General features: G+C 45.1%; 3 protein-coding genes and 1 pseudogene across 3 annotated transcripts; 1 reads left to right on the top strand and 3 right to left on the bottom strand.

Annotated features, from left to right (window-relative positions):
* Nucleotides 1-983: 983 nt before the first annotated feature.
* On the bottom strand, nucleotides 984-3,033 carry LOC136509333 (uncharacterized). The gene is made up of 3 exons (XM_066504159.1): nucleotides 2,665-3,033; nucleotides 2,086-2,306; nucleotides 984-1,876 (listed from the first exon to the last, which is right to left on the bottom strand). Exons 1-3 carry the CDS (start codon nucleotides 2,993-2,995, stop codon nucleotides 1,292-1,294), a joined length of 1,137 nt encoding a protein of 378 aa, XP_066360256.1. The 5' UTR covers nucleotides 2,996-3,033; the 3' UTR covers nucleotides 984-1,291.
* A 24,997-nt stretch (nucleotides 3,034-28,030) lies between these two features.
* On the top strand, nucleotides 28,031-35,224 carry LOC136508821 (uncharacterized). The gene is made up of 12 exons (XM_066503599.1): nucleotides 28,031-28,162; nucleotides 29,736-29,812; nucleotides 29,916-29,991; nucleotides 30,090-30,162; nucleotides 30,243-30,294; nucleotides 30,372-30,433; nucleotides 30,637-30,700; nucleotides 31,080-31,137; nucleotides 31,225-31,311; nucleotides 32,993-33,086; nucleotides 34,500-34,632; nucleotides 34,741-35,224. Exons 1-11 carry the CDS (start codon nucleotides 28,065-28,067, stop codon nucleotides 34,590-34,592), a joined length of 834 nt encoding a protein of 277 aa, XP_066359696.1. The 5' UTR covers nucleotides 28,031-28,064; the 3' UTR covers nucleotides 34,593-34,632; nucleotides 34,741-35,224.
* Nucleotides 35,213-36,517, bottom strand: LOC136508822 (tetrapyrrole-binding protein, chloroplastic-like). Its single transcript, XM_066503600.1, has one exon. It carries the CDS (start codon nucleotides 36,138-36,140, stop codon nucleotides 35,325-35,327), a length of 816 nt encoding a protein of 271 aa, XP_066359697.1. The 5' UTR covers nucleotides 36,141-36,517; the 3' UTR covers nucleotides 35,213-35,324.
* Nucleotides 36,518-40,066: 3,549 nt separating this feature from the next.
* On the bottom strand, nucleotides 40,067-43,899 carry LOC136508122 (putative receptor protein kinase CRINKLY4; annotated as a pseudogene).
* Nucleotides 43,900-58,263: the final 14,364 nt, after the last annotated feature.

The raw sequence follows: 58,263 nt of genomic DNA, 5'->3' as shown, positions 1-58,263 counted from the left end.
CCATGTTGCAACATCTCGAAACGGTAGCTGCAACATCCACAAAATACATGATGCAACATCCTCAAAACGACTATTGCAACACCGCAAAAATCCACTGCAGCCTCGAGATAAAGGGTAAAGAGGGGGAGGCAGATCGAGCCGCCTCCATGGATGGGGTGGGATGATGGGCCTGGGCCGTCGTCGCCGCTGGATCTGCGCCGCTCCATGGATCCACCATGGGAGGCCGGTGCTGCCATGGATCCGCCATGGGGAGCCCACCATGTCCGCCGTCGAGGTTGGGTAGGCGCGCCACGTAGCGGTGGGGAGAGCGTCGCGCCGCGCATCTCGTGGCAACGACAAAGGCGGCGGCAGCAACAGCAGCTGATGCGCGGAGCAGCAGCGGCGAGGAAGATGAGTGGCGGGGGAGGAGTGGTCGAGTGGAGAAGCAGGATGATGTGGTGCGCGAAAAGGGATGATGAATTTGACCGGAGTGAGCGGTGGGGTTTGGTTCCGTGTGGGCGGCTATGTGCGGTGCGGGCCACGTCGGTCCGATGATCAGACGGCGTATGCCTAGCATTACCGTTGGAATTCCTATGTAGAATTAAACAGGGCAGGTGCCTTGGGGGTCGGTTCTTAGACGCGGAGAATGCCAGTCGCTGCAACCATGGTGGCGCCGCCTTCTCCCCTGAGTTGCGTGAGGGAGACGGCCGGCAACATAGGTTATCTCGGGCCAGTCGGATCCGGCGGGAAGCTTCTCTCTCAGCAGCGTTGGGGAAGGAGGATGGGCAAGAGGAGGCCCACTCGTCGGCGCCAATAGCAGGTTGAGGCATGCATGTGTCGCTGAGGTAGTCTGAATCTATCTATTGTGAACAAATCCTCTGTCGCATTTTAGCGGTAGATGGAGAAACAAATCTTCTTTGATAGCCTTAGTTTCTGTTGAAACACAGCATATTCTGTGGTCTTGGAATGATCAGGCATAACAAAAAAAAAACATGACATTCAACACCAAACAATTCTCTTGGCAACTTGAGCACAATATGGTCATCACGATTACTACTTATCATGAGTACTACTTATAACAATAATAATAGTAAGCCTAACACGATAGACATCAGTTCAACATAACGACCCATTATATACAGACACTGTTACTTCTTATCTGGGCCAGACAGTTGGCACGGCAAATATGACAATCCATAATTAAGCTCACGCTTACTAGTTCATCACCCACCAACAAACCTGCTTACCAGTCCATCACCCACAAAGAAACCTGCTTACCAGCCCATCACCCACCAAGAAACCTGCTTACCAGTTACCAGTCCATTACCGACCAAGAAACCTTAACGCGCATCTTAGTGGCACCAACAGTGATAACATCTTCATCTGAGCTCCTGATCCTTCGAGTAAACTCGACGGTGCGCTTAGAAACGCCATCGCTAGTCTGGATTACAACTATCAGCTTGTCTCCCCTACCCACAGTTATGACAGGCTGCAAAAGTTGGATGACTCCTTTAACACCGCCAACCTTCTTACCACCAAGTTTGCTATCATGAAGCAGGAGGCTATGCGGGACGTGCACAGTGCAAGCAGTGATTTTACCGCTGAACTCTCCACGTAAAACTTCGATAGCAACAAGAGACTCAAGGCCATCTTTCACAACTGAACACCCGACTTCAACTGTACTAAGCCTTGTAGCAAGATATTTACTTTCAACAAGGGATTTCTCAAGGATCCGACCAGTGCCCTTGATCCTTACAAATCCTTTACTAAGTTCTCTGTCCCTACCCCGTTGAGCACTCTTTTGTCGAACATCTTTTATCTTCAGATCGATCTCAATGAATAGATCATCTAACAATACGAGTCCTCGCTTTGGGCCCTCCAAGGTCAGCGATTGGGTCTACAAGAAAAGTTTACAGTACAGTTTTCAGTGATTCAAAACTATAAGGGTGTGTGTCAACTGTTAGGTTTTGAATGATTATAGATCCAACTAGCAGTTAAAATGCTAATAAACGTGCTAGTAGTGACTTTTATCTTTCCAAACACAATGCATGCTAGAATCTGTATGTTAAGAATGATGGATAACTAAGCTAGGCATGATATCGGTACCTTAGACTTGATGACTTGGCAATTGTCTCTAGTGCGGCGGAAGACATAAACACACTTGCGATCAAAGGAATCTCTGGCAATGACAGTGCCATAGACATGTATTGGAAATTTAACATCCAAGGATGCTATCTTCACAGAGAGAATGTTTACTGCATTAAGCAGAGGACAAAAGTCATCCATTTTGTAGACCTTATCGGTGTATCTCACTGGTCCAAGGCTTGCTGCAGCACAGGAAAACAAAAAACAATAACATAATTTAGGTTTAATGCAAATCAGGCTCAGGAAAAAAAAAATGAGTTAATGTTTCATGCAGACAGCAAATCAGACTCATAAGAAGTGCTTGTTTGCAACTGAATCCCGATAGTGTGAGTGCACATGCTGTGTAGGGTAACTGACAAAGGTTACTTAATAAAGGGAAACTCCTCTCTAAACTCAAGCAACTGAAACTATTACCGAGATGAGATGCATAAATTACTTAGTTTCACATGGATTTAAATTAGTTGAATTGTGATAGGCGGCGTTGGGCTTATACAAAAGCAAAATTACACAGGAATTGAGAGGTGGATCGGATAGGCTTACACTCCTCGTCGACGTCGAATTGGAGGAAGTCGTAGAAGAAGCAGCGGGTCATGTAGCGGCCACCCTGCTTGGGATCGTAATCACGGCTCCGATCATAGGCCTGCCTCCTCTGTTTGAGCAGATCCTCCAGGCGCGCCTTCTCTTGCTCATTCTCTTGCTCAATCTGCATCCGCCTCTCATGGTCCGCCACCGCCTCCGCCACGTCGAAGAAGAAGGGTTCCAAGCCTGCGCACTCCCACTCCTCCTCCTCGTATGACTCCACCACGTGCGTGGAGGAGCCGGAGCCCCAGATGGACCGTCCATGCTCGGCGATAACGATACCGTCCGCCATGGATAGGCCGCCGCCGCCGACGAAGGGGAATAGGCTTAAGAAAAAATCTGGTATGGTTAGGGTGAGAAATTGGCTATTATATGACTCCAAACGTTGGTTTCTCTATAATAGGACTCCTAACGTTGGTTTCTCCAAAATATGACTCCAAACAATTACAATAAGCTCTAATAATGACATTTTGTTTCTTTTTTAATCTCTTTTGTCATCTAAAAATACATGTATTTTTTGTATTGACCCTATTACCCTTCAGCAAGAGAAATTGGCTAGCAATGTATCGATTCATCTATTCTGGGTTCCGTCGTTTCATCTACTCCATATACGCGCAGTCGCGAGAACACCGACGCTCCTCCTTCCCGCGCGAGAACACCGGCGCCCGCCGCTTTGCCGTGAAGACCGCCGGCCCTCTCCCTCCCCCACGCCGGCGATCTGCCCTCCATGGACTTGTTTATGCTACAAACATGGTTTTATGAGATGAACTCGTTGCTAAATTCTTGCCGTTATATATTACTTGTAATTGTGTATGAATCAATTCTTGTTATATATTACTTGGAACGTTGTTATATATTACTTGGAACCGTACATATATTACTTGTAACTGTACATGGCGGCCATTGCCACAGCCAGCAAGCCAAGGCAGCTATGGCCAGCCAGCCATGGCCACGGCTAGCCAGCCAAGGCACCTGCGGCCAGCCAGTAAAGGCCATAGCCAGCCAGCCAAGGCAGCGGCCCAGCCAAGGCCAAGGGCCGTGGGAAGCAAGCAGCCAGCAGTGACCTTTTTTTTCAAAACGACACAACAATCACTGTCAAAACACTGAAGGGTAAAACGGTCACATTAGGAACAAATACATGTATTTAGATGTTAAAAGAGATTAAAATGACCCGAAATGTCAATAGAGCTTATTGTAATTATTTAGAGTCCTATTTTGAAGAAACAAACGTTAGGAATCATATTATAGAGAAACCCAACTATAGCCAATTTCTTGGTTAGGGTTCGTCGCGAGGGCTTCTGATGTGATCCTCTCGGAGTATATCAACAGTGGGGCAGGTTTTTTTTGGGTGGAGTGGGCCAGGATTTGTGATGTGGCCCACTACCTTGCCGTGTACTTGCCCAATAAGCCCAACCTATTCTCTTTACTTCCAAAGGTTCGGCCCGGCCCGACTACAGCCTTTGTTTTGATTGAGTAGAATCCATCGATTGAAACATCCAAATAGTTGTTTAGTTACCTCAAAATCCCAACTTTAGCACTATTAAAAAGAAGATTTTCTGTCACATTAAATTTACGGTACATACATGGAGTATCAAATGTAGACGAAATCAAAAACTAATTGCACAGTTTGATTGTACTTTACGAGACGAATCTTTTGAGCCTAATTAGTCAATGTTTGGACAATAATTCACAAATACAAACGAAACGCTACACTGTGCTACAGTGCTGGCACAGTGATTTTGGTTGTCTAAAATCGGGCAACTAAACAAGGCCCTGGTTTCATTGATACGCTTAAAATCAGATTGTAAATCTATATCTACTGGCAAATATGCCCGTGCGTTGCATCGGGAGAAAAAAACTACTAACATTCATGCAAAATGATAACGTGAATGATACATATCTACTTTTATCCTATATTTTTATAATTTATTTTTTGATGATCATCACATCTATAATATAAGTTAATACTCATAATAAATAATAATGTCCTATTAAACACGTATTGAATTAAAAAACATCTTGGTATCCTTCAGCTACAAAGCGCATATTTAATCTGTACACTTTTTTGATGAATCATATCAACTTTGGTAACTTTTTGTTATCAATGCATTAGGATTGTTCTGTCCTCTGATGATTATGACGGGAGATCTCTCTTTATTTTATTTTCATATAGCAGCCCTTGTCAGAATTATATACTGCCCAACATTCCAGCTCAGACATAATTAGTTGTACCATTGACTAATCCATATTTTAATATAAATAAGTTTTGTTTTTTATTCAAAACTACAGATGGTGTAAATCTTTCTTATCAAAACTTAATTCAGAAACAAACATAATAAGTGTTAAAAAATAGGGGGTATGCACCAAGCTTGCTTGAGAGGAACCAGACAGCAGAAAGTTAGTGAAGGCTTGGGGGAAAATGACAACAAGGATATCCTTTGCATATTCCGGGTCCGCCTCTAGCATGTTCGTTTATCGTCGAACCTATATGCATACAACATATGCAAGATGATTTAACACGCCTATAGATAAAGCATAACCTAACAAGATTCATAACACATATGGATAGATCACATTTTTATAAAACTAACAAAACTGATTTGGTATTTTTCTGATTTCTCTATGATTTTTGGTGAATTTTGCAAGATCTTTAACATTTTGCATCGAGAACCCTAATCTATTTAAAAACTATTAAGGCCCTTCCTCCTTTTTCTTCTCTCTTGTATCTTACACCTGTTTTACCTATTTATTATTAGGTATAGATAGGTGTAGATATAGATGAATATATGAATATTGATAATATTTTCTAAGCATATATAGAAATTTCCTATATTTGTTTAAGTCCTATCTAATTTGATAAGTAGGTTCCGTACTCCATAGTATAGAAGAGAAAGAAATATAGTGTATAAGAAAGGGAAGGAAAAACATACGCCACGTAGATGCCGCTGTCGGACAGTCAGAGTCGGAATCCCATCTCAGCTCTTCGCTTCAGCTTTGGGCCGCTGGCTCCAGGGGATGGGCCGTGCTTGTGCCATGTGGGCTGCTCGCTCTAGCATGCCGCCTGGGCCTGGTAAAAGAATACGAATAGAATCCAGAAACAGTCCTTTACAGGCTCTAAACGAACTCTGTAATTTTTGTTCACAAAAAAACGAACTCTGTAATTGAATACCGGCGAAAAAAAGAAGGCAGACAGAAAAAATAGATAGAAAAGGCAGAAGGGTAAGGAAGCTAGTCGAATCAACCAAAATCCGTTTAGGTAGTTGGAATGTTGGATCCCTCACGGGTAAGTTAAGAGAGCTAGTGTCAGTGCGGGACCCACAGGATACCCCACAAGGAAGAGAGAAGATCTAGTCTAATTAGGATTCTTCTTCTCTAATCTTAGTAGTAGTATTACTCTGTAATCCTACTAGGAACTCTCATTGTAAACCGACTAGGACTCTGGTCTCCTGACTATATAAAGGTGGGCAGGGCTCCTTAGACCGGGAGTTCAAGACAACAATTGTACAACATTTTACGATCAATCCAACGCGAAGGCTAACACTGACTGGACGTAGGGCTATTACTCGATCCACGATCGAGGGCCTGAACCAGGATAAATCGACTGTCTCTTGCGTTAGCCGTCGAGTTCTGCATACGCTGAAGCCCGAACATACTACCCCGGGTACCCCCGTGGTAGGCTATCAGTGGTCAAACATCGACAGCTGGTGCGCACCCGGTGTTTTCATAGAGGAGTTATCAGCCCCCTCTATCAAACAACCCGGAGAAATAACCCCTCAAATCTCAGCAAAAGGTACCCAGATCTTGGTAATCACCACTTCATGGACCCAGATTTTTATTGATTACATCAAAGAGAATAAGTTGCCAGCGGAAAAACAGGAAGTCACTCGAGTCGTTCGCAAAAGCAAGAATTACGTTCTAGTAGGAGACAAGCTATACAGAAGAGCCGCATCATCCGGAGTACTCCTAAGATGCGTCTCATTTGAAGAAGGCAAACAAATCATAGACGAAATACACTCAGGTTGCTGTGGAAATCACGCCGCCTCAAGAACACTAGTCGGTAAAGCATTTCGTACTGGTTTCTACTGGCCAACCGTTTTGAAAGACGCAGAAGAACTCGTCAGAAGATGCAAAAGTTGTCAAATGTTCGCAAGACAGGCTCATGCGCCAGCCCACAACCTCATTTGCATACCACCTGCTTGACCATTCTCCTACTAGAGGCTGGATCAAGTAGGACCTCTCAAGAAAGCAAAGGGCGGTTTCGAGTACATCTTCGTAGCAATTGACAAGTTCACCAAGTGGATCGAGTACAAACCACTCATAAAATACAGCGCAGCCAAAGTAGTCGAGTTCATCCAAGACATTATGCATCGCTTCAGCATGCCCAATCGAATCATCACAGATTTGGGTTCTCCCTTCACAGCTACAGAATTCAAAAGTTGGGCACAGGATTTTGACTTCAGCATAGATTACGCATCAGTCGCACATCCAGAAGCCAACGGATAGGTAGAAAGGGCTAATAGACTCATACTAGCCGGATTGAAACCAAGACTATATGAAGAACTAGTAGACTATGGGTCAAAATGGATTGAAGAATTATCCAAGGTTGTATGGGGGCTACGGACTCAAATAAGCAGAGCCACCAGATACTCACCTTTCTTCCTGGTGTACGAATCAGAAGCCGTACTACTCGCAGACTTGATTTGGACGTCAACAAGGATAGAGCGATATGACGAAGGAGAAGGAGAACACACCCGGAGATTAGAACTCGACAGTACAGAAGAAGTCAGAATAAACGCTACCCTGCAATCAGCAAGATACATCCAAGGACTAAGGCACCACTACAATAAGAATACCTAGTCTCGACCATTACAAGTCGGAGACCTAGTACTAAGAAGAATACAAAAAAACGACGGACGCCATAAACTACTCAGTCCATGGAAAGGTCCTTTTATAGTCACAAAAGTCATCGGACCAAGCACATACAAGCTCATAACTGAAGACGGAAAAGAAGTCAACAATACATGGCACATCAGTCAGCTATGAAGATTCTACGCATAAAAACAACTCAAGGGAAAATATGTTTACAAGACACAAGAGATTAACATTCATGATCAACAAAGATAGCGCTATGTATCATTGTAACACATCAATAGTCATGATCAATAAAGATGATTATCTCTCAACAAACATATGTCTCATGGCTCCCTCCGAGTTGTTTCTTAAATGCAAAATGGCTGAAAAGACGCCTGAGCATCCTACCCGAGAGCAAAATAGCTGAAAAGACGCTTGAGCCCGCCGATAAGGGTAGCTAACAAGCCAATACCTGAAATAAAATGCAAAATGGCTAAAAAGACGCCTGAGCATCCCGGCCGAGAGTAAAATAGCTGAAAAGACGCTTGAGCCCGCCGATGAGGGTAGCTAACAAGCTAACGCCCGAAATAAAATGCAAAATGGCTAAAAAGACGCCTGAGCATCCCAGCCGAGAGCAAAATAGCTGAAAAGATGCTTGAGCCCGCCGATGAGGGTAGCTAACAAGCTAACACCCGAAATAAAATGCAAAATGGCTGAAAAGACGCCTAAGCATCTCAGCCGAGAGCAAAATAGCTGAAAAGACGCTTGAGCCTGCCGATGTGGGTAGCTAACAAGCTAACACCCAAAATAAAATGCAAAATGGCTGAAAAGACGCCTGAGCATCCCGGCCAAGAGCAAAATAACTAAAAATACGCTTGAGCCCGCCGATGAGGGTAGCTAACAAGCTAACACCTGAAACAAAAAAGAAAAACAACTGAAACTAAGCCTGGGCATAGACCAGAGCAATTTCAAGACAAGACCCTCCAACTACTTGTCCCAAATAGCAAGAGGCTCGGGGGCTACACTGAAAATACCTAAGAACACAAGGACCTACATATAACGAGTTGTTTATATGGCACAGAAGAAGCACTCGACAGATCAAGAAAGGTTGCCAGCACAAAGATCTATATATATAACGAGTTGTTTACATGGGACAGAAAAGTACTCGACAAATCAAGAAAGTTTATCAAAATAGCGCACAGAGTTGTTTACAAGGCAAAGACGAAAGCAAGATAAAGTACTCAGCAAGTCAAGTAACTCTGACCAATTGGACAAATCATCCAAGGAATAAACAAGGAATCCTAGTAGAGAAGACATCAACAAAAATCTTCATTCAAAAGAAGCATAATGTCATATTACAAGGCACGGACGTAAAGATCAAATACATCAAGCCTCATCATCAGGAGGAGAGAGAACAATATTAAGATTATCTACTATTCTACTAGCTAAGTCTTCAACCTTAGGCTCCATCCTCTCAACGACATCAATGTATTCTTGACTATCAGCTTCCTCTGCTATCTTGGACAAAGGAGCCGCTGGAGAAAGAACCCAGACCTAGGTCAGGACATTCTTGGTACACAGTTAAGCGCACCTCTTCACAAACTCTTGGAAACAAGTCGGAATTCGAGGAATCAACTGAGCCCAAGATTGCCCATCATCCGCTAGAGTTCGAAGAACGTCGGCTACTGAATGAAAGGATTTTCACAAAGCCTTCCAGTTTTCAGTAGCCATCGCCAACTTACCAGACAAGTCTTCAATAGTTTTTTGGGCCTGCACAAGATCTCTATCAACTCCATGCCTAATCAACTTAGCAAGCGCGAGTTCCTCCTTAGCATGAGTAATTACCTCCTCAGCCTTGTTGCGACTTGTATGAACAAGAGTCTTCATTTCTTCAACGCCATCTGAGAGCTTCTACTTTTCAACCCGGAGAGCTAGACAAGACAGCAAACAACAAGTCAGCAGAAAGGAGAATTTGAATGCAGAAAGAAATAAAAAGAACCCTCAATACCGTTGCACTCCTTCTTCATGGCCTCCAAGTTCTTCATGGCCTCCGAGTTCTTTTGAGCCTCCTGAAAAGCGGCATCCCTCTACTTCTCGGTCTCAACAACCTAGGCACAAAGAGATTTTTCCTCATCCTGATGCGTTTGATGCTCAGCCTCTATCTCGGCCCGGAGGAGGTCAAGATCAGCTTTCAGGGTGCTCACTTCGGAAGACAACTTTTTCTCATTTTCAGACGAGAAAAAGAAGCTGGTATGATCATGAGAAAAGGACTGAGCAAAAAGAGACAAAGAAAAACAAAGCATAAGGACAGAAGAAAAGCGAACATCCAAAGAAGGAATGGCGAAAAAACTTACCTAGAGCTTTTCTCCAAAAGAAGTCGCAAGGGACGATAAGCTTCCCCAGGTAGCAGTTAACTCTGATAGCCGATGTGTAGCATCAAACTGCTGCACCACATCATCGACAAAAGGCGGACCACCGGAGGCAAGAGAAGGAGAAGGATACCGCCAGAAAGCCTTGTCGCCCCCACAATCACTTCACCAACAGTGTGCTGCGAGTCCTGAGGCTCAGTACTCGGTGGCACAACGGAGGGCTGAGAAGAAGTCAACGAGGGGACAAGAGAAGACGAAGGCCTGAAAGTTGATAAAAGAACTCGCCAATGAGAACAAGAGAAAAAGAAAACAGAAGCAAAGAGATGAAACCAGAATCCACTCACCCAGCTATCTTCTTCTTCGCAAAACAAAAAGAGGACCTTGCAGGAGGAACCACGGCGGCAAAAACATCATCACCACTTGGCGGCAGCAGTGGTATAGCCAATACTAGAGCCCCAGAAGAAGCCGGTACCGGAGCCCCAGAAGAACTCGGCACCGGAGCTCCGTAAGAACTCGGTACCAGAGCTACCGAAGAACTCAACACCAGAGCGACCGAAGAAACCGGCGTAGGAGCCTCAAAAGAACCCATACCCGATGTCCGATTACTACAAAAAGATCAAGACTAAAGTCAAAGCAAAGAGGAGGAATTCAACGGCAGGAGAATACGAAAACAACTCACCGCCGCATGATAAGGGGTACTTCATCATCCTCTTCCTCCTCGGTCTCGACCAAGGCCACCAGGGCACCCGCTGAAAAAAGAACAAAAGTACTCGGTTCAAGATAAAAATAAGAAAACAAAGGGACAGAGAGTATTAATATGCTCACCAAGAGCATGCTAGCTACAACTAGAGTACCTGGACGAGTACTTGGTTTGCGAGACTTCTTGGAAGCAGGCAGACCAGATGAAGAGCCATCCATTCGCCCTCTCTTTAGGACACTACGAGGACCTCGAGGGACTGGACGAGGAACATATTCTTCATATACATCAACAACTCTAGAAGAAACTCCAGGAAACGATGCGGTGATTTAGAACTTACTAATTACAGAAGCCCCAGCAGGATCCTCCCCAGTATTCACCATGGCAGGGAGGACATCAAGAGGGATTGGGTCAACAAAGTTGCGCCCTAATTCCTACAAAGAAGAGTAAAACAACTAGATGAGAAAGATTAAACAAAGATGGAGACCACAAAGGAAATTCAAAACGTACTCGAATAAAGAAAAATAACTCACAGCAAAAGGAGGATTCTTAGCGCAATACTCATCAATAGCATAAGGAACGACGTTCACCCCTTTCAGCATCTTTCGAAGACGCTCGAGTACCTCCTCATCGGTCAACTCAAGGGCAGGGACCATACGAGAAGGATCCTCTGCCCCAGAGTACTCAAAACCAAAGTTTTCTCGCTCCTTAAGAGGTTGGACTCGACGGCGAAGAAAACTAGAAATAATACCAAGGACGGTCAAACCTTGCTGTTTCAGAGTACTTATCCTCTCAACAAGCGGCTTGATCGCCTGGTTCTCATAATCCGTCAAGAGTTTCTTTTCCCATCGATCGTTAATCGTGGGACCAGAAGAAGAATGAACAGAAAGAGGAGGAATCATGTTGGCGGAATAAAACCACTCGGAACGCCAATCCTTCATAGAGTCAACTAAGTCATAATCAAAAAATTTAATTTTGAGACCCTGACAGAACTGAATCCCACACCCACCAAGAACAGAAGTGTCATCACAGCGGGGTTGTGGTTTCAGACGAAAGAAGAAACGGAAGAGGGAAAGAGAAGGAGGAATTCCAAGAAAGGTTTTGCAAAGATGAACAAAGACAGAAAGATGGAGGACAGCATTGGGGGTAAGATGGCAAAAGCGGAAAGGTAGAGTCCATCACGGACAAAGGAGACAAAGAGGACGATCTCACCAGGACCGGGAGCAGGGACCCGATGCTCGCCTGGAGCTCTCCATTCAGCAAAGTCCTTGCTTTGGATCAAGCCATCGCTGACAAGCTCGTGAAGCTGCTCTTTGGTTGTTGTTGGAGCTGGCCAAACCTTCTGAGCAGCCCTCATGGCCACAAACTCTTGGTTCTCGATCAAAGAAAGTGATGATTCCTCATCCACGAAGTCAGACTGGGACTTGCTCACGCTTTTCTTCTTACCCATGTACTAGCGGAGGCAAAAAAGCAACTAAGGGAAGAGAAAGTTTGGATGGCGGTGCTAAGACGGCGGTGGCAATGGCGACGGTGGATTTCTGAGAGCTAGGGTTTTCAAGGCAAGAGAAGGGCAATAAAGAAAAAGAAGGTGAAGGGTCTTTAAATAGATTTTACAGCGATAACAACGGCCCACCAGGCCCGTTAAAGCACCGTGTAAGAACGCAACGGTCCATTTACTGACACAGCTAAAATGACAGAGGGCACAAATCCACACAACAGTACAATTCAACCGGCAGATTTCAAACTTATCCATCCAGCACTACAACGGAGTTATCAGATTGCTGCAAAAAAGAACCCATCAGCCATGAAGAAAAGAAGGGCTACCTCACAAAGAACATAAGAACTCGGTTCTTACTGAAAGAACTAGGGAATCTGATGAACAACCAGGACCATAGCAGAAGAATAAATGATAACTCAGAAGACAAGACTCTCTCTATTACAAGCAACTTCAAAAATAGAAGATTACAAATCTTACAAGACCCAACGAACTCGGTACCACGAAAAGCAAAGTAGCAAAGAGGAACTCGGACACGGCTAGGCTTTGGAACAACTACGTGTCCTAAATTGCTACTCGGAAGAACAAACCGCCATTAGCTACACTGTTTTCTTCAAAGGACGGACACAGTGCATCCAAGGTGGAAATCAGCAGCACGATAGGACAATATGGAGCAGAGAAGGCCGATAGGTATCTGTCTACCCAAGACCGATGTGATGCTGGATATGGTATTGATCTGCACCGGATAGTCTCAGGACATGCGACGAGGATCAGCCCAGAACTGCCAGATGAAGGAACGAAGCCCACATCATAAGACTTCCTCCAACTACTACCACATACATCCTGGTATAATGCTGCTGCGGGATTAGCCTACCTCTAATCCTTATCATAAGACTTCCTCCAGCTACGACAAGACTCATAGGAACTACAAAACACGCCCGGGGGCTGCTCTACTTCACAAACTATCATGTTCATGACCACGAAGGTTTCAACATAATGTTTAATGGATGAAAACAAGCACTCCGGGAGGGTATTTATAGATCAAAGGAGCGGTGCACATGGACTAGGAGTACCAACGAAATAAGCCTAACAAAGGACACAGTGAAAAGACAGGACTTAATAATGGAAGACTCAGGCGAGATAGAACAGTACTCAAAGACGAGCATATTCGGAAGAATATACCAACACATTACAACCCATGAACAAAAGGCATTTACACTCAACCACCACACAACTATATCTGATAAACAGCAGACTACTAGAGAATACGCCAAGATTCTTCATCCGAGTTCTTCCTAAACAAAACAACCCGGATATACGCTTGGGGGCTGCAAAAGGAAAGGTATACAGTTTTTTTTGGACAACTCAGATTCAAGACCCTCCATCTTTTTGTTCTAAATAGCAAGAGGCTCGGGGGCTACACTCAGTGAGTGCACTTTTTTCAAAAAAAAGCGCACGTCACTCGGAAGACTTCTTCAGGACATATGACTTCAAGGCCACAACATAAAAAGAACCCATACATAGCTATATCCGAACTATTTTTGACAAAAAGAACCTGGACATAGCTAAGTCCAAACTCTTCTCAACAAAGAAAACGGGTATATGCTCGAGAACCTTTCGACGAAGAGTCAAAGAGATTTCAATAAAAGATCCTCAAAGCTCCTTGTGCCAAACAGCAAGAGGCTCGGAGGCTATATACAAATGGGAGTACTTTTTTCTTTAAAAAGGTACACACCACGCAAAGATCTCATGAAGCACTACACGGTTTTATTCAAGAAAGCACTTAGACGATGCTTGTTCCTACTCGATGAGACTTGAAGGAACAAGACGAGGCTTCCAGAACTCAACCATAAAGTGCTCGGGGGCTTGTCGGTGCGGGACCCATGGGATACCCCACAAGGAATAGAGAAGACCTAGTCTAATTAGGATTCTTCTCCTGTAATCTTAGTAGTAGTATTACTCTATAATCCTACTAGAAACTCTTATTGTAAACCGACTAGGACTCTGGTCTCCTGACTATATAAGGGAGGGCAGGGCTTCTTAGATCGGGAGTTCAAGACAACAATTGTACAATATTTTACGATCAATTCAACGTGAAGGCTAACACCGACTGGACATAGGGCTATTACTCGATCCACGATCGAGGGCCTGAACTAGAATAAATTGACTGTCTCTTGCGTTAACCATCGAGTTCTGCATACGCTAAAGCCCGAATATACTACCCCGGATACCCCCGTGGTAGGTTATCGGTGGTCAAACATCGACAGCTAGTTGACACAATAGTTAGGAGGCATGTAAATATCTTGTGCGTTCAAGAGACCAAATGGAAGGGTCAAAAGGCGAAGGAGGTGGACAATACAGGCTTCGAGCTATGGTACACAGGGACAACTTCGAATAGAAATGGAGTAGGAGTTTTGATTGATAAGAGCCTCTAGGGTGGTGTGGTGGAGGTGAAAAGGCAAGGAGATAGGATTATCTTAATTAAACTCGTTATTAGTGATATAGTCTTAAACGTTATTAGTGTGTATGCTCTCCAAGTAGGCCTTGATGAGTGTGCTAAGAGGCAATTCTGGGAGGATTTGGATGGCTTAGTCAGGGCTGTACCTAGTAGCGAGAAGCTCTTCATTGGAGGAGACCTTAATGGCCATGTAGGAGCATCTAGTACAGGTTTCGAGGCGGCACATGCAGGTTTTGGTTACGAAAGAAGGAACCAGGAGGGAGAGGATGTCCAAGACTTTGCTACAGCTTTTAATATGATGGTAGCAAACACTTTCTTCCAAAAGCGAGAGTCTCACTTAGTGACCTTTAGTAGTGGCTTTTCCTGCAGTCAGATTGACTTTGTCCTTACAAGAAGGGGAGATAAACGTGCTTGCGTGGATTGTAAGGTGATACCTAGGGAATGTGTGGTGTCTCAGCACAAGCTAGTGGTGGCTGACTTCCACTTTCTGGTGCAAACTCATAGGGCTAAACAAGCCAAGATTGCAAGGACAAAGTGGTGGAAATTAGAAGGGGAGGCATCAAAGGTCTTCAAGGAAAGAGTTATTGAAGAGGGCCCGTGGAAGGACGAAGGTGACACCAACAATATGTGGGAGAAGATGGCGACATGCGTTCGAAAGGTTGCTGTAGAGGTGCTGGGAGTGACCAAAGGAAGTGGATGCGCTATGAAAGACACTTGGTGGTGGAATGAGGATGTTCAGAAGGCAATTAAGGAGAAGAAGGAAGGCTATAAGCGCTTGTTCTAGGACCGGTGTGCAGATAACATAGAGAAGTATAAGGTGGCAAAGAAGGCTGCAAAACGAGCGGTGGCGGAGGCAAATGGACGGGCTTATGAAGATTTGTACAAACGTCTAGATACGAAGGAAGGAGAAAAGGACATCTATAGGATGGCTAGGACTCATGATAGGAAGACAAGGGACTTCATTCAACTCAAGTGCATTAAGGATGAGAGGAAGCAACTCTTGATGAAGGAGGGTGAGATCAGACAAAGATAGCAAGAGTATTTCAACAAGTTGTTCAATGGGGAGAATGAGAACTCCTCCGTTCAGTTGGATGACTTGTTTGATGACACCAATAGGCACTTTGAGCGGAAGATTCAAGAATCGGAGGTCAGAGAAACGTTGAAAAGGATGAAAGGGAGCAAAGCGATGGGCCCGGATGGTATCCCAATCAAGGTGTGGAGATGCCTTGGGGATTTAGCTATAGTATGGCTAACCAAGATGTTCAATAATATCTTTCGATCGAACAAGATGCCTGAGGAGTGGAGACGAAGCACTTTGGTACCAATCTACAAGAACAAGGGTGACATCCAGAGTTGTAATAACTATCGTGGGATTAAGTTGATGAGCCACACTATGAAGCTATGGGAGAGAGTCATCGAGCAACGCCTACGAGGAAGAACACGTGTATCTACAAACCAATTTGGTTTCATGCCTGGAAGGTCAACCACAGAAGCAATCTTCTTGTTAAGACAAGTTATGGAGCGATTTAGAGAGCAGAAGAAGGACCTGCACATGGTTTTCATTGACTTGGAGAAGGCTTATGACAAGATACCAAGAAATGTTATGTGGTGGGCTTTGGATAGACATAAAGTCCCAACAAAGTACATAACCCTCATCAAGGACATGTACAACAATACTATGACTAGCGTTCGAACCAACGATGGTAACACTAATTACTTCCCGATTAGAATTGGGCTTCATCAAGGGTCAGCCTTGAGCCCGTATCTCTTTGCCTTGGTAATGGACGAGGTTACCAGGGACATTCAAGGGGATATCCCTTGGTGCATGCTTTTCGCCGATGATGTAGTGTTAGTTGATGAAAGCCTGGCGGGAGTAAATAGGAAACTTGAGTTGTGGCGGCAGACCCTTGAGCCTAAAGGTTTTAGACTAAGCCAGACTAAAACCGAATATATGAAATGCGACTTTGGCACAACTGCACAGGATGAGGGAGATGTGAGTTTGGAAGGTCAAGTCGTGCCTAAAAAGGACACCTTCCGATATCTCGAATCGATGCTACAGAAGGATGGAGATATTGATGTAGACGTTAGCCATAGAATCAAAGCAGGGTGGATCAAGTGGCGTCAAGCTTCTGGCATTCTATGTGACAAGAGGGTACTCTCAAAAGCTAAAAGACAAGTTCTATAGGATGGCAATTAGACCTGCAATGTTGTATGGAGCCGAATGTTGGCCTACAAAGGCTCGGTATGTTCAACAAATGAGTGTTGCAGAAATGCGCATGTTGCGTTGGATTTGTGGTCACACAAGAATGGACCGAGTTCGGAATGATGATATACGTGATCGCCTAGGGGTAGCACCAATTGAAGAAAAGCTTATCCAACATCGGTTGAGATGGTTTGGCCATGTCCAGAGGAGACCGCCAGATACACCAGTGCGTTGTGGAGTTTCAAGCCAAGCTAATAATACAAGGAGAGGCAGAGGAAGGCCGAAGCTGACATGGGCGGGGTGGTGAAAAGGGATTTAAAAGCTTGGTATATATCTAGAGATCTATGTTTGGATAGGATTGCCTGGAAAGCAGCTATCGAAGTGCCAGAATCATGACTTGGGTATCTTGTTGGGTTTCAACTCTAGCCTACCCCAATTTGCTTGGGACTAACAGGCTATGTTGATGTTGATGTTGAAAACGCAGAAGAAAATTTTGTCGCTTTGTTATTAGATATTACCGCTTTGTTCAAAATTTCCTTCTGCCTTTTTCTATCTGCCCTCTTTTCTGTCCGTCCTCTCACCGATCGAACGATCCGAATAATTTTACCTTCCCGATTCTTTTTCCTTTTTCTAGACTAATACAGATTTGGGATTTATATGTGTGACCTCCCTTCTGCCGGCGGTTTCCAGTTCCACGGCCCACTCGCTAGCGGGCCTCTCGCCTTCTACACACGGCCGCACGACAGCCTGCCCTGCTCGGCAGCTCGCCCCCTGCTTACCTGCTCCCCGTCGGCGTCCGCCCCAGCCTGGTTGCTCCTCTGCTCCGGCAGCATATGAGATGTCGGCGCAGAGCAGCTCGTACTGGATGTGGAGGAGCTGCTTCAAGGCCCTGACCCCAAGCGCCAATGGAGTTGGGCAGTTAGCGACAGAGTGGATCCAAGCTCGATCATCGCCGGCGAGAGCAAGGCTGTCCACCTCCCGCCCAATTGCTGTGTTCCAATCGAAAGCATCCAAAGCAGCCGCACGTCCGTAAAATTGTAAAATAGCAGAGTAGACCGATGGATAAAAGAACTGAATCGAGGCCACCATGACGTGATGCCAGGCATCTCGTGATGCCAGAGAGCATGACGTGATGTGCATATCTTCTGGAAAGTATTTTTTTAGATTATGTGGCCGTCATTTGACAAGAACAAAATAGGTGGATTATATTTAATTGGGATTGGGATTATGTCATTGGGTTCTCCCTGCTTCCATTTGGAAAATATGAATTACCTGATGATTGTAACTCACTAGGATCCTAAGGACTCTGATGATGAAAAGCCGGACGAATTTCAAACAAGAAATGGATGGGGTTCTCTGTTCATGAGTGATCCTCAAGTTCTTTCTATGTACTCGAGTGATCCACAAAACCCCCCTCGTTATTTTGGCCGGTAAAATTGTGAGACGCTCAGCAGACAGAAGTTTCTTTCACTGTACCACCATTGGCAACAGCTGCTAGATGGCAAGAAGACATACCTCCGTCCTCCAAAGAACAACCGTGTTGCCAAGGACAATTATGACGGCAGCGTCTTTGTAACCCCAGAACCTCCTGAGTTGGCACTACATTGTCAGGTATAAATACTGTAGCCTCATAAGCTACTTAACTGAATTTACTTGCTTATTCCTTAGTCATGAATTGTTTCTCCTTCATAGTAGTCATGAATAGTTTCTCCCTCATAGGGAAGTTGCTTTATTTTTGGGTGCTCAATGAAATGGTCTGACATCTGTAATTTCGTACCATCTTCAATTATCACTGAGTATTTATACCATTGTAAAATTTTCTCCATTGAACACCTGTGATGCTCTGATCATACCGACATACCCTGTCCATTGTGTTTCTAGATAAAGCTTTGCTCTTTAATGACAATAACATATGTGATGATGATATACACTAAACTTTCTTTGAACTGTTCGAAGATTGATGTATTTTGAAACTGATAGATAATGTCTGGGCTTTGTTAGCTTATATCATAGAGAATCAACATGGATAGTTACCCATTCCTTGAGTGTGTCCTAAGTCTTTTTGGCATAAATAGTCCAATTATGATTTCTTAAATACATGAAGAATAAGGCCGAAGCGTCTCTCGATGTCCTGGATGTTTCTGTCCCATGATCTAAAAGAAAGTTACCCAAAAAACAGCTTTAGTCTTTCCCCCTAAAACAATTCTTATTTTCATGTCCTGGAAAAATTGTAACTTAAATATTGCCATCAATAGATACAATGCGCCGTGCAGTAAACAGAAGTGTTTGTACAGTAAAAGTATCACTGGTGTCAACCATAAATTCAGTGTGTTTAAAACGATGTTGAAAGCTTGGCTAGTTAGCTACTAGAGATCTTACAGATTCATGATTTTGCTGCAAGCAATAGCTAGCTAGCCTTTATGTGCAAAGGCATTTTGTCATATGGTTCTCAAGCATTTCCTGTAAAAGAAGTGAACTCTTGTGCTCCAAGCATTTCCTCAGCATAACTTATCTGGGTAATTCTAAGTTTTGTAATCTTCTGAATTAACTATTATGCATAGTGTGATGCTAACTTTTACAATTGTAGGGGGCACTGTCGTATTTGGTTGGTGCAGCTGCTGGAATACCTACCATTTGTTGGCTGCCAGAGGGCAGCTTGGCCAACAGGCCGCTTGGATTGTATTGCAAAAATGACTTAGGGATACAAAGATGCTAACCACTGCATATATAGGCAAGTGGTGTACCTACTTCTTAGCATATTCTAACTGCATAAAGCAGATGCTATGATTCCTACTTGGTTGCCAAGGCACCATGATCAACTTGGTTGCCAAGGAAACACATTACAGAGAATAGTAAATATCTTATAGCAGGTAACATGAAAAACAAGAACACTAGGCTAACTACTGACAATTCTCCCCTTTAGCCTTGTGGTCCTTGGAAGTGATATGCTTGAGCCCAATTCTTCCCCTCATCTCTTCAAATTTTGATCTTCCAAGAGACTTGGTTAGAATGTCAGCCAGCTGATTAGTGGTGGATATGTGATCAGCCTTGATACTTCCATCTTCCAAGCAGTTTCTAATGAAATGGTACTTGATTCTGATGTGTTTACTGCGCTCATGAAAGACTGGATTCTTGGCTAGAGCAAGTGCAGACTTACTGTCAACCTTCAGTTCAACCACTTCCACATTCCTTCCAAGGAGGTCTGCTAGCAACCTGGATAGCCAAATAGCTTGTTTTGCAGCTGTGGTAGTGGCAATGTACTCAGCTTCACAACTAGATAGAGCTACCACCTTCTGCTTCACAGACTGCCAGCATACAAGATTGCTTCCCAGGAAGAACAGAGTGCCACTAGTGCTTTTGCTGGTGTCAATGTCCCCAGCCAAGTCACTGTCGCAGTATCCAACAAGCCTTGCTCTCCCTGGAGCTTTAGTGTAGTGAAGTCCGAATTCCAGAGTACCAGCCACATATCTCAGGATGCGCTTGATGGCAGCTTGGTGCTCTGCTGTTGGTCTTTCCATGAACCGACTGACAAAGCCAACTGAGAAGGCTAAGTCAGGTCTTGTGTGGACCAAGTATCGCAGGCTGCCCACCAATCTTCTGTATTGGGTAGGATCAACTTCTTCAGCCGTGCTCTGCCTGCTCAACCTCAGCCGTTCCTCCATTGGTGTATGGGCAGGGTTGCAGGCATCCATGCCTCCTAGCTCAAGGATCCTCTTGGCATAATGGGTCTGCCTCAGAGTGATCCCAGCTGAATCTTGATGTACTTCGACTCCCAGGTAGAAAGACAGAAGGCCGAGGTCGCTCATGTCGAAGACCTTCTTCATCTGAGCCTTGAAACCTTCTATGGCTTGAGTGCTGGCACCGGTGATGATCAAATCATCAACATAGACACCGATCAGCAGCAGCTCCTCCCCTGTTCCTCGCCTGTACATCGCAGCTTCATGGTCGCTTTGCTGGAAACCCATCTCCTTGAGGGTGGCATCCAGCTTGGCGTTCCAAGCTCGAGGAGCCTGCCGCAGGCCATACAGAGCCTTGCGCAGACGGTACACCATCTTCTCCTTCCCGGCGACGGTGAAGCCAGACGGCTGCTTCACATACACCTCCTCCTTGAGGTCGCCGTTGAGGAAAGCAGATTTGACGTCCATGTGGTGGACGCGCCATCCTTCTTGGGCTGCCAGCGCGAGGAGAACTCGGACGGATTCCATGCGCGCCACGGGAGCAAACGCGTCGTCGAAGTCGATCCCTTCCTGCTGGACGAAGCCCCGCGCCACCAAACGCGCCTTGTACTTGGTCACCGCGCCCCGCTCGTCCTTCTTGAGCTTGTAGACCCACTTCAGAGTGATGGGCCGATGACCGGGAGGAAGCTCCACAAGTTCCCAAGTGCAGTTCTGCTCAACTGCCTTGATCTCCTGCTCCATGGCGGCCTGCCAGGCAGGATCGCCTTCAGCCTCCGTGAAGTTGGCTGGCTCGCCGGCGTGCGTGAGATGAAGCTCGGCGAAGAGACGTGAAGCCGGCAGCGGTGTGGGTGCGTCCCCGATGATGTTGGGCATGGTACGGTACCGCAGCTGCTCGCCACCGTAGGAGGCATCAAGGCGATCGTCGTCGTCCTCGAGCGGTGACGCGAACTCAACTGGGTCCGCCTGCTCTGTTTCTGCTGCTGGTGAAGCAGAGGAAGCTGGTGAAGTAGAGGAAGCTTGTGGATCATGCTCCCCTGGAGCTGGTGACGGCGTGTGCGGCGGGGCTCCGTCTGTGTCGACTCCCCAGAACTCGATGTCGAAGTCACTGGAGGCGGAAGCAGACGTCCCGGCGGCCGAATTGGACCAATCCCAGCCGCGCCCTTCATCAAACACCACGTCGCGGCTCACCTTCACGCGTCCCGTCACCGGATCGAGGACCCGATAGGCCTTGGCGCCCTCGGCGTAGCCGATGAAGACCCCAGCCTTGCCGCGGTCGTCGAGCTTGCGCAGGTGTCCGAGCTCCCTTGTGTAGGCGACGCAGCCGAATGTACGCAGGTAGCTCACCGCCGGCGCTCGTCCATGCCAGGCTTCATGGGGGGTCTTGCCTTGCAAGCTTCTTGTTGGCGCGCGGTTGAGCAGATGCACCGCCGTCATTACCGCCTCCCCCCAGAATTTGGCCGGCATGGACCTCTGCTTCAGAAGCGCGCGCGCGGTCGCCACGACCGTCTGATTGCGCCGTTCCACAACACCGTTTTGCTGCGGTGAGTGTGGTGCAGAGTAGTGCCGCTTGACTCCTTCGGCGGCGAAGTACTGCGCTAGCTCGCCGACGGTGAACTCTCCTCCATTGTCGGTCCGCAGTACCTTGAGCTCACGGCCGGTCTCCTTCTCTGCTTCGGCCTTCACCCGCTTCACGGCATCCGCAGCAGCATCCTTGGTCGGCAGAAGCACCGCCCACATGAAGCGGGTGGCGTCGTCCACCATCAGCAAGAAGTAGCGGCGCCCTCCTGGCGTCGCCGGCGTCACCGGCCCACATAGGTCGCCGTGGACGAGGTCCAAGGGCGCCTGCGCGCGGTACTGCGCCTGCTGCGGAAATGGCTTGCGGCGGAGCTTGGTAGTGACGCAGGTGTCGCAGACTTGCTCCGCATGCTTGATCACCGGCATCCCCCTCACCATCTCCTTCTTGCCGAGCTGGTGCAGTGCCTCGAAGCTGAGATGCCCGTAGCGCTCATGCCACCTCCATGACTCGTCCTCTTTCGTGGCGGCAAGACATACCGGCCGCGCGGCCTCCAAGTGCAGGACGTACAACCGACTGGGCCCGCGATGTACCTTGGCGAGAAGACGACTACGCCGGTCCCAGATGCGGAGCACTCCATGATCAATCTCCACCCTGGAGCCTCCTTCGTCGAGCTGCCCCAAACTCATGATCGAGTTCCGGAGCGCTGGGATGTAGAAGACGCCGTGGAGGACGCGCTGATCTCCGTTTTTGGCCTGGAAGACGATGGAGCCGGTCCCCTTGATTTCCACTCGAGACGAGTCGCCGAACCGCACCGTGCCGCGCGCCGTGGTGTCGAGCTCGGCGAAGAGCTCCCGGCGGCCGGTCATGTGATGCGTGGCCCCGCTGTCGAGGTACCATCCGTCGAGCGCCTCCTCGTTGGCGCTGGTGTTGAGGAAGACTCGCGCGCGCGGCTCGTTGATGTCGAGGGAGACCGTGGCCTTGGAGCAGACGGCTTCGTCCTTCTCGTCAAGCTTGAGGAAGCCGTGGGCGAAAAACAGAGCACCATCATCGTCCTCTGCTTCTGCGACGTGAGCAGCTCCGCCACGCCCTCCACCGCGCCTTCCTCCTCGATCACCTCCAACACGGTAGCCTCCTCCGCGTTGGTTGCCACCGCCACCACCGCGGTCACCACCACCACGGCGCGGCTGGCGGCAGTCGCGCGCCCAGTGGCCGCGATCACCACAGTTGAGGCAGGTGTCGTCGTTTACCCCGCGATCGTCGCCACCGCGATTTCCCTTCCCGCGCTGCTTCTTGCCGCCGCGTGGACGACGTCGTGGTTCCTTGCCCGACGCGGAAACGGCAGCCTCCTCCTTCTCCTTGGCACGCCACTGCTCCCTTGTCAGCAGCAGTCCACCGATGGCGGCCGGTTCCGCGTCCAACGCCTCCATGTCGTCCACCGTCTTCAAGCGTCCAGACACCTCCTCGATGGTGAGGTCCTGGAAGTCCAGAAGCGTCTCGATGGCGATCCGGAGCTGAGCGTACTTTGGCGGCACGGCGCGCAGGAGTCTCTCCACCGCGCGCTCTTCATCGATGTCGTTGTCGCCGTGGAGAAGAAGCTGCTGCTTCAGGGCCATCAAGCGAAGGGTGAAGTCCTCGATCTGCTCTCCTGGACGAAAGGCGAGCTTCTCCCAGTCGCTGCGGAGTCGCTGGAGCGTGGCGCGGCGCACTCGATCGACTCCGATTCGCGCGGCGGCGATGGAGTCCCAGGCCTCCTTGGCCGATCCCTTCTCGGACAGCGGCATCTGCATCTCCTGTGGCACGGCGGCGATGATCGCCTCCACCGTGCGCCTGTCCTCATGGTATGGCAGGTCCTGGTACTCGATCGCATCCCAGAGTTGCCGCGCCTGGAGCTTCAGCTTCATGATCGAGGCCCACTCATGGTAATTTGTCTTGTTGAGCATCGGCCAGGTGGAACTTGCGCCAGAGTCCTTGTACACGGTCTGGATCACCGGCGAGCGGCCCCTGGCCCGTCCGCGGCGGCGATCCTGATCCCGATCGGGCGACCGCGTCTGCCTGCGCTCGCGCTCCGGACTCCTCCGCGGAAACGGGCGGCGATCACGCGGCGGATCCTCCTCCACCAACTCTCGACGCAGAGCCGCGGCCGTGGCGGCTGCGTTCCGAGCTGCTGCTGCTGCGGCCTCCGCGGCCTGCTGCGCCTGCGCGGCTGCGGCCTCTGCCGCGGCCAGACGCTGCGCCCGGTGCTCGGCGGCGGCGGCTGCTGCTGCTGCTCTCTCTGCGGAGGTGGCCATGCTCTTCCCTATCTCTCAACCGGCTCTAGATACCAATTGTTGGCTGCCAGAGGGCAGCTTGGCCAACAGGCCGCTTGGATTGTATTGCAAAAATGACTTAGGGATACAAAGATGCTAACCACTGCATATATAGGCAAGTGGTGTACCTACTTCTTAGCATATTCTAACTGCATAAAGCAGATGCTATGATTCCTACTTGGTTGCCAAGGCACCATGATCAACTTGGTTGCCAAGGAAACACATTACAGAGAATAGTAAATATCTTATAGCAGGTAACATGAAAAACAAGAACACTAGGCTAACTACTGACACCATTCAGCAGCAGTACAAAGGTTTTTGTACACTGTAAATTTGACTCTAGAAGCACTGCCATTATTAAGAGCTTTGTGCATACCTGAAAATCATTATTTGTGCAGATACTTAGTGAACATTATGTGTGCTTCAGACCAATGCGAAGCGATGGGTCACAGTTTTACAGAGCTTTCCTTTTCTCTTACTTGGAAAAACGCCATTAATCCTGTAATAAATACCATTAATCTTTTACAAATCATTTTATTTATTACATTCTCTGAGAAGGGCATTCTTTCTGATATTTATTACATCCTCACCCAAAATGATCTTTTCATGGCCTATGTTGGGCTTATTTTCTGTCAATCAACATACGAAGTAGCAATTTTTTTTAAGATTGTAATTCTTGTAATTTCAGCAACATATAGAATTAGGCTGTTTTTGCAGCTGCGCTTATTCAATCTTTGTGTGGTTCTTTGAAAGTCCAGTGCACTGTGGTGTCTGTGTTGACACTTCACCTTTTTTTGTTGGGGTTCGGAAATGGTGTCATATGTTTAGGTACCTCATTGGATCACAGCAGGCAAGTTTGTTTGAGCACAGGTTTCTGCCTATCAGTAGTATTCTAAGAAAGCTAGTAATCCTATACCATTTGGCACTGTCATGTAAACTTCTTCAGTCATACAAGTCTGTACAGAAAGTTGATTATGACAACCTTTTTAATTAGATGCTAAATGGATATAAGGACATTTGTACATCAGGAATGCATATAGTTGGTGCTATTTATTTAGTTCGACTGCAACACTCCATCTTTGGTTGGTTCATTTTTTTGAAGGTCCAATAAACTGCAGCAATGTGCTAATATCTACTTTTATATCCAATATTCTAGCTTTGGGATCTGGAAGTATCTATTGCCATTCTTCCATTTAGATTATGTGTAGACAACACATTATCTAATGCATTATCTTTTCAACCAAGTTTGCTGAGAACTCCATTCGTCCATTTAGATTATGTGTCTCTGTTGCCCTCCTCATCACCACCTCACCATAGCCACAGGGTTAGCCTGAACTTGTGGATCAGCATGGAAGTGGAGGGCCAAAGGAAGGTTGGCTTGCAGATCATACTTGGTAACCAATTCCTGCAGCGCTGTGCATTGGGGGCATCATATTTCTTTCCCCTGTCAGCCTGTACGTACTGAATGCTCAAACTAGTGTTCTGGATTCTTCTCTTTATCAGTATATGGATCCACCACTGTCTTTACTTGAGATGTCTGCAGACTGTCTTTGTTTTGCATGAGTACTGATTTGCAGAAAGCATATTCATCTCTCCTACTTACACTGGACTTTTCTTGAGTGTATTCAGCATATACAGAACTAGTGTTTTACCAGTGTTCTAGTAAGTTTTGCTGAGCTGTGGGCAGGTACCTGCCTCTTTGCTTCATTTATTTGTGCTCAACTGAAACCAGGGGTACAATTGTCTTTTCAGATGGCTAAAACATATAGAAGGAATTCAAATGGATGAGATAGCAAGGAAATCAAGGATACAATGTTGAGAGTGACAATAATGCGAGGTTCATGTTGGGACTTGGGAGTGTCAATTTTGCGAAGGCTGTTGGTAGGGGCATATTTAAAATCTTTATAGTATGTGTTATGTAATACACGACTTTGTATACTACTGAAAGTTTGAAAGTAGTGTATGGATGGTTAATGTTCAATGCTAAATTCTGAGTGTGATGCACATATGTAGTACACGATAAAATGTTACTTGTGTGATGCTTTGCTAGAATATGCTTGCTTGATGTGATGAGAACTAAGATAGAAGTTTAAATTCCTTTGGCTCTAATATCTTGTTCTAAGTATTTCAAGTGGTATCTATAGGATGGTGGGTACTAAGGATGTTTTACACTATATGCGCGCTTCAAAGACATGTCTGCATACCATGTCTGATTTACTAGTAAAAGCTCTCCCAAACCCATATCCATACATATGTGCAAGAGTTATACCCAAAACCTTTAGCACATATATAGGGAGAGTGGGAGAGTCTACAAGTTTAGTTTTGAAGCACTTATCCTCTCAAATTCATGTGTCTCATGCTATGGATAAGTGCTACAAAACTCATGTTCATGCCCACAATATACCTTGTGTATGGAATTGGCTTGAAACCCATATTCTTTTAATTCCTTGGTATATGTTGTCACCAATTACCCAAAAAAGCGAGAGATCAAAAGCATCTAGGCCCCTATTTGCATCTTGTTAATTGAATGCCAACATTAGTTTTGAAGACTTTTTTTATTTGAAATCACTTGGGACTTAGAAATGGGGGTTTACGATTAATGATTTCAAAAACTCATTTTTTTATGTATTTTAGAATTATCTTGGATGAAGAATGATCTAAACCAAAGTTCTAGTACTCGAATATTTAAAAGAAGATACTAGATTCATATTTTTCTAGTTTAACCTATGAGATTAACTTGAACCGAATTGGTTCGATTTAAACCGATGAGAAGGGTGTCTATTACTTGACTTCGTAGTTTAGGGTTGAAATCCGACTGACATGTAATTTAAAAGTTGAAAAATATGCTCTATCCATTTAAGAAAGCTCAAGAAAAACTTAATAAAGCCTCAGCCATCTAGTCTAGTCGATAAATATAAACCTTAACAGTTTCTACGTACTTCCCCGTATTTATTATTTTATTTGTTTGGCCGTCGACATTGGACAAAACGTTGAACACGCGTCTTATTAAAAAATACTTTAGATATGTCAAAGTATAAGCCATTCTCAAAGATCATTAATACTTTAAGATAAGCTTGACTTATACTTTAGTTTTACACGTTTCCATTATAAGGGCCTGTTTAGTTCCCCTTTTTACTAAAAAAAAAATGATGTTTTGGCTCACCATTTTATAAAATGAAACTAAACACCATAGTGAAATTGTACCCAAAAAGTGTTTTGGTATTTTGGATTTGGTAACCTGGAGGCTAAAAAACAGGCAAAATTTTGGGTTGAGAGTGTTGGCATTCTGCATTTTGGATGGAACTAAACACACCCTTAAAAATTGTGGCATTTTGCATTTCATCATTCCAAAAAAGTTGACATTTTGTATTTTGCATTCCATATGAAACTAAATACACTTTTATTTTGTCGAGAATCAATGGCGGGTTGTTTGATCTCACCTCAAGTCTAGTGACTAAACTTTAGTCACTTTATTAGAGACTACAGTTTCAAACAAACTAACTAAAAAATGACTAAAACACTTTAACCCCACTAGTCATCCAAAAGATGCTAAAAAATAACTAAAACATTTTAGTCCATTAAATTTTAGGAAGTGAGATCAAACACCCCTAAATTGGTGGGGAGTGTCTAGCTCATCACCGTTCACCCAAAAAAAAAAAAAACAAAAAGAGAGAGAGAGAAGCGAAACGGCTCTGCCACCGTGGCAAGAAAGCAGAGCGGCTGAGAAAGTTTTGTTAAAAAAAAAGGCCCAATTTGTTGCTTCTGCGTCACACCGATTTCGCTGCCGGGATGGCCAGTCCGCGCCCTCCCCTCGGCCGGATCCTCCGCCTCGCTGCCGTCGCCGTCGCGGCCTGCGCCTGCTTCCCTACCCCCGTCTCCGGTATCCGGTGAGATCCGCACCCTCCTTCCTGCCGTTGTCAGGGCCCCGAATCTTTGCCCGTGCTCGTCGCACGCAGTCGATGTAACTCTCAGCGGTTGGAAGTTCCTTGTAGATAAAGGCGAGTAGTTGCACCAGTCAGGATCCACTTGGTCACGGGCTGGGACCCAATGCTTAATTCTAGTATTGATGAATACTGTGAGGGGGGAAGGTGAATGCCAAGCTAATTTTGAACATTAAGGCCTCGTTTGGATTGTAGGAAAAGTGTAGGAATGGTACAGGAAACTCATTCCAGAGGAGATATCTTCTCTCTCATCGTTTGGAACAAGGGAAACCGTAGGAAATTTTCCAAAGGAACAGCAGCTGCACCTGTACTTTTGGAGGAATCAGAAAATGAGCTCTGAGCTCATTGGAAACTTTCCTACGGCTGTTCAATGCCTCTCGCTGCTCGTTAAGGGCCTGTTTAGATTCCAAAAAATTTTGCGTAGTACCCGTCACATCGAATCTTGCGGCACATGCATGGAGTACTAAATGTAGACGAAAAAAAAAACTAATTGCACAGTTGGGTGAGAAATCGCGAGACGAAACTTTTGAACCTAATTAGTCCATAATTAGACACTAATTGCTAAATACAAACGAAAGTGCTACAGTAGCCAAAATCCAAAAAATTTTGGATCTAAACGGGGCCTAACTATTGATGAATAGACGAGCTGCATATGTACGGTGAATGGATAGAGAGACTTAAATGCATATGGTTTTTTTTACAACAATGCATACGGGGTTGGAGCCTTGGAGGCACATAGGTAACAGCTGCACGCTATTAAATGACACCAGTTAATTATAAAATACAATAAGTTGATCCACTATTACTAGAGACGCTGATATTAGTTTATCACACTCATGTTTTTATTCCTATGTTATGGATTTCTGCGTTCCAAACACCTCTTTCTACTTCTTTCCTGCGTTTTTCCAATCCTCTGTTTTCACACTCTATTCCTATCCCTTTCCTCTGTTTCCTACCATTCCTTTATTTTTGATTCCTCTGTTAAATTCGATTACTGATTGGGGAAAAGGCAATATATTGTGAAATATCAGTGGCATTTACCTCTTTGATTATCATGAAAATAGCCCAATAATCTTTGACAATGTTCAGTTTTATCAATGGGCTGTTTGATTTTGAGTTCACTGTCACAAATCGCTAGCAGAAGGAATGTAGGATTAGATGAGGGAAGGGTGAGGGAGCTTAGGAGAGATGGAATTGTGGAAGGAAGCAGTGTGGATCATTAGGCAAGTAAAGAAGAAAGAGAGGTACATGAAAAGGGTAGGGACGAATAGAAATGTTTCAATGTAAAGGTGGTGAGCAGTTAGCTAGCTACAAGTTACTAGTTCTGGAATCATTGAATCAAACTGCGCTTTAACCTTGTTTCTATGACCTGGACAAAGTTTTCATTGCGTAAGGCAGCATGGCTATCAGTGAATTGCTTCAGTCTAGTATTTGGATATTCTTGTCATTCTGAATATGAGAGCAATTTTAAAGTTTATATTTCAGTAAAGCTAAGGAAAGAACTTTAAATATTGTGCAGGAAGGACATTGGCTTTATTGAACCAATTGTGTGCAGAAGCACTGTTCAGGGGCGGCATCTGATCTCTGATGATAATGGTAATACTCCTGCGCCTTTGTCTTGCATGCTAAGATAATTTTTCCAACAAATGCTGCACTATCTGACAACTCTCTCTCACTGATAAAACACTACCCTTCGCAGGTTATGTATGCTCTGCACTTTCAATCAATCCATGGTCTCACTGCTGCCCAACAACAGGGGACCGCTTTTCCTGCCAGTGAGTTAACTATTTTCATTTTACCATATTATATGCAAAACTCCAACAAAACTGGTTACCCTGCAAAGCCTGACATAAGTCTTCATGACATAATCCAGGGGCTGCAAACTTGATTTACGGTGCTGCAGTTCATATGAATATTGTGTTTCTTGCTGTTTGAATCCTTCTAAGGTAAATCCTAATAAGTTGTACCAGCTCTGGAAGACAAAAACGAATTGTTTCATAAATATTTTACTCGACCTTTTTGACAGATCAAGAAAGAAGATGTGCTGAAGCTGAAGGTAGCTAAGCCAGTTACTGCTGGTAAGATGCTTGAAGTTATTAATTGCTAAGGTGAATTTGGAATATGGCAAATGAAGTTTACCGTTAATTTTCTCCAGGAACATACACAAATGTTTTCGATTTCTGCATGGGAAGATGCCGCCATAGCTCTGCAAGTGTGGTACTGCCTTTCCTTCCCCCCTTAGAGTGCCAGTACAATAATTCTTCTACTTTATGGCATATCTTTTTTTTTTAATCCATGGCATATCTTTCTTGTTTAAACTAAAACAGAGTTTTTTCAGTCTCGTGTCTTTTAACGTTAGTTGCAACAATTGCTTGTCCAAAGAAGTTCAAACTAACTAAGTTGCTCTTTCAATTTACCAGGTTCATGAAAATGCCTATGCCAGTGACTTCCATCACTGTTTTTCAGTGCACCAAAATTTATCAGGTATGACAAACTATGAACCATATTTCTTGGCTATATTACAACTTATCAGTTGTAACATGTTCTCAGGTCATTACTTGTAGACTGGAATTATCATGTTTTCAAATATTCACTGCTAGCAGCATTAGAATTACTAGAGATATGTAGCATATGCTATGGCCTGGAATTGTGGCTGGGGCACGCGATGGCATTTATGATTTATCTATTGACTTATTTGAGAATTTTGATAGCCAAAAGATATTGTCCTATTATCTTGTCTTGACTGAAATCTGGACAGAGTCAATGGTAGCAGCTCTACCTTCTGTCTATTCCTAATGCTTATGATGCATTTTTTTTTGAATCGTCTGGTTGGAAATGATCATGGAATGTAAACATTCTGCAGGATCAACTGAATCTAGTTCTGTATCAAAGTTGTTGGGCATTAACGTTGTAGTAGGAAGGTAAGGCCTTTCCACTTTAAGCACATTATTTCTCTAAAGTGAATGTGCACCTAGGAACTGCTTTATGAAATCCCAAATGGAATTTAGGCCCGGGGAATCCTGCAGCTTGGTTTGCAAAGTAAGAGGACAATCATGTGTTCCAAGCAGGCTCTCTGTGCTGAACAAATGTGAGATGTAAGTCCAATTGTGTATCTTCAAATTACATCCATCTTTACAGTTCATTTGATTATCCTCAAATTACAAATGACATGCCACGCTATAGCAATTCTGTTTAGACGACCAGTCATGTAGCAAAGTTCCATCAGGGGTGAGCTTGAAGTAAATGTTCACTGAGAGATTACTTTGCAGAACCTAACTTATCAATTGAATAGCCAAGTAGATTGCATCTGGATGGGACCATCAGTAGTATAATGGAAGCTGTTACCTACAAACTTGATAAATGTCTTTTGCTATTTACATCTCTTTTTTTTTCAATTTTCAACTGCTATCAATCTGTCAGCGCCAACACACAATTTGCATTGATATCCTATTTTTTTTATGTCCTCGTGCATGGATTCTGCTGCAGGTGCATATGTTACTTGTCCTAGGTTTTGGCTATGCTATTGGGTGAGAGTAAGACAGATTTTTAGGTCTCTGGAAAAGGAACACCCCATATAGACTGAATTGGAATCTGGAGCAAAATGGGGAGGCAAGGGGTGTGCTGAGTGTAGCTCTGCCCTAACAATAGTTAGGCTGGGTGTATATTTATTGTTGAATATCATTTTTACTAGGGTCCACTTAAGCTTTATACCTCAAAGGGTAGGGTAAGACTAGAGAATTACACAAGATACTGTCCCAGAGGTGATGCCATCTGAATTCAACCTCATCACAAGCACATAACAATTTCGAATTCGGATCTTTGGCACATCAGTTGTGTTTGCTGTAGTCCCAACACCATGAAGTATTTTTTGGGTGCTCCATTGCATGGGTGCAGAATTTTCGGTTCCCTGACAGAATGTCTGAGTCTGAGTACATAGTCATTTTGGGTACCCGTGAGGTTTTCTTATCCTAGAAAAAACAACTAATTTCCATTTCCAGCTATCCTCCATTTGGATGTGATGTCACAATCAGCCAGCCCTATTGGAAATGTATAGATAATCATGCCAGAGCCAAGTTTGATATCAAGTCATCAACTATTATCAGTTGCTTGTTTAAACAAAGAAAAGGTGAGGAAAATTTTACCCCCCTCAAAAAAATTGCTGGGAAGAGATGGGTTTCTTGTGCCTGTAGTCCACAAAGTGATGAATGCTAAGAAATCACCGCTGTGTTAGTATGGTTTGCCTGTTTTCTGTACAGTCTGTGTAGATTATTCCATAGTTGCTAGCATGAGATAATTCATATAGTTTATAAGACCCAAGCTGAAAACTGAAGGGTATATATACCATGCTCAAATGTAAAGCAAATGTAACTTCTATTAAACCTGCATGACAGCATGAGCGCTGTCAGTAATATTATTGCTATAAATTGTTGGGAAAATTGTTGTGGAGTGGACCTGATCTGGATCCTATGTACCCGTGATCATTTTGTTAGTAGGTCTTTCATGATAGGAATTTGTGCATGTTAATTAGTGTTCATGTTAGTTTGGGAGCTTGCTAGATCTAGATTTTGTTTTTGATGTGAAAATAGATTCATCATCAAATTCTCACTTGATGGCCAAAAAATTCGTCCATGTTAGATCATCATCTGAATTCCCAAGGAAACTTTCTTGAGATTGGATAATACAAACTGGAGCAATGTTTTTGTTTCTCTGTATGTGTTCTTCTGTTCATCCATCCATTCAGGATAACACTTACTTGAGCTGAATTATTCGAACCAGTTTGCAGAAATATATGAGATGCAAGACTGGCTGCTTTCCCAGCCTTGGACCAGATCAACCTGCTGAAGTTGTTGATGAAGCTCCAACCAGCTTGGTATGAATGATAATTTTACTTACTTTAAAATAAAACAATCTTGGAGTACTGTCTATCTCATTTTTCACATTTAGCTGTTTGACCACATGCAGACTGTTATAGGTTTTATATCTAGAAAATGGATGTTTCCATACTCAGGTCATATTGGATGGATATCTTGTGTCTCTTCTGGTTATGTGGTTTATGAACTACTTGAAACTGACATTCACTGTGCTGCGCTTAGTCCAATTTCTGAAAATAGTCAACACTTGACGAACAAAATGTGCTTATCAGCTTATGGCTAGTAATTTAGGATTTTAGGAGGGATAAGGGGAGTGTGCAGTGGCCATGGGAAGCTGGCACACAGGCAGCACAAGGGATCTGGAGAGCTAAGAGGTGAAGGGGGTAGTCCTTTGCTTCTCCTTAATGAACTTGAGCCATGATATACCCCCTTCATTTTATATGTATAAAGATAACTTGGCCCTTAAGTCAACTATTGAGGGGGTCTTTTTGATACGATCCTACCTTCCTAAATTGCAATAGACATATTCTTAATTAAAGAGAGAACTTGGCTTCCAAACTATTTAACTTCACAACGTGATCCTTGCAGAATGGGATTTCTGTGTCGCTGCTTTGGCACTAACAAAGTTGAGACAGCACCACAAATATCTAGCTGGTGTCATACCAAATGGGATTTGGATGCAAGATCTAGAACTTCACACACATGACAGTGGGTGGTGATCATTTCATAGGTCTGACCAGAAGAGAACAGTAGATCCATCCCCGAGTTTCCAAGACTTTTCTCTTTTGCCAAAAACAAGAAGATTTCTGTGTTACAGTTCCTTTAATAAAATCTCACAGTGGGGGCCTCCCCTGCTGTATTTTTCGCTAAAAAAAACAGTGGGTGGTGATAAATGAGAGGATTCGGTGGATTGAGGAGAAATTTATCAGGCTACTTTTGGAAAAAAAAGAAGAAAAAAAAAACTATAGCAGCAACACCAATCCTTAAAGCCACCTAAACTGTGTTCTCCTCTTTCTTCATCTTTTTGTTAGATACCTTTCAAAAGGAATCTTATGTTTTGTTGTCATTTATTGGTTTTTTTCCCATAATCAAAGATTCAGAATATGTGCAAAATTAGATTCAAGAATTTAACTTTTATGCCTCATCTATTTTAATTTAAATAATGAAAACCGTATTTGTTGCTTATGGTATCGATGCATTGGTCCCCAGTTAAATGCCTGATTTAGCAACATTAGGAATTGCCAAAGTTAAGCTCAATGCTACACGAGGGATGCTGGTAGAGTCTATTGACTAGATTTTTTTCAGTTATATGTTTGTGCTTTCTACTTTGATGTTTTGCTAGTAAACATAAAATGGTCACATTTAAAATGTGGAAGTGGAACTGACTGCCTTTCTTCTGGTTTCTATTTCAGAATCCAGGAGCATGCTTATACATGCAGATGGATGAGCGGCTCACATGTGATGGTTCACATCAGCATACTCGAAGGCTCTGTCCATGCGCTTGAGAAGGGAAAGGGAATGTGACACTCATAAGACAGAAGAGGGGTAGTTTTCTCGGAAAAACTTTCTATCATGCTCTAGGCTCATTTAATTGCCTAGTGCCAAGATGTGGACAAAGTAGGTTTGCTCACGTCAGTCGTGTTCACTTGACAGGAAACAAGTGGAGGTGATAAGCTGAAAACCGATGGTTCTCCATCACTCCCATGATGAACAACCTTTTTATGTACTGGTTGTGGGTTGCCTCAAAAAGAACTCTGCTCCTATTTTTGGGAAGGATCATGGATGCAGAATGAAATGGAGTACCTGCAAAAAGATCTGCTCCTATTTTTGAGAAGCATCATGGATGCAGAGGAAATGGAGTACCTGGAAATCTTTGCTTGGTACTTGGTAGGATGTTGCATGCTGAATGAAAATGCATGCAACCGATTCAGCAGTGCGTTGGTCTATATAGATACCATCAGAATGTGTTAAGAGATTAGAGATGCATTGCATCCATGCTTTCCTCATAATTAATATTTGTGGCTGTCGTCAGCAGCCTATTTCTCCTTTTCTCAAGCATCATGTGCAGACCAAAAACCTGAACCAATTATATATTTGTAATATATTGCACAATCTTTCATGCATGTTTTAAGACAAAGTAGCCCAAACATAACTACAGATACATGATCTTTTAAATCAATTACACCATGCCAGCATCTCTGCATCACAAACTTCGATGCCTTTTTTGCCAGCCTCAATCAAAAGGAATAATTAGGCTTGAAATCTTTCATGAACTTTGGTCTCTCCCTCCCTTTGTTATCATCTTTGCTTTGACCAGTGGTGGCACTCTCCTCTGCTGCAGCTTCGTCTTCCTGGTTGTCCTCCTGGAAGGCCGGGTGGGTGAAGATGTTCCCCAGGAGCTGTGTGCCCCTGAGGGCATTGGTGAGCGGCAGGTGACCCTCAGGTGTGTCATCCTTCATCTCCCAGATGAACTCATCAGGGAAGGCCCTGTAGTTGTACTGCTCTACCTCTGTGTCCAGCTTCTTCATCCAGCCGACCCTGATGAAGAAGCGGGTGAAGTCGCGCTGTGATTTCTCCCAGAGCCGCCGCTGCACGCTGTAGCCGAACTTGCCATTGCTGTGCTCTTTCCAGAGCTCGTCAATGGCGCGAAGGTCCTCGGCGGAGATGAACTGGACCTCGGAGAAGAAGACGTACCCTCGGCGCCTCGCAGACTCGCCGGCAAGGTCGATGATGAGCGCCCGGGTGGTCTCGTCAGCCTGGCGGTAGTCCCCTGCCACGAGATGGCGGCCGAGGAGGTCGAGGGAGGGGGCTGGTGACGAGTCTTCTTCTGCTGCTGATGCTGCCGGGGCCACCGGAGTTGGAGCTGACGAGTTGGTGGTCGAGGTTGTGGTCACCGAGCGGGAGGTGTTGGGGTGGAGCCTGAAGGAAATGCTGCCTCCGGTGTTGGTGGAGAGCTTGAGCAGGGCAGAAGGGGAGCCGTCATGGCTGCCACCGGTGCTGGCGAAAGAATGGTGCTGCGGGAGAAGAAAGGATTGCAGAGAAGCATTTGCCATGGATGGCGGGAGGACGCAGCTGAGCTGAGAATGGAGAGGGAGGGAGGGAGGGAGGGAGGGAGGGAAGGAGACGATGATGAAAGAGTGGATGGGGTTTAGTGAGAGCTGAGCTGGTGGTCGTGTGGTGTGGAGAATTGAGACCGTGTTGCCTAGTGTGTGTGTGTGTTCTTGTGACGGCCCACCTTTGTGCGTGTCTTGTGTCAAGGCCTCAAGGGTTGTGAGAGATTTTGGTGGTGGTTTTGTAGGGGGTACGTCTGGGAGAGAATACAAAGGTGGGCTGTGATTGGTGGGTTCTGGGTGAGGTGAGGATACTGGCTATGACAAACAACCCAACCAAAGTGAGGGTGAGGTGGGTACTCTGGGTCCATAGGACAGTTCTGGTATGTTGCGCTCCCTTTTTTTTTTCCTGGAATCTGGAGAAGAAAACTTAACCTAAATTTCATATTCAGTTCTTTTAGCCAAGATTTTGGTTTTAATCCTTTTAATTTAAACAATAGATATAAGGTTCGATGTGTACATAATTTTTGCATGTATAAAAGGTGGTTAGTTTGCTAGTAGAAACTGAAGTTTACATATAGGTCATTTGCAACATGTAAAAACTCTTTTGGAATCTCGACATTCAAAATGACATGATCAGCGCCAGGAGTAAGATAGTAAAAAGTTTTCCATAAAATTTCTAGCCCCTATTCTAATTCTTCTATCTTGTTCTTCCTATATTGTTTGCGCTGAACCAGGTGTAATCTTTATAGGATTGTTCTGCGTTTTTTTATGAAGATGGGTGTGACGTTCAACTTGAATAATCGGTTGCCGTTTTTTTCTTCTTATTTACCAAGAAATCAACAGCCACAAAATGGAAGCTTTTTACAAAAATCATCTAAACTTTCGAAATAGTGGCATCCAATGCGGGAGTTGGGGAAGTTTCTGGGTGTACGGACCTGGTCTATGTAAATCTACTGCTCCTGCGCCTATCAAGAACATCAGACGCACTCGAGTCTGGACGGCAGAGCTTTGCTTGTCTGTTTATTTCGTAGGCCACGGATCCTATCTCGTTTAATCAGGTAAGGCGTGGGAATGCACTTTTAAATGGTAACTACAGTGGTTTCAAAAAAAATGGTAACTACGGTAAGAAAAGTCCAAATTTCTGCATAAATAAGGCTCTAATTTTTTTTGTTTATTTTATGAATAAAGACACTCAAAAAATGCACCATATCAGATATTTATCATGGAAAATAATAGTCAGTACTAAAGAATAACAATTTGGCCAAAACCACATCTGAAAAATAAGTGTTCATTTAAGATCAAACTGATTGTTTTTTCTTTCCGGTGTTCAACACCCACCGGAGCTCACCTACAAATAGCCTATTCGCTTGCTCGTATACGATCGTGGATTATAATCTGGAATAGTATTTTTCTCTCATACCAAACCAGCCAGCAGTAAATAATCCACGATCGTTTACGGCCTGCCGAACAGGCTGAAATACTCTCTCCATACAAGGTTTTAAAGACTGAAAAGCTACTCACCACTAGTAATGAGATCTATTTACCGTCCCGTTCGCTGGTCTGAAACTTGGCTGAAACTGGCTGAAAAACACTGTTCTGGCTGAATTGTTGTGAGAGAAAAACACTGTTCCGGCTGAAAAAAGAAGCCGAACAAGCCATTTTTAAGACAAGCGAACGGGGCCATAATGCAGGCTTACTTCACCATCAGAACATTGTGCTGTAGGAACTAGACCTTGCACAGAACAAATTGAAAGAAGAGGTCAAAATCATTACATCAAAAGCCAACCAACTATTTCCCTTGATGAACATACAAGCTAAGATCATACAAAATCAACAGACCGGACATACTCTCACTGACCTGCACCGACATTGGAGAGATCTATTTCAATGCCTCGTCGATGCCACCAACAAGATCCTACAAGAAACTACAACTACGAATGAGTAGGTCCCCACTCCTCTGTCCGCTAGCAAGGTCGCCAGGAGGGAGAGAGGAGAGGGACCAAGGTGGCAGTATGGAGGAGACCCTAGGAGGGGTTATAGCTTTTAGGGGAAAAACTTTGGTGTGTGCAACACAAATGGCTCTAAACTAATTTTAGTTCAACTTACTCCCTCCAACTGTACCAGTTGGTCAAATGCATCCCTAAATAAGATTGCTTTTTGGTTTGGAAATTTTTTTGATTACTCCTCAAATTTGCCATGTGTACAAATAACCCAAAACTATTTTTTGTTCAATTTACTCCCTAAATTATTTTAGTTGGTCCAATCCACCACTTAATAAGATTTTTTTTCTCCACATAAAACTGGGTATTAAGTTAAAAAATTTGGGTGGTAGCAGACATCATAATTATGTTAAATAATCACATTGTGAATTTTTCATCAAGGACAAATTTGATGTCAAGTTAGAGTACCTAGTAAGTTGTAACCATGTACTCACTCTATACCAAAATATAAGGTGTGCAAGTATTTTAAAATTCAAACTAGTCATATGAAAAGTCGTACTACAAAGTTTGGTTACATTGGATTTGTATTTAGAAATAGTAGTAATTAATAACGATCATGTTTTTCCATAAAAGATATAATACATGATAAACTAACAGTCAAAGTCATCGTTGAAGACCGCACTAAGGCAAACCGCACATATCTATCATCACCTCTCAGCCAAGCTAATAAGATACAGGCAACCAAACAGTGAGCCATTTCATGCGCCTAGCCTAGCTCAATAGAGCTTGATTGAGCTGATATGAACCAGGCTAGGACACAAAAACAACCAATCAGGCCCTAAGAGTCTTGTACCGGCATAGCCAGAACTACTTACTGGAATCATTGGAATAGCCGGTATTTTGGTCGATATTACATTCTGTTTTGTCTGGTAGAACAAAGATATAATTGTCATCCCCGCCAGTACCAAAATGGGATTGATAATCCTGACTAGAACTATGTATATGCATATGCAAGAACATAGCCACGCACAAAGAATTGGGCCGAGAATTGGGATGAGGGAGATCTCATAGTGCTATGCATTAGCTCTAATAGTTTGTTACTAAAACTATATGTAATGGATTCAAACAGGACTTCTAATAGCCCAGCTAATGGTTGTCTCATCAGATGTCTAAATCCAGATAATAGCTAATAGATGGGCAAAAAACTATTTTGCCATTCCACGATAAAAGGGCATTATGAACAATCCACCAATACAATCACCTATTAACTATATATTTGGATCCGAACATCCCTTAGCTAATAGTTAGCCAGCTATTTTGTCAGTAGTACTTGAGTTAATAGATCCGAACTCGCCTATGTTCAACAATAAAGGGCAACTGCTAGTTCTTATACATTCATGTTGTGGGTTGCCCACGTGTAACCTGCATCATATACAGTTTTTAAAGGGGAAACATTTTTTTTTTACAAAAGAAAAATGCCATATACAGTCACAAAATAGACATTATTGAGTTAGTAGAACTAGCATTATGACATTTGCAACACCGCTCTTGTCCCAGGCGAAGGCCAATACTGATCGCAAGGGATTAAATATGGAAAGATGAAAGCCTGAGACATTTTATTGATGGTATCTTTTCTGTCCCAGGAGCAAATAAATTCATTCAGTACGTACGGTCTTACAAAGATGACTTCTGAAAGAAGCATTGGCATCAGACATCAGACATAATGGCAATATTGTTAGGTCCAAGCAACATTAATTGGTTAGCAACAACCTGTCTTCCATTGTGTTGAAAACAGCATACTAAAGAGGTCATGGAACATGAAAGTAGCCATTGCTGAGGTAGACCTCTGAGAATCACTTCTACCTGTCTCTGAAGAGAAGAATGGGCAGCCAACCTGTTACTGCGAATCACAAATAAAGCAACAGAAGAAACCTTCCACAGGAACAAAAGTGAAAGAATGTTGAACATGGTGACACAGACATGCAGTTGGTTCCCAAAGCTATTGCCATTTAGCATGCAGAAACAGCATCGCGAGCCAAAGGGATGATCTGAAGGATTAAGGAAACTACACAGTTTTGCAAGCTAAGGATACAAGATCATCCATCAACTGCAGCCATCAGAAGATAAATTGTACCAGGAAAAGAAAGGGACCATATGAATCTACAAAGAAATGCTTCTGGATGCTAAAAAAATTCTTCCAGTACTAATTAGCTCTCTCTGTTTTTAGACGGCCTGCTAGATAGGACGTATAAACACTGTAATGCATTTGGATTTAGCAACAGGGCATGAAGTCCGAACTTAAAATGCTGCTCAGCAATGAGTCACTGCTCTGGTTTCTGCATCTCCTGAAATTTCCTCAGAAGTTGTGCTTCAAGTACAGGTTTTCTTGTGGTGAAGCCGGAGCGATTTCTTCCTCCAGTGACCGCAGTCCATCACCTATGCTGCTCCCGACATTCCTACCATCTGTGGTCCTTCGGCCAACGATGTCAGCTTCGGATGCAGATGATTTCCTCCTCTGTGATGAGGTCACGCTAGGAAAAGTTATCCAGGAAGGTGCCCTGTACTCAATCCGCTGGTCCTCCCCGTCAGCAAGCTCGTTCTCTGAGCAAGAGTGGTTAGAGGACATCTGTGATACCTTATGCATGCGGCTGCTTCCAAGAACAACCTCAGTCGGCAGAATGGGCTGCTCAATGCAGGGACTGCCCATCAGCAGTGCAAGGGCATGCTCTAGAGCTGTTGTCACCTTATCCATGGAAGGCCGGTCTTTCCCCCGCATTCTGACACACTTACATGCCACAGAAGCAATCTTCTTGAGGGCCTCAAGGTCTGAGGGAGGTGATAAGGCTGGATCAAGGATGGCAAAAATGTCCCCTGCTTTAATCAGTGGTACTGCCCATTCAACAATGTTCCCTTCCTCGAACTGCATGTCGATCGCTTTTCTGCCACTTAGTATCTCCAGGAGAACAACCCCAAAGCTGTAGACATCAGATTTTGTAGTCAAGTAATGGAGACGGTAGTACTCAGGATCAAGGTAGCCAAGAGTCCCTGCTGGCAGCTCGGACAGTGGGGTACCGCTATCTGCAGGACCCAATATAGATAGACCAAAGTCAGCAACACGCGCATTGTGATCCTCATCAATCAATATGTTTGACGACTTGATGTCCCGATGAATTACAGGAGGGCAAGCATAGCCATGCAAGTACTCAATTCCCCTAGCAGCCTGGACAGCAATGGTGACCCGCCTTGCCCAGTTCAGTCGCTTTTTCAAGTTTGGATCCTTGCCATGCAGATGCTGGTACAGGGATCCATGAGCCATGAACTCATAAACCAAGAGCCTGTCAATGCCATCCTCGCAGTAACCAAGCAGGTTCAGCAAATGTGCATGGTTGAGCCTGGATAGGAGGTCAAGTTCATTGTGAAACTCCTTTGAGCTCTTCTTCACATCTGATGCTTTTATTGCACGCTTCACAATCACAGCAACCACCGTCCCATCTCTCAGTATGCCCTTGAATACACATGAAAAGCTGCCTTTGCCAACTTGTGAATCCTCTGAGAAGCCGCCAGTTGCCTGCTCGAACTCTTCATAGGAGAATTCCTGAGCTCTCCTGATCTTCAAATCCTCCACATCAGGCTGGATCCTCATGTTATCCTTCCGGAAAGAGTACGCTGTGCTCTTAGCCAGTCAGCTCCCTATTTGAACACTGACACGCTGAGTACCAAGATGACGGCAAACACAATCCCTGTTACAAAGATGCGCATCTGAAAAGCCATCAACTTGCGGCTCTTGGTCTGCTTCTGTGATAAGCAGAATGACAGGCACTCATCTGTGGCACACCTCGAGCAGTCAAACTGGCAAACACGGTCAGCTTTTGCATTGCAAGGAGATGACTCATACGAGTCTTCTGGGCAACCTGTACTACAGGACAAGCAGAGTCTAGAGTTAGCAGGCTTACACACCTTGATGCTGCCAACCTCACCATGGTTCACATACTCCTAGTACCCTTGGCTGCATGCGGTAGGTACACAAATCCCAGGAGGTACGGCCATCGGTAATGCCAATGGCCCACTGTTGCCCCAGCACCTTGGCATCAGCGAAGTCTCGGCAGGCACTCCACAAGTAAAGTAGTCCCCAGCCACAAGCGCATACATCTTCAGCCCCTTCGGTGGTGATGTGCTGTTATGAAGAGTGAAGCCCCAGCAAGCCACCTGGTGGTCAAGGCTCCTGAAGCCACAAGCATGGAAGCGACCATCGCATCCATCGGCACCATGTTCACATCACCATCGCCGATAGCACTGGATGGTGCCACCTGCTGCATTTCCAAGCTCCTGCCCCAGCAGAACACCTGTGCATTCTCCAAGTAACCACCTGCGCCTATAGACTGGAAGCGCACATCCCTCGGCGCCAGCCCAACGACACCACTCACCGCCTCGTCGCCCCAGCAGAACACCGTCCTGTTCCGAGCAAACAAGCCGCAATTGAACACCGAACCGGCTGAAACTGTCGACACTGCTTCATCGACGACATGTGTGGCAGTCATATTGTATCCCCAGCAGTCGATCAACGACGATGTAGCAGCAGCGCTCGAACCACGGCCCCCATCTTCAGCCGCAGCTCGCAGCGCGCAGAGGTGGCTGTCCCCCGCGCTGAGCTCAGAGTTCCCCTCGCGCCCTCGACCATCGGCTGCGGCACCCCGCTGAGTTGCTCCCCCAGCAATACGGCTGCCTGGTGTCGAGCAGGAGGCCGCACACGAACCCGTCCCCCGCCGTGAGGCCAAGGAAAGGGATGTTGGGCGGGGTGCCATACAGGACCGAGGCGTCCGCGCCGAAGCAGTCAACGAGGTGGGAGCCGTCGGAGTTGAGGCCACAGAACACCGGGCCGTCCTCCCCATAGGATACCGCAATGGACGACATGGAGCCAAGGGCACTGGCCCAGCCAGGCAGCAAGGCCATGAGGCACACGGCAAGAACTCGAGCCGGCACATGGTCCATGTCTTGAAACCTGGGGCTGCCGGCCACGGCCACGGGGGCTAATGCCGAGAAGATTCCTGCATGTATTTTTAGCTTTTCTTAGCACCAACAGGCATCGTATTATACTAAAAACTAAAAAAAAAAACTGCCTCAGAACCAACAGGAATCAGGTGAGTATGAGTCTTATTATAGGTAAAAAAAAACAAGAGTCAAAAAGGGAGAACCTTTATGCTGCGAGCATGCCAGTAAGCACGAAACGCGGGGGTTGGCGGGCGGGCGGAGTCAGTCAGTCAGTCACCCTCGCTGCGCAGCATTTTACCAGGCCGGCCCCTGATCTGTTGATTTCCTCCCCAGCATTTGAACAGCAGCGCACCGATTTGCTGTTCCCCTTCCTTTTTCTTTGGCACCTACAAGGGGTAATTTTTGCAAAAACAAAAAAAAGGCGAAGTTAGAAAACACAATCCATGTGTACACTCGCAGTCCGTTCAGATCCGGTTACAGATTGCCGAAAAGCTTTAGATTAGGGTTTGGGTGCTCGGATTCGCGCAGCAGGAAGAGAAGAGAAGGGGCGGCGGCCGTACCTGGTAGTGGTGGGTGCTCGTTGCTGGCGAACCGCCCGACGAAGGCCTGCACACGCACGCACCTGGCGTGGAGCGGCGGCGGCGATGGTCGCCCGGTCGTCACCACGAGCCAGCGAGAGTGAGAGAGAGTGTACGCGGGGGCGAATGGGAGAAAGGCAGAACGAGCAGGGTGAAGGCTGGCTGCCTGTCCGGGGCTGTTGGGCGATAAGAGCATCTCCAACGGTAGAAGCTGGGTGGCAGCGACAGAGACGAGAGGAGAGGAACTGGCGCCTGCCGCTAGCGCGTGAAGTCGTGGCACCGACGCCAAGTCGTTCTCGTTCCCAATGCGAAATGAGCGGCGTCTTTTATGGCCCCAGGAGAGAATATAGGTAGAAAAATATATCATTCTTGAGTGACGAAGAGTGATAGATTAATTAAGCGTCGATTTGAAACAAAGAAATCAAAAGCAGGGAAGTAGAATAAAGCATAGGAATTTTCTAGGAGAGAATATAGAAAATAATATCATGGATCTCTATCTCTTTCGACCACATGGCTCTCCACACGCAAGCAAACATGCTCTAGCTAGCAGGTTTAATGGTGATGGCAGCTAAAGTTCCTATATGGAATGGAGGAATGCAAAACAGAAGAAAGAAAAAAACAGAAATAGAAAATGAATGTAGGTACAGAATAGAGGATTGAAAAACATGAAAATTTGGTAGGAACAAATGTTTGGAACACAGAAACATAAGAATATGTTTATTTCTCCATTCTAGTGAATATGGACTTGCTCATCCATCTATTCATATGTAGGAAAATTTTCCAAAAGCTTGAAGTGGGTGTTTTATTTCCTCCATTTCATGAAGGAAAACCACATTCCTTCTTTCCAACACACCATGTGATGTAAGCAAAACATAGAAAATTGTGCAAAACTAACAAACCTTGAGGGTCTATTTGAAATAGAGGATTGCAAAATAGAGGAGTACGAAAAAAAAATATAAGATTGGGAAGGAGCGAAAACTGAAAAACTACGTTATTCCAAATATAGGAATAGGAAATTTAAGCTAGTTGGATCGCAAGAAACAAGTTGCATCATCACATATCCACCAAAGATTAAAACACTTTATGTTTTTATTTAGGAATAAATTACTTTTTTTGTCAATTTTAATTTTACTAGGTGTACGGGATTTGTATACTTATTAATTGGTCATGCACAATATTATGCTACAATAATTCATAATTTTCTCATGTACACATCTTACCTTATAGTGTGGAGCTAAGTGTTGGGATCAATTATATGAACCTACTTATACTACAAACACAGTAACGTGGTAGCACATTTTCTCTCAGAGTGGATTGGAATGAACTTAGTTTAATTCTACTTCAATCCATTTTAACACATGTGAATTGAGATAAATATATACGCGTCGGAACAAGGCCTAAGAGTATTCCAAGTTGTATTGAACACAAGGGATAAAGCAGAAGAATGAGCTATCTTAGAAAGATAACATACCCTCTGCACGAGCTATCTTAGAAAGATATAGCACCCTCTGCATGCATAAATAAGATCAAGTATGAGTGGTTACATGATATTAATGAAATTTGTGTTGTCATTGAAATCATCACTTGGGATTCAACATAACACAGTGCGAGTCTTTAATGTTGGTTAATTATAATAGACAACGAGAGTATATACTAGCAAATAATCACAAAAACAAACCATTAGAAGATTCAAATTACTCCAAGCTAGCATTATAAGATCAACCATGGTTTTAGAACAACTAAAACTAGTTTCATTTTTTTAGCTAAAACAAAATCTCTACGAATTTTCTAATATTAAACCAAAATTTATGATTTTTATTTGTGTCAATTTTCCAAAACAATATTTGGATAAATTTTTTAGCATAGTTTATTTGTAGCCCGATATACCTCTGAACTATCAACGTAGTCTCAAGTCTGATGTACCCATCGCGGCTGACATGTCGTTACATCGGCAAAAAATTGCTGCTAAACCATTCATTGTATAAAAACATATATAGTTTTACAAAGAGTAAAGTTAATATCCGGTCCTCAAACTTGCGGCGGTGTGTCATTCCAGTCCTTAAAGTTAGAAAGTGTGTCATTTCGATTCTTAAACTTTATTTGGATCCCATATTCATCCAAACGGGTATGGATCTGTACGAGACAAGACTTGATTGCTTGAAATACAAGATTAGTGGGGCCATAAACAAAATTCTCTAGACACATAAATTAGACAAATATTTACGGACTTTTCAAGGGGTTATTTTGAAAAAAAAATTGTCTTCTTCCTCATTAGCCATTCCACGTGAGCTCATCCCGTCGTGGCGTCGTCGATGTCGCCGCGGCTGCCAGGCAGGCGCAGGCGAGAGCCACCGCGGCCGCAGCAGCCTAGGCACGCGGGCGAGCCGCCTCCCGCATTGCTGCACAGGCGCGTGCGCGACAGTAGCAGCCGCCTCCGCCGCGACGCCCTGCTGGTCAAGTTCGCCGACGACGTGATGCTCCCGGCGGGCCTGCTCCACCTCCACTTCCACACGACTGCTTGGGCGCCGGGTGCGACGCCACCATCAAGCTCAAATCCCACAATGGCACTTCGCACGCGACGTCGAACCAAACTCCACGGTGCGCAGGCACGAGGCCACCAGGACGAACTGCCACCACCGCACAGGCGCGCGGGCGTGCAGCCGCTTCGGTCGCATAGGTGCGCCGTGCGCGAGCAAGCCCCTGCTGCCGCCGCACAAGCACGTGGCACGCCGCCACAGCCACCGCACAGGTGTGCGGGCCAGCCGCGGTCGCCGCCGCACAGGCGCGCAGCCGTTCAGCCGCGGCCGTCGCCACACATCCCCGTCGTGGATGCACAAGCGCGTGGGCGAGGCGCCACCACCGCCACCGCCACCGCATACACGCGCAGGTTAGCCACCATCGCCGCTGCATGGGCGTGAGCCGCCACGCCGCCACACAAACGAACAACAGTCATCGCACGTGGAGGAAACAACACGCCGACGAGCTAACCATGGCCATGAGAGAGAGGTGAGAGCTGAGAGATAGAGCTGACATGTGGACCCAGACTCGTTTGGATAAACATGAGACTCAAACAAAGTTTAAGAAGTGGGATCACACAATTTTTGAGTTGAAGGACCAGGATGAAACACGTCTACAAGTTTAAGGTCTGGTCATGGACTTTACTCTTTTACAAATTAAGAGACGACTTAAATCTGGTTTTGTACGTGAGGAAGAAAATGGACCTTTTGTGAATAATTGAGGTGGGCCTGGCTCGAGCACTCCGGGCTAGGCCTTACTGTATATGGCTTGTGATCGCAAAATGCAAACCCAATTGTTTTCCTCGATCCGATAATATTAATTTTAATTATTTTATGCTAAAAATTAGTGGGTGTCCAGGCCCACCCGACGACGCGCTACTGGACCAAAATAAGTTACATTTATTTTTTTATCGTGTTGGCCCGCAAAATGTTTGGGTAAAGGGCCGCAACGTATATGCGTCGCTCTAGCAGGCCGCCTGGGCATGGCAGCCTTTGGAAAATGCCAGCCTAGGCACAGGTTTTATGGCCCTTAGCCCATGCAGGGGAGTAATGAGGTAGCCCAAATACGGCCTGGCATGTGATGCTGTCTCAACCCAGGGGAAAAACAAAGTTTTTTTTTTTTGCCTTTTTTTTAATAATGGGCCAAGAGCTGCACCTGCACGTGAATCGACCTTCGTCTTCGTTTGAGTTAGTACCGTCAGCTTTTACTGACGACACTTGTTTATTCGCTCGGTCGTATTTGGCTTATAAATCATGATTTATCAGTTAATAAATAATATTTTTCTCTCATATTAAACTAGTGAACAGGACTTTCATTCATGGCTTATAAGCCGAACAAGTTCAAACAAACAAGACAACTATTGAATTGTGATACAGGTCAATGGTGTCGTTGATGGGGGCCTACCAATTACCATGCTTCGTCTCCAACACATGAGCGGAGGTGACGAGGATGGCTTATTTAAACAAAGTATAAACTAGCAATGATATCATCAGCACTGGATAGTCTCAGTTTTTTTTTTTTTTGACAAACATTGTTCTCAGAAGTCTTGTTGTTTTACTTTAACTGGAAAATACTTTTGCACATGCTTTTTTTTGCGAGGATTTGCACGGAATTAGATTTGAATGTTTGGATGAGTAAAATGAAATATCGGTGACGAGTTTACAAGAAATACTTCTATTAGTAGAGAGTTTCTTTTAGACTGTTCGCTTGTTGGTTTCAACCAGGACTTATCAGTCAGCCAACGGTATCTTTCTCTCACAACAAATCAGCATTAGTCGAACTTATCAGCCCAGAAACCAACTAGCGAACAGGCTCAAAGCAAATTGTTTTGATTTCACACTTAACTGCAAAATTTGACACAATTTCAGCAACTAAATATTTAAAAAAACATGGATTTTTGGGCAGCTGCTCATCCATATAATCAGTGCCGGCCTTAAGGGTAGGCCACGAGGTGCGACGGCCGAGGGTCCAAGCGGAGGAGGGGTCCAAGCCCAGGTAGACAGACCCTCAAGTCCTGTAGTCTATTAGACATTAGCAAACTAATAAGAAGTGGCTAGGCGGTCCAAAAAGACAACATTGACATTTCTTTCCTAGTTTCCTTTCCCCACGGCCCTCGGGAAAGAGAGGAGGCGATGAGTCACGCTGCACACAACACACTCTAATTGTGAGTTCGGGATGTGCGCCTTACACGCGCGGAGCTAGCGAGCCGCGCCGCCGCGAAGAGCTAGACTATCGGAGACACGGACACGGCCACGAGGACGACGACCAGGCAGGGCTCCACGACGACGACATCTTGATTCTTTACTTCTTATGAGTTGCGATCACCGATTAGTTGTTTAGGCCCAAGGTATTTTTTTTCTTTTTATTTTTAATCCAAATTAATTATTCGTATAGTATTCCAGACTTCTAGTACTTTGTACCCATATAGTCATATTTTTCTTCTAATTTACATGTTAGATTTTTATAATGTTATCTAAGAAACATTTGTCATGGGTGAGAAAAGAAAACGAATATATTATTTTTTTAATCTATATTATTCCTCGATAATTATCATACATCTACAAATATATTCCTTAATCTATATTGTTCCTCGATAATTATCAGACATGTTAAATTAAAATTATGTTATTGAATTTGCTTTCGTTTTGCAAGTAAAATTAGCGCCTATATATTATAAGATTTTATACATGGTCAAGAGGGCCGTTACGACAAGATCGCCGGAGGGCCTTAAAATTCTAGGACCGGCACTGCATATAATCATTATCCATTTATTTTTGGGACAATGAGAATAAGTAATAAAGTCTGTCCTACGAAGGGTGATGTTTTAGTTTTGTCTGACATCAAAATATCTTATATTTAAGGAGTGTACGTTTCAACTAAAGTGTAGCGGGATGTTCCTATATACACAGTATCACGTGAGAGTGAGACAGATTATTATAGCCGGGCGCTGCAGCTGTGGTGGCTGTAAGAGTGCAACAACAAATAGATTTATAATATAAAAATATATTGAATAATAAAACTAATGATATTTAAGTTTTTTTATTATAAATATAGTTAAATTTAAGATTGTGTGACAGACACCACCCTTTGCGAGACGGTGTAGCTAGTATACTACTCCGTGTTCTTTACTTATTTATTCTCTGGATGATGAGTTAGTTAATGATGACAAGTGTCATACAACTGAAAAAAGAATTAATTAATAATCCAGTACCACCAAAAGTTCGTGAGAAGTATTATTTCAGGCCATGCGCCGTACCCAGTACTACAGGGTCCACAACTGGATTCAGGTTTTTTTGTCGAGTGCCTCAGGCACTCGACAAAGGTCAAATTGCACTCAGCAAAGCCTTTGTCGAGTACGGCACTTGAAAAAGAACACACGGTAAAAATTTGACCGGCAAAGTCCTCTTTGCCGAGTGTCTTTTATCGGGCACTCGGCAAAGGCTTTGCCGAAAGCCCCGGGGACACTCGGCAAAGAAAAGCGACCGTCACAGCGCCGGTTCCGTTGACGGTCACTTTACCGAGTGCCAACCCTGCAGGCACTCGGCAAAGATTATTTTAATTTTTTTTAAAATTTATTTGCCGAGTGCCAACCCGTGAGGCACTCGACAAAGATTTTTTATTTTTTTAAAAGAAATTATTTGCCGAGTGCCAACCCGGAAGGCACTCGGCAAAGAGCTTTTATTTTTTTTGAAAAAAATTATTTGCTGAGTGCCAACCCGTCAGGCACTCGGCAAAGATTTTTTATTTTTTTAAAAAAAAATCTTTGCCGAGTGCCAACACGGAAGGCACTCGGCAAAGAGCATTAATTTTTTTTTAAAAATTTCTTTGCCGAGTGCCAACCCTACAGGCACTCGGCAAAGTGTTTTTATTTTTTTAAAAAATAAATTCTTTGCCAAGTGCCAGCCATCGGGCACTCGGCAAATGTTTTTCATTTTTTTTAAAAAAAATTCTTTGCCGAGTGTCAACCCGGAAGGCACTCGGCAAAGATTTTTTTATTTTTTTAAAAAAATTCTTTGCCGAGTGCCCTATGGATGGCACTCGGCAAAGTTTTGAATTTTTTTTAAAATTTCTTTGCCGAGTGCCCTATGGCTGGCACTCGGCAAAGTTTAATTTTTTTTTAAAAAAATTCTTTGCCGAGTGTTGTGGTCACTACACTCGGCAAAGCTGGAAAATCTGTTTTCTGGTCGTCCATTTTTCCAGCTTTGCCGAGACTCGGCAAAGTGACCCAAAACTGCAAAAAAAATTTTACATTTCATCATGATAAATACATTCATACAAACATATATCACTTATATATCTCATCCATCACATATATATCTCATCCATCACATATACATCTCATCCATCCACACATCCATCCATCCATATCACATCCATCACAATATATAATAATAAGTGCTCAAGTCCATCCAAATAAGTCCACAAGTCCATCAAAGTCCACAAGTGCATCACAAGTATATCACAAGTCCATCACCAAGTAAACAACAAATGTAAAAATACAACATGCACTCATCTCGGCCACTGCGACTGTGGTGAAGGCCCAGATGCATCATTCGGAGATGCATGAGGTGGATTATTCGAACCACCGTCAGATGGAGACTGCACAAAGAAGAAAGGATTGCATATGAGACAAGATTATTTTAATAGCTAATCTAGGACGATAGAGGCCATATAAGCAAAGCACAAGCGAAAGTAAAAAAACTTTGATACTCACAGGAGTAGCTGCAGCTGCAGGACGCGGAGGCGGAGGTGGAACCAACAGCCCAGGTGGCAGAGACAAGCACATACGTTGTCCAAGCCCTTGTAGGAAATCCGTAATGTCCATCAGCCTCTGTTCCTGGGCCTCCCGCTCGGCCTTCAGCTGGGCCTCTAGCTCCTGACGTTCCTTCATTTCTTGTTCCAGCCGGGCCTGCAATATTTCACTCCAATGTTTCAGTAATGCAAAGCTAATTAAGGTGTGTAAAGGTCAATGTATGACGAGTAAAACAGGAATAACCTCGAGTGCGTTGACCCGGTGTTGTGCAGCAGTCGACCGTGTGCGAATGGCCGGGCTCTCGCTCATGCTCCGTGCTCGGATCTGGGAGAGAGAGGGAGTAGAGGCCATGTCGATGACGTCGTCGCCAAGGCAGAATTGTCCATGCTTCTTGCCTTGCCCCGCCCTCATGACGGCCTCTCCATCGAAGTCCTAGGTGCTCGGATCATGGTCTGACCCATGGAGCGACCTCGCCACCTCAGTGTACTCACTGATACGGGAGTGGACGCTCGGGTTCGTGTATGCCTCGGGTGGGTCCTCCAGGTTGAAGGAGACGTCGGATGTCGCCTTGCCCTTGTGGGCCATACACCATGCCTGGAAGTCCGAGCAAGCCTAGCCACTATGTGACGCTGACTACGAGAAAGACAGCACGATGATTAGAAATCAGGCAGAACTGAGCGTGACAATAGATAAATCAATTCGCGTACCCATGCTTGTTTGTATCCGGTGAGGTTGCGGCTGCCTTGATGGTGTGCTGGACCTTGCATCAGCAAACGACGATCCCAGGCATCCATGTGCATCTTGAGGTACTCCTCCGTGAACCACCTCTCCACCATCATCGCCCAGCACTCGGGATACGCTTGGCACCACCAGGGAATCATCTACACGTCATCAAGTATTGGACATATAAGAAGATCAAATTAAACCAACTTAATCTCAAAACGAATCAATATTGATGTTCTTCATTTACCTTAAGGTACTGCTCCTGGGTCAGCTGCATCTCTCTTGCGTCTTTCTTGGTTTTCCTCCCTCCAAGCTTCGACCCCTAGTAGGTTACGATGGCCTGGATGCGCACCTCGTGATGCATGTCGGTGATGAGTTTTTTATAGGCTTTGGTAGTCGCCTGCTCTGCCCTGGCCTCAAATCTCTCCTCACATCTATAATAAGTCTGCATACAAAAACGATGTATCCATTCATTATTTCAAGAAAAGTCCAATAAATGCGACGTATTGAGCAATGTTGTACGAGGGAGACTTACCTAAAACTCTGTCTTCACCCGCGCCGCCTTGTTGGGGTACTCCACATCGGAGGCGACGACGTAGTGGTCAAACGAGTAGACCAGCTCCGTCTTTGAAGCGTACGTGACAATGTCGGGGAAGTGTTGCCTGCACAGAAGACCCAGGATGTCGTTGACTAGCCGTGCGCTACCACTCGACATAACCACCTAGTTCCTGCACAAGTGATTAAGAAAAATTATTAGTTTTTTTCATCATATCATATGAAGTAGTGGTGATAACATATACAGTTACTTACTTTTGTCCTTCAGGGTGAATCCCTGGGCGTTGGTGAGGAAGCAGAACCTGTGGGAGGCTCACGGGACCTCGTAAGTAGACATTCGAAGAGGAGTTGGAGGAAGTAAAACCCATGCCTGCTGCCTCCCCCCTCCTCCTCCTCCTCCTCCTCCTCCTCCTCTGTCTGCCGAACCAGCTCCTCGTCTGACTCATCCACGGGCGCCACCTCCTCCTACGGCCGGCGGTCCTCCTCACGTGGCGTGGGAGGAGACAGCCCCTCCTGCGGCTAGCGGGCCTCCTCCTCCTCCTGTTCGATCCCTCTGTCGCCCCCTCCGCCCCCTCCTGCGGCCGGTGTGGTCATTGGTAAATCGAGTTCACGGACCTATAACGGTCGCTCGCCATCTTTGTTCAATCACCTGCAATAAAAAAGAAAAACAAGACGTAATTAGAAATAGATGCAAAAATGAATAAAACATAATTACAAAAAACATAGTAATACATGTATTAGGAATATATGCAAAAATGAACAAAACATAATTATAAAAAATATAGTATTACATGTATTAGAAATAATCTTCATGATTGAGATTAGCTGGATCATAGGTCTCGTCATCACTATCAACATTGTCCAACTCATCAACACTATCCGAAGGAGGAATGTTGTCTTCATTGTCATTGCCCAAATGTAATCGCTCAAGCATTTGTATGTCCTTCAGATTTCACACCTCGTCTCCAGCGTCCTCGTCATCATCACTTTCATTGTCTACTTCCATTCCTATCTCTTTGGTTAAGTCTATGTCAAACCTCCCTTGTAGCCCCTCTTCTTGATAGAACTCTCCATCATATGTGTTTGGGTTGAAGTTGTAATCTTCATCATTTGGGACAGGTAGTTTACCATGTGGCGATACCTTATGCACAATAGACCAACCCTTGAGATGCTCGGCGTCTTTGCACGCGTATGACATATAATAAACCTAGACGATCTATTGAGCCATAATGTAGACATCTTTTCTTGGATAGACGGAATCCTATCGAATCTCGACTAGCCCAAGCTCAGGGGTCCGTCTCGTTACACCAGGATGAAACCAGTGGCATTTGAATATGACAGGAGTAAGAGGTTTGGAACCATAAAATAATAGTTCGTAGATTTCTTCAATTCTTCCATAATAGTTGAGTCCATCAGTGTTGGGCGTAACAACTCCGCTGTTTGTGGTTTGTCGATTGGGCCGACTCTGCTCGTAGCTTGCTGTGTGAAAACAATATCCATTCACGTCATAACCGGTAAATGACTTGACCCTAATGGCACAACCGTTTGCAACCTGTCTCAACTCATCACTTATAGGTGCATCAGTTTGGGCTTTCTGTTTGAACCAACAAATGAAATCGGGGTTCCCTAGTCCCGCACCCCGTGAAAGAAGGGTATCATTTTCTTGCGGGGTAGGTTGCCTTGATCCATACCAGGATTGACGAAGAAATTCCCTGTACCAACGAGAAACAAGGGGGTTGGACGAAGAAACAAGGACATACGGCGAAGTGAAACAAGTTTGTTCAGAACTTACCCAATGAACGGTTGCACCTCGACAAGGTTGGTCAACACATATAGCATGATTCTGTGCCACTCTTCATTTTTCAATTGCTTAGTGGTCGATGCACTTGCGCTTCCGAGTTGCCCTTGGAAAAGGCTAAGGTTCAATTCATTTCCGCCAGCATTGTAATGAGGGGGTGGATTATAAACGTTAGGAAGTTTCTCAGTGTAGTATTTCTCTGTGAAGTTCGACACCTCCTTTAGAATGTATGCCTCTGCAATGGAAGCCTCTATTCTGGCTTTATATCTACATTTTTTGTGAGAGTCTTCAGACATCTCTCGATTGGATAGCACCAACGGTTCTACATGGGCCCCCCCATCCGTGCCTCATACGGGAGGTGCACAATCAAATGCTGCATCGACAAGAAGCAGGCGGGTAGAAAGATCTTCTCTAACTTATAGAGCAACACGGGTGCCGCTTTTTCCAAGTCATCAATGACGATCCGAGAGAGCTCCTTGGCACAAAGCTGGTGGAATAAGTAGCTCAACTCTGCCAGCACTTGCCAGATATGCTCCGGGACATAGCCTCGAACCATCGCTAGAAGAAGCCGCTCAATCCATATGTGGTAGTCATGACTCTTCATCCCGTTGACTCGCAGAGTGCCTAAGTTAACTCCCCTCTTTAGATTCGCTGCATACCCATCAGGGAACATTAGCTTCTTGATCCATTCAGGTACTTCCCTCCTTTGGTCATTTTTCAAGACGAAATCGGCCTTAGGCCTTCTCTAGGTCTTGCTACGACTAGGAGGTTGCATCTCTTGATTTGGTCTATCGCACAATGTTGCTAGGTCTACTCTAGCCTTTGGGTTGTACTTAAACTTTTTGGTGTCCATGAGTGTTGCCCAAAGTGCCTCGGCGACATTCTTTTCAGTGAGCATTACATCAATGTTATGTGGTAGAAGAAGGTTATCGAAATAGGGGAGCCTCGTCATGCCCAAGATATGAGTCCACATATGCTGCTCACCGTATCCCACAAAACCACCTTCTTCATTGGGCACAAGAGCACCTATCTGAGCATGAACCTCGGCACCAGCCATCATCCGCGATGCAGGGTTTGTCACTTTGACACTTTTCGTAAAGTTCTTGATGTCTTATCTGAATGGATGGTCAAGAGGTAGGAATTGACGATGTATGTCGAACGATGAATACTTGCCACCCTTCTGCAACCAAATAAACCTCACACCTTCCTTACATATTGGGCATGGGAACTTCCCGTGAACACACCAGGAGTAGAATATCCCATACGTCAGGAAGTCATGCAGGGAGTAGTGGTACCAAACATGCATTTTGAAGGTTGTCTTTGTAGCTCGATCGTATGTCCATACCCCTTCGTCCCAAGCACGGACCAATTCATCAAACACGGGCTCCATGAACACACCCATATTACTCCCTGGGTGTCCAGGAATTATCAATGATAAGAATACGTTATGTCGTTGAAAGGAGACACCGGGGGAGATTAAGGGGGATAACAAAGACGGGCCAACATGTGTATGGAGCAACCATCATTCCATAAGGATTGAACCCATCTGTTGCCAACACGACACGTACATTATGAGCCTCATCTGCTTTGTCACGATGTTTGTCATTAAAGCGGATCCAAGCTTCACCATCGGATGGATGTACCATCTTGTTAGGATTGTACCGTTTGCTATTTTTGTGCCATGTCATCTGTTTCGCGGATTCCTCAGTCATGTATAGCCGTTGGATCCTCGGTAGGAACAGAAGGTACCATAGGATTTTCATGGGGATCGTAAGTTGCCTCTTCTGGCCATCATCAGAGTCTACCTCTAGGTACCTAGAGGATTTACACTTTGGACAGAACTTTGCATGCTCGTGTTCTTTCCTAAATAGGACGCACCCTTTTAGACAAGCATGTATCTGCTCATACGACATCTTAAGTGCTCAAAGGAGTTTCTGTGACTCGTACATGCTCTTTGGTAGAATGTGGCCCTTCGGAAGTAGTGTGGCAATCATGGCCAACATCTTATCGAAGCCAGGTCGACTCAAGTTTAACTCGGACTTCAACCCCATTAAGCGTCCAATGGCATCCAGTTGAGACACCGTTGACCGATCGTGAAGGGGTTTCTGTGCCGAGTCCATCATGTCGTAGAACGCCTGTGCGGCTGCCTCCATCTCCTCTTTCTCATGTCCCTCATCGAACTGTCCTTGGTGAAAGTCATCTAACATGTCTGCTACCCCAGCATCAGCATCAAAAGCCTCTACCCATGGTCTCACCACCTCCTCTCTCATACGATGGGCTTCACCATGGTGGACCCACCGGATGTAGTACGACGTAAATCCATTCTTCACAAGATGTTTACCCATTTTCACCTTGTTTACCCTTCTCCTGTTTCCACATTTGCTGCAGGGATACAAAACTAGGCAATGTCCTTTAGCAGCGTTGCCAAATGCACTGTTCAAGAAAGCATCGGTCTTGTTCATCCATTCCGTGGTGTAATCACTCTGACTTCTCCAGCCCGTGTACATCCACTAACGGTCATCCATCCTCTAACATATATATCAGCGAGTAATGTAACCATCAATTACATCTACATGGTGTTCCTACTGTCTAATAGGTGAGGATAGGTCCTAATCCCATCTGCAGATACGTATATGAAGTTAGTTTCCATGCTCTACTCCTATCCGAGATAGAATTTTGGCAGCACCTCCCCGCTGTTCTCCAGATACACGTCCTGCCAAAGAAGAGTGCGTATCTAGAGAACAACAGGGAGGTGATGCCAAAACTCTGTCTCGGACCAGAGTAGAACATGGGAACTAACCCATCTATGCATCCGCGGGCTGTCCAAAAAGCATGGACAATCCGAAATAGATATGGTCATAGATATGCAAGAATCTGCATACCTCCAACCGTATCTCTTTCGAACGGGAGACGCCTAACTGGGTTACGTGATCTATGACCATGATACGAAAAAAGGGGTTATACCTAGGGTGGCGGCGGAGTCAGGCTAGCGGGGCCATGGCGGGTCGGTGCAGTGGCGAGACGACGCGGTGCAGGCAGACCGGCACGGTGGCGAGAACTCCGACGGGCCCTTCTCTATAAAAATGGAACAAAATACTGTCATTTATAAAAAATTTTGGCAGAACCTCCCCTGCACGATGAGGTTTCCAAAACCTGCAAAAAACAACGACACGATGGCCGACAAGCACATATGGCTCAAGAGAAGCCATGTAGTTTGGACATCAATTCATGCATAAGAATATATCCAAGTAGTACCACTACTTGTACTACTACTTCCACTATTGCTACTACCACTACCATTGGTTCTACTACTACTACTACCACTATTGCTACAACTACTACCATTAGTTGTACTACTACCACTACTTCTACTACTACTACCACTAATTCTACTACTAATACTACCACTAGTTGTACTACTACTACCACTAGTACAACTAATACTACTACAACTACCACTACCTCGGCAATAATAAGTAAGAAGGCATACCTGACGGGCGCCGGGGTAGGGGCGGGCGGCGTCGGGATCGGGCGGAGTCAGGGTCGCCGGAGTCGGGGACGGGATCGGGCACGGACGGCGTCGGGGCGGGCGGTCCACAGGGCGCGGCCGGGGGCAGGGCCCGGCTGGGGCAGGGCACAGCCGGGGCGTAGGGCCGGCTGGGGTCAGGGCGGCGTGGCCGGGGGAAGGGCCGGCCGGGGGCACGGTGGCCGGCGGCAGGGCGTGTGGGCAGCGCGGGCGGCCGGGCGCGCGGGCAGCGGGCGGTGCGACCGGGGGAAGGGCCGGCCGTGGGCACAACGCGGCCGGCTGCAGGGCGCGCGGGCAGCGCGGGCAGCCGGGCGCGCGGGCAGCGGGCGACGCGGCCGAGGGACGGGCCGACCGGGGGCAGGGCCGGCCGAGGGCCGGTCGTGATATCAGATCTCACATGTAGAGATGTCCTGGTTTGTAAGCATCGTACGTGACAGCGTGCACGAAATCTTCTGAATTTTTTATCATAGTCTCCACATATGATATCACGACATCTCAACAAGGTTCATAATTTTCGGACTTCGTTTGTTTTTTATAGAATTTAAAAACACTTCACACGCAATTTCGCGGACATATTTCGTGAACAAGATGTCCGAAATTTTGGGTCCGTTCCAGGATACGGCCTCTCACAACACTCACTAACATGACTATCAATTTTCGAATCATTAAACTCCATTATTCGTACCATGTGCAATTCAAATTTCTATTTTTCGGAAAAATTCAAGTAAATGAAATAAAGTAACT

This window comes from Miscanthus floridulus, chromosome 15 (assembly GCF_019320115.1).
Source record: "Miscanthus floridulus cultivar M001 chromosome 15, ASM1932011v1, whole genome shotgun sequence".
Classification (NCBI taxonomy): Eukaryota; Viridiplantae; Streptophyta; class Magnoliopsida; order Poales; family Poaceae; genus Miscanthus; species Miscanthus floridulus.
Note: the sequence above shows the minus strand (reverse complement) of the source record. Positions and strands in the feature narration are given on the sequence as shown.

Excerpts from the sequence above, each read along its gene's own strand:
- LOC136509333 (XM_066504159.1), bottom strand. The coding sequence starts at position 2,995 with ATGGCGGACGGTATCGTTATCGCCGAGCATGGACGGTCCATCTGGGGC. Across the intron at positions 2,307-2,664 it reads ATTCGACGTCGACGAGGAGT|CAAGCCTTGGACCAGTGAGA; the intron begins GTAAGCCTATCC and ends CCTGTGCTGCAG. Across the intron at positions 1,877-2,085 it reads GCCAAGTCATCAAGTCTAAG|ACCCAATCGCTGACCTTGGA; the intron begins GTACCGATATCA and ends CTTTTCTTGTAG.
- LOC136508821 (XM_066503599.1), top strand. The coding sequence starts at position 28,065 with ATGGCCAGTCCGCGCCCTCCCCTCGGCCGGATCCTCCGCCTCGCTGCC. Across the intron at positions 30,295-30,371 it reads AGCTAAGCCAGTTACTGCTG|GAACATACACAAATGTTTTC; the intron begins GTAAGATGCTTG and ends AATTTTCTCCAG. Across the intron at positions 31,312-32,992 it reads GTGCTGAACAAATGTGAGAT|TTTGCAGAAATATATGAGAT; the intron begins GTAAGTCCAATT and ends TATTCGAACCAG.
- LOC136508822 (XM_066503600.1), bottom strand. The coding sequence starts at position 36,140 with ATGGCAAATGCTTCTCTGCAATCCTTTCTTCTCCCGCAGCACCATTCT.